This window comes from Lucilia cuprina, chromosome 2 (assembly GCF_022045245.1).
Source record: "Lucilia cuprina isolate Lc7/37 chromosome 2, ASM2204524v1, whole genome shotgun sequence".
Taxonomy (NCBI): Eukaryota; Metazoa; Arthropoda; class Insecta; order Diptera; family Calliphoridae; genus Lucilia; species Lucilia cuprina.
In genome coordinates this window covers 63596598-63668686 of record NC_060950.1, presented here as the reverse complement: position 1 = coordinate 63668686, position 72089 = coordinate 63596598, and the positions used below count along the sequence as shown (strand labels likewise).

The 72089-nt window shown below is 28.8% G+C and overlaps 3 protein-coding genes and 1 long non-coding RNA gene across 11 annotated transcripts in view; 2 read left to right on the top strand and 2 right to left on the bottom strand.

Moving 5' to 3' along the window:
- The window catches only part of LOC111685447 (protein piccolo), a 45867-nt gene extending 35216 nt beyond the window's left edge, over positions 1-10651 (top strand). For 6 of the 7 annotated variants that reach the window (XM_046945086.1, XM_046945087.1, XM_046945088.1 and 3 more), the window contains 3 exons: positions 1519-1581; positions 1702-1827; positions 4800-10651. In XM_046945086.1, coding sequence (XP_046801042.1) covers positions 1519-1581; positions 1702-1827; positions 4800-10150 — 5540 coding nt within the window. In that variant the 3' untranslated portion in view covers positions 10151-10651. The remainder of the gene's footprint in view (positions 1-1518; positions 1582-1701; positions 1828-4799) is intronic. The other variant, XM_046945084.1, reaches the window with a different exon arrangement.
- An 8742-nt stretch (positions 10652-19393) lies between these two features.
- Positions 19394-24200, bottom strand: LOC111685446 (DNA fragmentation factor subunit beta). Its single transcript, XM_023447717.2, has 4 exons — positions 23807-24200; positions 22734-22857; positions 21653-22670; positions 19394-19600 (listed from the first exon to the last, which is right to left on the bottom strand). The coding sequence occupies exons 1-4, from the start codon at positions 24041-24043 to the stop codon at positions 19582-19584; spliced, it is 1398 nt and encodes a 465-aa protein (XP_023303485.2). The 5' UTR covers positions 24044-24200; the 3' UTR covers positions 19394-19581.
- Positions 24201-25494: 1294 nt separating this feature from the next.
- Positions 25495-58158, top strand: LOC111685443 (probable phospholipid-transporting ATPase IIB). Of its 2 annotated transcripts, none has more exons than XM_023447712.2 (7): positions 25495-26839; positions 50812-51320; positions 51738-52066; positions 52125-53238; positions 54110-55094; positions 55191-55264; positions 57713-58158. In XM_023447712.2, the coding sequence occupies exons 1-7, from the start codon at positions 26034-26036 to the stop codon at positions 57844-57846; spliced, it is 3951 nt and encodes a 1316-aa protein (XP_023303480.1). In that variant the 5' UTR covers positions 25495-26033; the 3' UTR covers positions 57847-58158. The 2 variants fall into 2 exon arrangements, with proteins under 2 accessions (XP_023303480.1, XP_023303481.1); XM_023447713.2 differs by lacking the exon at positions 25495-26839 and adding an exon at positions 47119-47643.
- On the bottom strand, positions 47121-48076 carry LOC124419636. The gene is made up of 2 exons (XR_006940738.1): positions 47817-48076; positions 47121-47742 (listed from the first exon to the last, which is right to left on the bottom strand). It is a non-coding gene; the product is annotated as an uncharacterized LOC124419636 (long non-coding RNA).
- Positions 58159-72089: the final 13931 nt, after the last annotated feature.

The following is a 72089-nucleotide window of genomic DNA, read 5'->3' as shown; positions in this document are numbered from 1 at the left end:
AGAATAAATAATGCTTTTAATATAACATAAAAGTTTTTTTCTGAAAGATTAGAGCTTTTTCACAAAATGTTGTTATTTTTTTCGAAATCCTTTATTAAAAATTTATTTAATTTTTATAAAAACATAAAAGCTTTTTATAAAAACGTAAAAGCTTTTTATATAATTAAAAGAAAACTTCAGTTTTCTAAAGAAAGGAGAAGCTTTTTAATAAAAGCTTAACACATGAAGCATGAATAAGGCTTCTAATATAACTAAAAAGTTCTTTCTTGAAAACTTTTTTTACAGATTTAAAACTTTTTATAAAAAGAAAAAAATTGTGAAAGCTTTTAATAAAAGTTCTAACTTTAAAGCTTTTTATTAAAAATTAAAAAAATTTTCCATAAAAGCTTTTACAAAGCATTTTATTAAAGTTTTAAAACTTTTCTTTTATAAAAAACTAAAAAGCTTTTTATAAACAGATAAAAAGCTTTTTATAATATGTTAAAAACAATTGTTTGAAGCCTTTTTAAAGCTAAACAAGATTTTTATAAAACCATTAAACCCAAAAGTGTTTAATATTATCTAAACAAAGCTTTCAAAATTCTATTACAAAAGCTTAAAAAGTGTAAAAAAACCTTTTATAAATATGTTAAAGAGCTTTTTGTAAAGGTTTAGGAAGATACGGATTAAGCTTTTTAAGAGTTAATAAGATTTTTATAAAAGCATAAAGAGATTCTTAGAAAAACTAAAAAATCTTAAAAAGAAAACTTAAAAAGCTTTTTAGAAAAAACGTCAAGAGCTTTTTAGAAATTAAAAAGAGCTTTTTAAAAACACTTAAAGAGCTTTCTCTTAATGCCGAAAAGGCTTTCTCTAAATACTTAAAAAAGAAATTGATATTAATTACAAAAGCTTTATAATAATTTCTAAGTCTTCAAAAGCTTTTTAAATAAAGTTTAAATGTTATACTAATAGAGCTTATTTATAATGACTCCTTAAAAGCTCTTTAATAAAAACTTAAAGATCTTTAAGTAAAAGCTTTTCCAATAAAAGCTTTTAATCAGAATTTGAAAATTTAAAGCTTTTTTTTTAATTCAAAACTTTTACTTTCAATCTAGGTTTGCGAAAATTTAGTTGTTTCTAGGACAAAGGAACATTTAATTTATTTACATTAAGCTTTTGATAAAAGTAAGCTTAAAAGCTTACTATGCCAGTTTCTTAAGGACATATTAAAACTCATTAAATTTCATTTGACTTTTTTTCTTTTTACTCTAATGTGTTTTGTCTACGTTTTGACTTGATTTTTTTTTTTTTGTATTCATTATAATAAGCTTTGAAAAGCTTATGGCTGGTTATGGAGTTTAACTCATTTTAATATTAATTTACTAAAAATAAAATAAACAATATTAATAATGATTAACTTAAACTTAAAAAATAACCAGGACTAAACTGATAAGATAAAAAATTTTCTAAGAGAAAAATTTAAAAGAAAATATTAATTAAATTTACTCTCTTTCTCTCTTTTTTTGTTTCTCATTTTAGGTAACTACTCAGCACCAACAACGCCTTCTGCTCTTAAATATAATCAACAACGCTCGTTTTATGGTAAAAGCTTAAAAAAAAGCTTTTTTTCTTTTGTTTTAATGAAATTAGTTTTACTTTTGTTTAAAGAGAAAATTTTATTCTAACAAACTTTTTACTCTCTTTTTGTTTTTGTTTGCAAAGATAACTCTCAACAATATATACCACCCAGTGAACAACAAATAACCGAACCGAAAAAATATACCGGTAGCGCTATACCAAGTCGATCATTTAAAATCTTACAGGCCATGACACAACCAGAAAATGCTGGTAAGTTTTCTTTTTTTTTTCATACAACTTTTAAAAGCTTTTCTTTTATTTAGTTTTAGTTTTATTTTTATTGAAATCATTTAAAAATCATCTTTAGTATTTTAGGTTTATTTAACTTTATTACAACATTTTCTAACCTCAAAAAGAAATTCATTCAACATTTGTAAATATCATTATTTCATTTGATCTTCTTTTTTTTAAATTCTTACAATTTCTCACAAACATTTATACATTTGACTCATCTGCATTTGAAATATAAATATTTTTTTTCAAATTAATTTAATTACTGTATAGGAGAGTATATGTGAGAAAAGTCAGAGAGAGAGACAGTGAAAATTTCACCTTTTTTTAAATAGTTTTAAAATTAATTGCAACTTTTTTTCTTACTTTTAAATGATAACTGATTTTTGTTTATTAAAAATAAATATTTTGTTTATAATTTTTTTTAAGTTTGCTGTTTCTTTTTTTTAATTATTAAATTTTTTTTCTTTTTTATAGTTTAAGTTTATTAAGATCGTTTTTGTTAATCTTAAGATCATGCCAATGAACATTTAATTAATCCATTTGGGAGAATTTTTTTTTAATTTTAATGCACGTTAATGTTTTTTACTAAAAATAAATTATTTTTATATTGAACTTGAATTGAAGATATTTGCTAAAGATCTGATCAGATTAAAGACTAGAAGATATAAACCAAACTATTTTTCAGAGTATAAACTGGACTATAGTCCACTCCATAGTCCAGTCAATTGACTATACTTTAGACTTAAACAAAAAATCTAGACTAAAGACAAGATTATACTCGAGACTATTGACAGGACTTTATTTCAGACTTTAACTCAGAGACTATAGGCCAGACTATAGACGAGACTGCAAACAAGATTCTAGCTCTGATTACAGGCAAGATTATAGTCAAGACTATAGAAAGGACTATATTCCAGACAGGACTATAGGTCTGACTATAGACAAGACTGCACCCTATAGAAAAGGATATAGAACAAACTTGCTATTGTCAAGACTATAGGCCACGACTACAACTCATACTTTAGACAAGACTATAGTCCAGACAATAGTCCAAACTATAGACAAGGCTAAAGTCCAGACTATAGACAAGACTATATGGCAGACTATAGACAAGACTATATGGCAGACTATAGACAAGACTATAGTCCAGAATATAGACAAGACTATAGTAGTCCAGACTATAGACAAGACTATAGTCCAGACTATTGACAAGACTATAGTCCAGACTATAGACATTACCATAGTCCAGACTATAGACAATACTATAGTCCAGACTATAGTCTAGACTACAGACAAGACTATAGTCCAGACTATAGACAAGACTATAGCCCAGAATATAGACAAGTCTATAGACTACACTATAGTCCAGACTATAGACAATACCATAGTCCAGACTATAGACAATACTATAGTCCAGACTATAGACAATACTATAGTCCAGACTATAGACAATACTATAGTCCAGACTATAGTCCAGACTATAGTCAAGACTATAGTCCAGACTTTAGACTAGACTATAGTCCAGACTATAGACAAGACTATAGTCCAGACTATAGACAAGACTATAGTCCAGACTATAGACAAGACTATAGTCCAGACTATAGACAAGACTATAGTCCAGACTATAGACAAGACTATAGTCCAGACTATAGACAGTACCATAGTCCAGACTATAGACAATACTATAGTCCAGACTATAGACAATACTATAGTCCAGACTATAGACAATACTATAGTCCAGACTATAGACAATACTATAGTCCAGACTATAGACAGTACTATAGTCCAGACTATAAACAAGACTATTGACAAGACTATAGTCCAGAATATAGACAAGACTATATACTGCACTATAGTCCAGACTATAGACAAAACTATAGTCCAGACTATAGATAAGACTATAGTCCAGAATATAGACAAGACTATAGTCCAGTCTATAGACAAGACTATAGTCCAGACTTTAGACAAGACTATATATAGTCCAGACTTTAGACAAGACTATAGTCCAGACTACAGACAAGACTACAGTCCAGACTATAGACATGATTACAGCCCAGACTATAGAAAAGACTTAGATAAGACAACAGTTTAGTCCTTAGATAAGAATACAGACAAGACTTTAGGCCAAACTATAGACAAGACTATAGTTCAGGCTATAGACAGGACTATAGACTAAGCTATACTCCAGACTATATATAAGAGATAATATTATATTCCAGGATATGGGCAAGATACAAAACAACAGCCCAGTCTATAGGCAAAAGTTTAGACACGATCTTAGTCCAGACTAAAGACATGGTTGCAGTCCACACTATTGAAGAGACAATAGTTCAGACTATAGCTCAAACTTTAAACAAGACAGAAAACAAGTCCAGACTAAATACAAAACTATAGTCCAGACTATGCTGTAGTACAGACTATAGATCTGAATTAAGTCTATACTATTCATATACATAATTACAATTTTGTAAGATTCTACTCAATAGAAAGCTTTTAACCTTCAAAAGCTTTCGAACTCCCAATTTGAAAAGAAAAAAAATGAATCTTAAAAAAAATTCTTGGGAAAAAAAATTATCCAAAATGGATTAATATCGCACACACTTACATACAACGTGCTTTTTTCACAATTACTTTCAACATCAACAATTCAAAAGCCAGCACCAGCGTCATCAACACCACCCACCCCAAACAACTTCACTTCCTCACACTACATTGAAACATATTCGAAATTTCACATAAATCGAAATCGGTATTTTTGTGTTGTATGTCAAAAAAATTTTGTTGTACTTCATATGTTTTTAATTCATCAAAACAAAAATTTATTTCATTATCTTTGTTTTTTTTTTTTTCTCTTTTTCCTTTATATTTTTATATATTGTCCCAAAATGCACGATGATCACAAAATAAAAATTGTAATTGCAAAAAAAAAAAAAAAAAAACTCATGTAGACGAACAGGAAAATTGTGAAAATAATAACGAAATGAACGAAATTGTATCAAAACCTGAAAGTAATAGACATTCATATGCTTCCACTTCATCTACGGCTGAGCCGGTATCATCATGTTCATCTACTTCCATAAGTTCAGAATTGGCTTTCTCATCTTCACCCTCACCCACACCACCACCATCACAACCTTTATCTTATCCCCCTTATCCATATCCCTATGGTTATCCCTGGTATCCACCACCACCACCCCCAACTCATATGCCTGGTCAGAATGGTGAGAGTGGTGTGCCTACTAATTGGCATTATCCTTATCCAATGCATTCGGCCACACCACCTCCACAACCCATGTCGTCAGCAGGCGAACAATCTAATCCTCCTACACATTATCCACCTTATGCCTATTATTATCCCTACTATCCCCCACCACCACACATGTCACCATATGCTCTCCCATCAAATCGTAATAGTTCTACAGAACCTTCTTCCGAATATGATTTACAAAATATGTATCCTTCTTACATGCCTCCCCCACCTCCATATTTAGCTTATCCTTATCCCGTAGCTCCTAGTTATAGCCATAGTTCAAGTTCTAGTAGGGCCAGCAGTGTATTGCCTGATATTATTATAACACCCAGTACCGATGATGTACCCTCTCAGGTCATAATGAAACATCATATTAAAGTAGAAAAAGAACCACGTAAACAGAGGGAAGGGTCCATAGAAATTGAAGATGTTACTTCACTCAAGTCAAATCCTCCTCCCAAGGGTACTGTTGTCGATATTTTAACGCAACATTTACAGAACATGTCCAAGGGCATAGAGAATAATTTGAATAGCAAACGTCAAGCTAAGAAATCGTATAAAAAGAATATCGAACAGAAATCTCCAGAAGATAATACATCACCAGTACAAATTACCATGGCGACAGAATCAGAGAAGGATTCTGAAACCGAAACTTCAGATTCGGATATAACACCTAAGCAAATGGATAAAAAGGGGCCGGTTCCTCTGAAATCTATAAGATCGGTGAATAATATACAAATATATAATGGAAAGAAAATCCAACAAGGCGAAGAAGATTCTAGTTCAGAATCTGAATCGGATGATGATGATGAAACAACAGCCGATGGTGAAAGTGATATCTTTGATGAAGAGGAAGATGAAGAAGAAACTCATGAACATCAGCATGATTTTGAATTAGAAGAGCACATAGAGCAAGAATCGGAAACATCTGACAGTGAAGGATTCATAATCGATGATAATCTTAGTGTGATCTATGAGGAAGAGAGTGAAATGGAAAAGAGTAGTGACATGGCAAAGACAGTGATACGAGGCGATAGATCAACACAAAGCGATGATTTATCTCTAGACAAAGATGATCCTCCCGATGAATTGCCACGACAAATCGAGGAAAATGATGAAGAAGATTCTACCTCGGTTACCGTAAGATTGCCTTTGAAATTCTCCTTTAGCAGCTCTAAAGATGCCGATAATATTGCCACCGTAGAGGTGGGCAAATCCCAAATAGAGGAAAAAAGAAATAGTATTTCTTTGGCTGAAAAACGCAATTCCTTTAGTGTGGCTACGCTTAAAAGTGATTCCGAAGACAATGATTATGATGATTGTGATGTCAGTGTTACCATTTCTTTAACACAATCTTCCAAATCTAATTCATTGGAAGCTAAAGTTGAAAATAAAAATAAGGCTGAACTATATCCCATAGAAGATATGTCTCTTCCCGAAGAAGCTTTGCAAAAGATTGAATCAAGTCAGGAAGATGTTTCGGTTTCCTTGTCTCTAAATATGCGCAATAAATTTGCCCCAGAAACCATAAATGGTGGCTTAACCAATAATATAGCTTTAGTTAAGGAAACTAAGCCTGTAACTGTACCTACACCAACTGTAGTAGCAGCAGCAGCTAACAATGCTGGTTCACCTGAAGAAATGGATTTCTTTGCCACATTAATGGCTACCAAAATGCAGGCTCAAAAGATTAAGGAACAGTCAGCTAGTTATTGGGGTAAATCAACGGAATCTAAGGAGGAAACAGCTAAGGAATCTGACAAGCAGGAAATTCAAGAAAACAAGGAAAAAGAGCAAACTTCCTTAGAGAGCAAGGAAACTAAAGTGAATTTCTGGAGTAATTACTCCGAAACTAAGGAGGAAACAGCCAAGGAAACTCAAAAGCAGGAAATTCTAAAGGAAGACAAATCAGAAAGTATAGAACAAGAGCAAACTTCTTTAGAAAGTAAAGAAAGCAAAATGAATTTCTGGTCTAAATACTCCCAGAAAACAAAAGAGGAAACTTCAGTGGAAACCAAGCAGGAAGAAACAAAAACATTCATACAATCTAAAGCATCTACAAACTCCAGCAGTATGGAAATGGAAAACAAAACAAACGAAGAATCCTCCAAGAGTCAAGAAGAGATTAAAAAGCCGAAATTTAGTTTCTGGGATCGTTGTTCGTCGATACCTAAAGAGGAGAAGAAGGAAGTTAAGGAAACTAAAGCAGGTTTAGATTCTAACTTCTGGGAACGCTATTCTAAATCCACACAACAAAGCGAAAAAACAGAAACACAAATTGAAGTCCAAACATCTCAAGAAAGTTCTTCTATAGCATCACAAGAGAAGAATGAAATAACAACAGCAGTGGAAACTAAAGAACCTACATTCTGGGAACGTTATTCCAAACCAATAGAACATATTGAAGCTACAGAAACTAAAAGCCAAATCGAAGACTCTAAACCAGAAGAAATTGAGGATATTTGGGCTCAACGTGATGAAGATGCTGAGGTAAGGAAACCATCCTTTACATTCTGGAATAAACACACAAATACGGAACTTAATGAAAGCTCTTCGATTGCGCAAACCACCGAAGAGGTAGTGGATATTTGGGCTGATCGTGTTGAAGATTTGCCACCCATTAAACCCACAGTAAGCAAACTTAAATCATTAGAATCGGCTAAGAACTCCTTCTGGTCTAGTGTATCTGAAGCCAATAAAACCGTAGAGCCCGCAAAACCTATACCAGAACCAGAATGTATTACTATAGTTGAATTTAATTTAACGGTACTCAGATCATTTGTAAAGGAAGTTCCACAACCACAAATAGCTTCTGTACATTATGAGGAGGAAAACGTAGAAGAAATCCCAGTTGAAGAGCCAGAAGAAACTGAAGAAATAGATTTTTGGGCTCAAATTGAACCAGCACGTAAATCGCCAGAACCAAAGATCATTGTTAAAGAACCCGCTTATTACAATAGCTTCACAGAACAGCAGCAAACACCAACTTATATCAACTCATTTGGAGAGCAGGAATGTAGTATGTATAATGATGATAATATACCCACTACAGCTGATCACTTTGATCCTCTTAAGTATCCAGAAGAACCGCGAGAAGTTGATACTGATGAAGAAATTGATTTCTGGGCAGAGATCGAAGCCAAACACCAAAGAGAGGACAATGATGATGATGTTACCTTCCATAAATCTGCCTCATTTTGGGCTTCACGCGAACGTCATAATTCAGTGGACGAGACACCTTATAAACCAGTTTTACCTAAAGCTTTTCATGCCAAACTACCCGATGAGCCTCCATCAGCGGATATCAATATTTGGGAAGCTTTAGAGGCTCACAAAGGCGAAGAGCCAGTAATTATAGATCCAGCTGTAGAAGAAGACAAGGCTTTGGTTCAGGAATATGATGAAATGGCACAACAGGAAGTCCCCGAAGTAACAGAAGAAGAGCATAATGATGATGCCATATCAGTTCACGAAGCAGTTGTGGCTACAGTGTGGTGTCCACCGGCACAAATAAATCAAGTAGAAGAAACGGAAATCGCTGAACAACCTGAAGTTGACATCTGGCCTCCACCACCCACAGAACAAGAAATGTCACAGGCAATGGAAGAAGTTAAAACAGAACGAGATGAATTGGAGATTAAGCGTAATAATTACAGAAAGGCCATGGCCTTCTTTACCACCTCCATAGATGAAAATAAAGAACAAAGTGTGGAACGTTATGAGCGCACCAGTAGGATTAACTCACAACGTTCATCCTGTATTGAAGAAGAAAATGAAAAATGGGATTGGGATGCTGTAAGTGAAGCTCTGCAACAGGATAGTGGAGAACAGAAAGCGGAAACAATAGTGGAAACTGTGGCAGCACCAATTCCAGAAACTTTAGCTAAAGAACAAACTCCACAAGTAATACCAGAAGCTACAGCTATCAAGGAAGAAACACCTTTGCCAGAGGTATATGTTGAGCCCACATTGAAACGTTTGTCTAATGGTTTGCCCGATTTGGAGGTTAATAAATTTAATGAGGAAAGAAAAATCTCGGTAAAAGCACGCATTTCAGCTTTCGAAAGTGGTTCTGTTGAACAGACTTCAGATTCACGCAGAAATTCTATTAAAAATCAATCACTCTCAGTGGAAAGTTATACTAGACAAAGTTCTTTATCACGCAACAGCAGTACCCAGCGATCGGAATCCGAAATGGATGAAGATGATTCGGGTGTTACCGATATGAATAAACAACTTTCGGAAACCGATACAGAATCAGAAAGTTTCCCTGAATTACGCAAAATGTCTTCATATCAAAGAGCTGCCACACATTCAAGATTGTTTAAACTTTTGCAAGATGATCCTGAAGTAGCGGAAGCCAATGAGAATGCCGATGAATTCCAATTTAAACCCAGTCGCAGGAAGATTATACATAATGTTAGTATTACGCGTAAACAAAATCCCAAAGCCTTGGCGGAGGCTGAAACCATGACCCAAAGAAGAGAACGCTTATCTTTACCTTTGCGTAAAAACACCAGCATAGATGCTGATAATCCCTCAACACCCAATAGTCCCGCCTCACCCATAATGGGCCACTCGGCCAACAAATCGTCGGTGGTTAGTGATAAATTGGTCAGTGAATTGGTGCAAAGTTTATTGCTCAAAAGTGACAGCACACATTTTAAAAAATTACCCATGGAAAAGCTGCAGGCAGCTGCCAAAAGAGTTTTAGAAGAGGAACTGGATTCCTTGGAGAATACCTCGGTGGACTCTACACCGGCCATGACACCTAACGATATGAAAAAAGATAAATCATATGCCGATTATTATAATACTTGGTCGGATGCTCAGGGCTCAGAGGAAATTGTGCCCTCAAAATCTTTTAGGGCCCTGCAAGATTCACGACGCAGTCCCTGGACAGCCAGATGTCCCAGAGTATTAGGTTCAAAACCCATAAATTTGGCTAGAGTAACAGAATCACCGGAAATTTCTATGCGTACCAGCAAAAGTCCCGAATGTTTTAGACAGTCGCGAGAAAGTTCTATAGGCAAGTGGAAAAAATCATAGTTTAGGTCTAAAGGGGTACAAGAAATAAGAAAATTTGGGGCTCTCAGAAAAACACAGTTGGTATTACAACTTAATTAAGATACAGGGGAAAAGTAGAATATAAGTTTAGATTTTACTGCCATTTACGTATATTTTAATTGACAACACACAGTTCAAACTTCTAGTCGTAGTGCTCGAACGAAAGCAACGAATTTTTTCAGGAAAGGAAATCGAAAGATGAACTTAAAGAAACACAAAAAAAAAACAAGCATTATGATCTTAAAACAGTTCCTAGAACTAGGACTATGTTCGAATTTTTGCATTTTTTTTAATTGAATCAAATTCAAACTTAAAGTTAAGCTACATGTCGCACAAATCGCATCAATCATCATCCTCACCTCATAACATTTAACATATGTATATTTACCAGGCTATGATCAATCAATTGTCGTTCATTGTTTCGTTAAATAAATAAAAAAATTAAACATTTCCACAAAACAATTCGTTTGTTACCTTCAAAAATAAATGTAAAAATTATGACGCACCACCACTACCTCCACCACCAAAAACAAAAAAATAATAATCTCTCACATTTTAATTTGTGTAAATTCCTCCAAAATATAAAAAATAAATCAGTCAATCAAATTTCTAAAATCAAAAAAACCATGTTCAAAAATTCTAAGGTACATATAAAAATTAATTATATTAATTAAAACATTTATCAAAATTCTATTTCATTTAATACGTTTTTCTTTTTCGTTTTTAATTACAAAAAAAAAACAATACTTATTGTAATTGCATTTTGTTTTATTATTATTTAAATTAATCAATTGCCAGCTTTCTTGTAGCTAAATAAATTATTAAATGTTTTTTATTTTTATTATTTAAAACTTAAAATATTTGCGATAAAATATTGAAAATGTCAAGACTTTTATTAAAGTTTTTAAAGACATCATTCGTTCCTGAGCGCCACTACAAATTTGTTATTCCACAGTTTGTAATTTCGATATTATCTATGCCCAATTCATTAGGTAATGAATAGATCGATAAGATCAGATGGTAGGTCCTTTTTCCTTTTACACTTATGTAGATTATTTTTTCATCTTCCTCTCAGATTTCGTAGAGCTCTCTCTCTCATTAAGCTATTCGAGCAAATAGTTTTTTTTTTCTAATTTCTACTTTTTCGCATCCTTTTTCCATTTACTCTTATGGAGATTATTTTTTATCTTTCTCTCAGATTTCGTAGAGCTCTCCCTCATTAAGCTATTCGAGCAAATAGTTTTTTCTAATTTCTAGTTTTTGCCTTAAACCTTCCGCGCACAAAACTAAACCGCCGGACTTTTAATGGATATGACGCCACCACACACTTTATTTTGACTTATAACGATAATTTTTTATGAAAATACTTATCATTCATTAAATTGAGTATTTTGCTTTGTGAGGAGCATTGATCATCTGTGTGATTAGTTTCTTTTGATATTTGTATCAAAGATCGATGAACTTTTTTCTTTTAACTTCTTTTTACATGTTACTGGGCCGTTAACGACTTTGGATCAGATATCGATGCACATTATTTCTTTTGATACTGGATCGTTATAGGCTTTAGATCAAAGATATTTCTCTTTATATATTTTTTTCATTATACAGGAATTTTATAATGTTTGGATCAAATAAAGATGTACATTCTCTTTTTCAAGTTCTCCTTACATAATACTGGACCGTTATAGATTTTGAATCGAAAATCAATGGACAATTTTTTTCTTTTTATTTCTGTTTACATGGCCCCGGAATGTTATAGTGTGGAAATGATGATCGATGGCCTTTTTTTCTTTTTACATAACTCGATTTAATTTTTAATAAAAATCTGATTTATTTTACTTTTTTCGATAATTTTTTTCTTTTTATTTCCTTTAATATGATTATGAAATGTTATAGTTTTTGGATTAAAGATCGATGAACTTGTTTCTTTTTGTACGATACTAGATTGTTATAGTTTGTGGATTGTAGATCGATGATCATGAACTTTTTTATACGGAATTGTTTTTTCTGTTCATTTCGTTTTACAGGATACGGGAATTTTATAGCTTTGGCATCAAAGGTCGTTGAGTTTATTACTTTTTATTTTCTTTTACACAAACTGGATTCGTTTTTATTTATCTTTTAACGTTTTTTCTCATTTACGTTATACTTTTTGAATGAAATATCAGTCGAAGATGTAGTACTTGATTCTAGAATGTTAATATTTTTAGGATCCTAAATCAATGGAAGGTTTCGTTTTACTGAATACAGGAATGTTATGCATCAAAGGTCGATGAACATTTTTCTTTTACACAAAAACTGAATTCGTTTTTTGATCTTTAAACGTTTCATTTTCTTTTTATTTCTCTTTAAGTGATACTTTTTGAATGGAATATCAGCCGAAGATTAAGTACTTGATACTGGAATGTTATTATTTTTAGGATCCAAGATCGATGAAATACTTTTTTCTTTTTACTGGAAACAGGAATGTTATAGTTTTGGCATTCAACTTTTTTCTTTTACACAAACTTTTGTTTTTTGATCTTTAAACATTTTTTCTTTTTATTTCTCTTTACGTGATACTTTTTATATGAAACATCAGCTGAAGATTTGTTACTTGATACTGGAATGTTATTATTTTAAGGATCCAAGATCGATGAAAAGTTTTTTCTTTTCTTCTTTTACTGGTTGCAGGTATATTATAGTTTTGAGGTCAAAGATCGATGAACTTTTTTATTTTACACAAATTGGATTTGGATTTTGATCTTTAAACGTTTTTTTTTTGGAATGGAATATCAGCCGAAGATTTAGTACTTGATACTGGAATGTTATTATTTTTTAAGATCCAAGATCGATGGAATGTTTTTTTCTTTTTATTTCTTTTTACAGAGTACGGAAATGTTCTTGTTTTGGGATCAAAGGTCACTGAACTTTATCCTTTTTTTTTACACAAACTTGTTCGTTTTTTATCTTTATTTTTTTTCTTTTTATTTCACTCTACGTGACACTTTTTAAATAGAATATCAGCCGTAGGTTTAGTGCTTGATACTGTTATTATTGTTAGAATCCAAGATTGATGGAATGTTTTTTTCTTTTCATTTCTTTTTACTGGATACAGGAATGTTATAGTTTTGGCATCAAAGGTCACTGAACTTTTTTCTTTTTATTTTCTTTTACACAAACTGGATTTGTTTAAAAAATCAATGAATTGTTATAGAGATTATATTTTTTTTACTTAACACTTTTACACTTTTCCGGAGGATGAATAAATTTTAAGGTTTTTGATCAATGAAAAAAAAATTTTTTTGATTTCACTTAATAATAGAATTTTATAGTTTTTAGAACGAAGATTAAGGGAATTTTTTTCTTTTTACACAACTTTATTTGTTGTTTTTGCCTTTAAAGGCTGAAGATAATTTGTTGTTGTTTTTTATTTACACTTTTGCACATTATTATATTTCACGATATTTTCCCTGCGTAATAACTCGAATAAGAATTTTGCAAAGTTTTTAAACACTGCAACAGTTTTTTAATCGCTTTCATACGTTTTAACACTTATAGAATTTAAATTATTTATTTTTTCTTTATCCAAACACAGGTTTGTATGAAAAGTCTTTAGTCAATATATTATCGCAAATATTAGATGTTTTTTAAAGTAGAATTGTGTAAAGCTTTTTTATATTTTCTAATTTTTCTTTTTAGTTAATTATTTTTATTATTTTGTTTTATTTAAAAAAAAGAAAGTAGTCAATGGAGAGTAAACTCCACCTTTGGCTTTAAAATCATCAAATAATAAATTTAAAATTTTGATAGATATGTATAAAATATATAGCAAATTTATGAAAATCGAAAAAATTGATAAACTTTTATGTTTATAAAGCTTTAAGACATTATAAGTGTAAATTATTTTTATTAAAATTGAAAATTTGTTTAAGAAAAAAACAAAAAAACAATTTTCATTTTTAATTATACTATTTTAACCAATAGCAAGCAATTAACTTTTTACAAAAAGAACAAAAAAAAAGGTGAAGTTTTCTCTCGTTGATTTGAGTTTTTATCAAAAAATTTTATGCATGAGTTTTAGTTTATTTTTATTTTATTATTTTTTTTTTTCTAAAAAAAGCTTTGTTATGCTTTTGTTTTACTATGTAAAAGCTTAATGTGTAAATGTCTCTGAAAAAATATCAAGTGTCAAAATGAACAACAAAAAAAGTGTCTAAAAAGCTTTTTAAAGCTTTCTATGTTAAACAAAAAGAGAGGAAACCTTTTTCCAGGAAAAAAAAACGAAAAAGGGAAAATCTCTTTTTGTTAACTTATATTAAGCTTTATATGTGATTTTTTTAGTTTTTTTAAACATTAAACTAATTTCAAATTTTTATTTTCTACTTTTATTCTCTTTTTAGGACCTGGACAATCGGATCTATAATTATTTTCTTTAATGCCATAGAAATTGATTATAGATTTCCATTGACTTTGAAAAAAAAAACATAATAATACATTTATATATGTCCAATATTAGAACCTTTTAAGAAGTTCTGTATTTCAGAAATAACGGGTTTATAATCATATAAACTAAATAGATTTCAAATTTTGGAGATTTTTTGTTGAGAAATTAATTTAAAACACAACAGGTGGCGTTATTTGTTTAAGAAGAAAACTATTAAGAAAAACAAAAAAAAACATATTTTAAATTTAAGTTTTTAAACAAAAGGTAACAACAATTATTAAGTTTTAAGCTTCAAAAAAAAAAACTAAAAAATCTATGTTTAATTTAAAGAAAATTCTAAAAAAAAACAACAATTTTAACGATTTAAAACGACAAAAAAAGCGCTAATTTATATTTTTAACTTTATTATTAATTAATTAATTATTCAATTCATTTTGTTTTAAGTTTCAAAAGAAATTTCATTTCATTAACGAATTTATGTCTTCATTTCAATTATTTAAACAAAAAAAGAAACGAATTTTGAAAACCAAGTGTCCAATTAACCAATTTGTAAGAGTTGAAAATTATTAAGAACTATTGTATTAAATTATTTTGCTTTATTATTTTATTTAATTAATTGTTATTAATTTATTATTTTTTTATATTATTTTTAATATTTTTTTTATTATAATTTCTCATTTAAAAAAAAAAAGTAATCATTATTAATAAATAATTGTGTTTTATTATTATGTTTATAGCATCATTTTGATTCAGAATAAATAATTCATTTTTTAAAAATATTGCAAAAAAATATTTGAAAATTTGTTTGATTTTTAATAACAGAATCAACTGTAAGTAAAACTTGTAAAAATTTTGAAAAATATCAATATATCATTACCACTTCTTATAGGAACGGAACAAAAATCATTAAGATTAAGAAATTTTTTGATACAATAACAAAATAATTTCTAAAATATTAGTGGTTAAATTCCACTTTTCATAGGAACATCTGTTTTAGTCTGTGTCTAGTTTATAGAGTAGTATAGTATAACGTCTTGCCTAGCCAAGTCTATAGAAAACAGTCTATATAGATGTAGCTAGTTTTCTTTTTTAAATTTCTCTCTTCTTTTTAGTCTAATCTATTGTCAAGTCAATAGTCTAATCTATAGTCTAGCAAATAGTCTATAGTCTAGAATATAGTCTAGTTAAATATATATTCTAGTCTAAAGTCTAGTATAAAGTCTAGTCTATAATCTTGTCTATAGTCTAGTCAATTGTATAGTCTATTGTCTAGTCTATAGTATAGTCTATATTCTAGTCTATAGTATAGCAATAGTAAAATCTATAGTCTAGTATATCACTTTTTGTCTAGTCTATATTCTAGACTACATTCAAGTCTATAGCCTAATGTATAGTCTATTGTCTAGTATATATTCAAATGTATAGACTAGGCTACTCTATGGTGTAGTCTATAGTATAGTAATAGTAAAATCTATAGTCTGGTATATAGTCTAATCTATAGTCTAATCTAGTGTCAAGTGTATAGTCTATTGTCTAGTCTATAGTCTATATTGTATTCTGTAGTCAAGTCTATATTCAAATATATAGTCTAATCTACTCTATGGTATAGTCTGCAGTCCAGTCTATAGTCTAGTGTATAATCTAGTGTATAGTCTAGTGTATATTCTAGTCTAGTCTATAGTTTACTCTATAGTCTAGTCTACAGTCTAGTCTATAGTTTAGTCTATAGTGTAGTCTATAGTCCAATCTATAATCTAGTCTATAGTATAGTCTATTATCTAGTATATAGTATAGTATATGGTCTAGTCTATATTCAAATGTATAGTATAATCTATAGTCTAGTCAATAGTAAAGTCTATAGTCAAATCTATAGTCTAGTGTATAGTCTAGTCTATAGTCTAGTCTTTAGTCTAGTCTACAGTTAAGTCTATAGACTAGACTACAGTCTAGTCTATAGTCTAGTATATAGTCCAGTTTATTCTATAGTCTCATTTAGTTTATAGTCTAGTTTATAGTCTAGTCTATAGTCTAGTCTATAGTCTAGTCTATAGTCTAGTGTATAGTCTAGTCTAGTCTATAGTCTAGTCTATAGTCTAGTCTATAGTCTAGTCTATAGTCTAGTCTATAGTCTAGTCTACAGTATAGTCTATAGTCTAGTCCATAGTCTAGTCTATATTCTAGTCTATATTCTAGTCTATAGTCTAGTATATAGTCTAGTCTATAGTCTTATCTAGTATCTAGTCTAGTATATAGTCTAATCTAGTATATAGTCTAATCTAGTATCTAGTCTAGTCTAGTATCTAGTCTCTAATCTAGATTCAGTATACTTAGACATTTTTGTCTTTCCTGTGAAAATACAGATTTCCATCAGTACGTCGTTAAGATTGAGCCCTCTAAGTTTAGACCAGTTCAAGGCCGTATATAAAGCCGTTGAATGTTATTTGAATCCTTTTCCCTTAGAAGTATTACGACATCATCAGCATAGCAGAGAGGTCTAAGTCGGTCCTTACGCACGACCATTGGATCTCTGCTCCGATACGACCCGATTCTCAATCCGCGAAAGATAGTCAACCCGTTACAACAACAGTCCATCCTCGGTTTGGGTCCTTAGGAGGTTATTAATCCTGGTAACCCCGAGTAAAGATGTCAAACCACTACCCTTTCGTGTACCGCGTAATAAAATTTTTATGACAGTTATATCCTACATGTCGCAACTTATCCTACAGTTCCTTAGCATGTAGTAGATCCAGTTACAGAGCACCCTACCCGTTAAAACAAGGTTTTAATTAGAAATGACGTAAGACTTATCGCTGGATAGGCCTTAGGTTTCCCATAGCTATTTTTTTTTTTTTTTTTTTTTGGTTTGGGTATAAATATTACACTTTAAGTGATTCATTTCGATTTTTCACAGGAATACAAGACAGAAATTGTAAATCTTTAGGATTCTATTTAGAATTTTTGTGGTTTCTAACAAAAAGTACAAGATTATAAATATAAATAATGGAAAGTTTGAATGTTTCATTTCCATTTTTCATAGGAACGAAGTAAAAAAGTTATCATTTCTTAGAATTCCATGATAAATTTGTGTAGAATGTAATAAAATGTATAAGTATTTTTATGAATAATGAACAATTTAAATGTTTCATTTTCATTTTTCATAGGAACGAAGTAAAAAAGTTATCATTTCTTAGAATTTTATGATCAATTTGAGTTGCTTGTAAAAAAATGTATAAGTATTTTTATGAATAGCGTAAGTTTTAAGTGTTTCATTTCCATTTTTCATAGGAACGTAAGTAAAATTATGTAAATTCTTATGATTTACTTTTAAATTTGAGTAGATTTCAATAAAACGTAGTAAATTTTTTATGAATAATGAACAATTTAAATGTTTCATTTCCATTTTTCATAGGAACGAAGTAAAAAAGTTATAATTTGTTAGAATTTTATAATTAATTTGAGTAGCTTGTAAAAAAGTACAAATATTTCCATAAATAGCGTAAGTTTTAAGTGTTTCATTTCCATTTTTTATAGGAACGTTAGTAAAATTTTGTAAATTCTTGAGATTTTCTTATGAATATGTGTAGATTACAATAAAACGTATTAGATTTTTTATGAATGGTGAACAATTTAAGTGTTTCATTTCCATTTTTCATAGGAACAAAGTAAAAAAGTTCTAATTTCTTAGAATTCCATGATAAATTTGTGTAGAATGTAATAAAATGTATAAGTATTTTTATAAATAGCGTAAGTTTTAAGTGTTTCATTTCCATTTTTCATAGGAACATTAGTAAAATTTTGTAAATTCTTAAGATTTTCTTATGAATATGTGTAGATTATAATAAAACGTATCAGATTTTTTATGAATGGTGAACAATTTAAGTGTTTCATTTCCATTTTTCATAGGAACGAATAAAAAAAGTTCGAATTTCTTAGAAATTCATGACAAATTTGTGTAGCTTTTAATAAAATGTATAAGTATTTTTTATGAATAGCGTAAGTTTTAAGTGTTTCATTTCCATTTTCCATAGGAACGTAAGTCAAATGTTGTATATTCCAAAAAATTTCTTATGATTTTGAGTAGATTTGATATAACATATCAGTTTTTTTATAGAGAGCAAATTAAGTGTTTCATTTCCATTCTTCACAGGAACAAAGGTAAAAAAGTTCTAATTTCTTAAAATTTCTTGATAAATTAGAGCAGTTTGTAATGAAATGTATAAGTATTTATATGAATAACGTAAGTTTTAAGTGTTTCATTTCCATTTTTCATAGGAACGTTAGTAAAATTTTGCAAATTCTTGAGATTTTTTATGAATTTGAGTAAAATACAATATAACGTATGCGATTTCTTATAACTAGTAATCAATTTAAGTGTTTCATTTCCATTTTTCATAGGAACGAAGAAAAAAAGTTATATCTTAGAATTTCATAGTAAATTTGAGTAGGTTTTAATAAAAAGTATAAATATTTTCATAAATAACGAGATTTTGAAGTGTTTCATTTCCATTTTTCATAGGAACGTAAATCAAAATTTGTAAATTCCTGAAATTTTCTTATAAATTTGAGTATATTACAACAAAATGTATCAAATTTATTAACAATAATGAACAATTTAAGCGTTTCATTTCCATTTTTCATAGGAATGGAACAAAAATTTTGTAATTTCTTTTAATTTTATTATGAATTTTAGTAGATTTCAATAAAACGTTTTAGATTTTGTATAAAAAATTTAAAACGTGAGTGTTTCATTACCATTTTTCATAGGAATGAAAACAAAAATGTGTAATATTTTAGATTATGATGAAAATTTTAAATTAACTTACCTTTCTTTCTCTTTTGTAGCAGCTTTCTTGACTTTATTCGCAGTTTATTGTTTAAAATCTTGATATTATTGACGATAATAATTAATTGCTTGATATGATTGTATGAATTTGTATGATAGAAGTTGATGAAAGAGTTTTGTGTTGAAAGTGGTTAGTTAATATGATTAGTAATGAAAGTTTGAGCTAAAAGTAAAAAATTTAAAAAGAAAAAAATTAGCTAATATAATTTGTATTTATAATATGTATAATATTGTTAACTTTATATATAAATATTTATATTATATTAATATGCTTAATATTGTTTAGATAAGTAGAAAGTTTTAAGAATACAGAAAAGCTTTAGTTTTAAATAATTAACTGTTTTCAATTAAATTTAAAGTTTAAAACAACTTTTTTCTTAATAGAAATAGAAAACCTTTTTAAAACCTTTGTTATAAATGCTTTAAGAGACAGAGAGAGAGAGAGAGAGAGAGGGAGAGTGAAAGAGAGAACAGCTTTAAGAGGAGAAATATAAAAATATATATAGAGATTCTTTTTTAAGAGCTGTTATATTTATATTTAAGCTATATGTACTACTTTTTTAAACACTACTGTTATTAATATTTGGCTTTTATGTTTTGTATATAAATATTTTTTTTTGAGTAAATTCTTTATATTTTTGTTTAATTAGTTAACTTTTTTGTTTATAATTATTGTAATATCTTTTTTATGTTTAAAATTTAAAATTCCCATTTTGGGTATTTTCAAAAATAATTTGGGAATTCTTTGATTTCATGCTATTTTGAAAATTTTGTAAATATTTTCATTTTAACAACTTTTTATGTTATAAAAACACAGTCCCATACTAAATTATCAAAATTTAATTTTTGGGATTTTTTAAAAACTTTATGGGAATTGAAGGATTTCTAGTTGTTTTAACAGTTTTTAGTTTTTCATGCTCTAAATATCTTAAAAAGTCACAAAAACTCAATCCCAGATAATTTTAATAAGATCCCCACTTTGAAAATTTTCAAAAATATTTTGGGAATTCTAGGATTTCATGCTATTTTGAAAATTTTGTAAATATTTTCATGTTATATACTTTTTAGTTTATAAAAACTTAATCCCAGATGAAATTTTCAAAATTTAATTTTTGGGATTTCTCAAAAACTGTCTGGGAATAAAGAAATTTTTAGTTGTTATAACATTTTTTAGTTTTGTATGCTTAAAATAACGTACAAAGTTATAAAAACATCATCCCCGACAATTTTCTTAAGATCCCCACTTAGGGTATTTTCAAAAATATTTTGGGAATTCTGGGATTTCATGCTATTTCAAAAATTTTTAAATTTTTCTTATTTTAGCAAAATTCTGTGTTTTAAAAACACAATCCCACATGAAATTTTAAAAATTTAATTTTTGGAAATTTTCAAAAAAAAAATCTGGGAATTGAGGGATTTTTAGTTGTTATAATATTTTTTTAGTTTTTCATGCTTTAATCGTCATCAGAATTAACAATAACTTAATCCCAAACAATTTCTTTAAGTTCCCCATTTTGGAAATTTTCAAAAATATTTTGGGAATTCTGGGATTTCATGCTATTTTGAAAATTTTGTAAATATTTTCATTTTCTCAAGTTTTTAGGTTATAAAAATAAAAACACAATCCCAGTTGAAATTTCCAAAAATTTATTTTTGGGATTTTTGAAAAATATTTTGGGAATTCTAAGATTTTATACTATTTTGAAAATGTATCAATTATTTCTTTGTTAAAAACATTTAAGGTTCAAAACAAACACAATCCCAGTTGAAATTTCCAAAATTTATATTTGGAAACACAATCCCACACAAAAAAATTCAAAATCTTCATTTTGGGAATTCATTAAAACATTTTAGGAATTGTGTAATTTTTTGCTTAGACAAAGTTTTTAAGATTTTAAGCTTAAAATCTGTTGTAAAGTTTTGAAAACATATTCCCAAATCAATTTAAAAAAAGCCCACTTTGGGGATTTTGAATTTTTTTTTAGGAATTCTAGAATTTTTTGCTAATATTAAAATTGAAACATTTTCAAGTTAAAATTAATATTTAATATGTTATCAACACATTCCCAGGGCAATTCTTTCAAAATTCCTAAAATTTGTGAATTCTAGGATTTTGAAATTTTTAACTTTGACTTTAAAATGAAACTCTAAATTCTTATCATTTTTAAAAGTTCTTAAAAAAATAACAAGAAACATCTAAAAACCTTTTGCTTACCACTCCTCCTCGTGCTGTTCTCGCTCTTTTACAACCTGCACTGCCATTAATTCTTCCACAATTTTATATTCATGACATTGTGCACACAATAAACGACCATTTGATTTGTTTGTTCTTTGCACTTTTTCATGACACACAATATGCACCAATTTAAGATTTTTCAAAGAAAATATTTCCAAAAAATATTCCAAAACTGAAATGTCCACAACAGGTTGTTTGTGTATAGAGCAAATACGACGAGGTTGCTCTATCAGCTCGCGTACATTTGCTATTATAGACGGTAGAATGGTGCGTGATAATTCAATTTGATGATCAAGATTCCATACTTGGAATAGTATAAGATTTTCACGTGAAGCATATGGATTTATGGAATGTTGTAGAGAGCAATTATTGTGTGAATCCGAATAAGAGCCCTGACAATAGAAATCACCCAAATCGGTGCATAGCGATACAGACCATTCATCTAAGATTTCATTTCTTAAAGTGTAATCCTTAATAACTTGTTTAAGTTTCTTATTGGGCACTGCTGCTCTAGCATCAGTTTCATCATCTTTTTCTAGTTTTTCACGTAAGAAATCATGTTTAGGTTCATATTTCCGATCAAATATCATGGAAAAATAATCACAACCTATAAGCAAATAACGAAACTTTTCCAATATTGAATCGATAACTTTACGTGCCTTAAGATTTTGTCGATACAAATGATTGCGTGTTAGTTCATCTTTGGTTTTGTAATAGTAAGTTCTAACACGATCTTGTGCCTTACGTGCCAAAGCCTCTTCTTTGGTATGACATTTTTCTTCTTGTCCCATAAACCATTCAGCATGTTCGGAACGTAAACTTAAATGTGTTTTAGCAGCAGCATCTACCCTACAATGGTTGAGTAACTTTTTCTTTTCATAATCGGCTATAAGTTTGCCAAATTTGTCCGGTTGTTGTTCCATAAATTCATAGATAATATCGGCCACTTTGAGTAGGGGAGATCTTTGGCGTAGTTGTTCGAATTGAAAGTCATTGTCTAGAGAAAAAGTAAAAAATTTTTGTAGATAGAAAGATTAAATAGTCATATTTGTTCACTTACCAGTTGTTATTATGGCCTCAGGTCCAGCTACAATGAAGAGGGTTTGCGGTTCTAAGGTTAAAAAATAGTCTTCATCGGTAACTTCATAGCCATCAGAGGCTAAATAAATGCGCAAATCTTTAATCTACAATAGAAAAATTTAATAATTAATTAAAGTTTTCTAAGGAAAAGAACTGTTATACTTTTATACAGTAAAATAACAACTGTTATACTCTTTCTTTTCTAAGAAAAAAAAACATCAATTTACTTAAATAAAAACTGTTATACGCAAGCTATTCTACAGAAAACAACTGTTATACTAGTATTTTTTAAGGAATAATTCTTCACTTTTTTAAAAACTCCATTTTTCTAAAGAAATTTCTTTAAAATAACAAATTTTCTTTTAAAGATTAAAAATATCCATTTAAAGTTACCAAATTTCATCAACAACCTTTTTCTTTTTTTAATAAGAAAAACCTCATGCCTTAGTGTTCCATATTTAACATTGACATTATTTTCCTATTTCCTAAAGAAAAAACGCTGAACTTGACCTCCATTTTTGGGCTAATAATACGAACGCACTCTAACCCTGACCAGTATGTAAAGCATCCTAGAAATGTGAAGGTAGCATCCAAATACAAAAAAACCAAAACAAAAACTGGCAAGCAAAAGTTTAATGTCCTTCTTAACCATGAGTAAAAAGTAACCTGCAGCAAAAGGAGAAAAGACGCAACCAACAACTCATTGAACACACCAAACAACAGGTGGCTCTACAGCAACTGCGCATTAAAAGTATTTAGTATTTTTCATTCTTGTTCTTTTGCTAAAAAGCTGACATTGAATTTGAATGAACTCATTCCCACACACACACACACATACACACATTCAGCTAAGCATCCACAACAAGGTCCTTCGTTTTTAAATATAAAAGTAAAGGAAGTTGTTGTCCCTCACAAACAAACTCAAACTTAAATTTGAAATGAAACAATAAATACAACACTGTTATTGGCCCTGGTGGCAAATATTTCAAGGTCATTGCTAAATAATAGAAAAGACGCAAAAAGCCTTAATATGTATTTATTATAGGTACTTACAGGAAACTTTATTTTAGCTTTATTCTTCAGCATTTGCAAGGAACTGGCTCCTATGCCATATTTTCTTGAACGTTCATTATCTGTAATTTTGTAACCCTTAATTAAAGCTGTTCCGGAAACTGTAACTAAAGACTCCTCAAAAGTTTCCTTGTTTTTTGTTTCATTTTCTTGTTGTTGTCTTTGTGATGCCGTAGAACGCGTTGTGGGCGCCATTACTTCTTTTATGAAATTAAACATTTTTTTTGAGTTATTTTGTTATTTATACTAAAGTTTTTCACAATTAGTTTAGCACTTTATTACAATTTTCTTTATTTTAATTAACTTGTCCTGTCCTTTTAAGGAATTTTCTAAAACTGGTTATCCTTTGTTGAGCACTTGTTTAAACATGAATGAAAACCAAAAACCTGTGCCGAAGAATATTAACGACGGCGGCGACTGACACTAAACATGACGGCGGCTGCTTTAAATCGACTGTAAGCTGGCTAACTTTTCAAAAACGTTTAGTTTAAAAAACGATTTTAATTAATAACGGATACCGAAAGTTCAGAAAGTTGAATTTTTAAAGCAAATATATTGTTTATGACAACAACAAAACAGAGCAAGCACGAAAGTTGTGTGATAAATTATGCAGGGATGGATAAGAAATTCTTAAAAATTAAAAACAAATCCTAAGCGACATGATTTTTGTTTTTTAGTTTTTTTTTATAAAGCAATCGATAATATAGGTCTATTAGCATCATTTCTGAAAATTTCTATAGCTATAGATCCAACATTAAATCAGAAATTCCTCGTATACAAAGGAATTTCAATATTATAGAAAATTCGAAAAGTATTAGTAAAATAACAAAAAAATGAAAGTATCCTTTTTGAATTTTCGTTAAATTATAATACTGCGTGCTTACTTTTATGTTTATATATTCAATATTTTCGAAAACTTAAAAAGTACCAGTAAAAGTACGAAAAAGTAACAATATACCTATTTTATTTTTAATTTCATATTCCTAAGTTCATTATTATAGAAAATTCAAAAAAATACCAGTTAAAGAACTAAAAAGTACTAAAAATACACCATTTAAAATTTTCATTATCTCAAGTCCCTGATCGTTTAGTTTTATGTTTCAAGATATATTATAATAGAAAACTCAAAAAGTACAATTTGAAGAATGAAATATTACCAAAGAGTGCACTTTTATATATTCTCATTAACACATGCTTAATTTCATGTTTCTAGGATCAATGTTATAAAAAACACAAAAATAACCTTTTGAAGAACGAAAAAATAATCCTTTATATATTCTCACTTACTACAAACTCTACTTGCTTAATTTCATGTTTCTAAGTTCAATATTATAGAAAATTAAAAAAGTACCAGTCGAAGAACGAGAAGGTACCAAAAAGTAAATAATGTTTTTAACTATTTTCACAAACTTTTAAAATTATATATTTTTACAGTGTAGATATTAATCTGGCATCTCTATTAGTAACTGATTTGAAAAAAAAAAACTTGGCATTACTTTTGTTTTGTTGTGATGTCACCTAAATTCCTCTACAAACACACACATTAACACTTACGCACCATCTCTTTTCCACCTTCGACAAAACAACAATAACAAATCAAAACAGCTGGTTTTTTTGCACAATTGTTGTTGTTATTTGTATTTTTATTTTTGACAGTTGCTACTACACAAATTAAATTTGCAAGGTGTGTGTGAGTGAAAAAATGTTAAATTATGAATAAAATGAAGAAAAATTGAATGAAAATTAATAAATAAAATAAACAAATAGTAAAAAATTACTATAACAATATAATGGAAAGTAAACATAAATAAAAATATTACTTTCAAAGTGAGAAAATAAATAAAATTTTGTTGTTGAAAGTGGTTGGTTGGTGACCAGAAAAAAAAATATTAAATGCTGGATGATTATCAGCGAGAGATTTATGGTGTTTGGAATATACTTACATAGTAAATGATTTTATTAAATAATAAAATAAAAACGTGTTGTTGGCTAAAGATAAGAAAGACTTATGTGTGGTGACGTTTTTTTTAACAAGTGACGAAAAGTTTTTTTATGTTTTGAGAAGTTGGAGTAACATTTTTATAAAATTGGCAAAAGACAACACATCAAACTGGAGTTAGTCATCAGCCTAAGAAAACGACGCCTTCCTTACCCCCCCATTTACCAGTTAGACTGATCACTTAATACCATTACTTGGAAGTTGGCAGCTATGTCTCTTATTAGCACTGATTTACCTTTAAGAGATTTTGACGGAGAGTCCGATGATACCGATTCAGAGACTGAATTACTCATACGACATCATAATGGTGGTGGTAGTGGGGCTGATGGCTTTCAGCACCTAACAAACACACAATTACAAAAACAACAACAGCAGCAACGTTCTCGCCTTGGCAGCTATAGCAGCTATTCACAACACAATAACACTCATCAAGCACCAAGTTTTCTCAGTCAACTATTCGGTGTTGTCGGCGGCACAACAAAATACTCTACCTCGTCGTCGTCATTGTCTAATATAAATTACAAATCGAAACAAACACCACCAACAACATCATCACTTTTACGTAGTGCTACCGCCTCCTCGTTAGCGCGTGACGGTCAGATACGTTTTAGAAATGAACGTAGTCGTGAACGTTTTGCCACAAATCAAACAACAACCGGTATTACAACGTCCAACATAACGGCCTCGCAATCGCAACAAAATAATGCGGCACAAGCCGCTAAATATGCCCGTTCCAACACCACCAAATCGTATAATCTAAATTCAAACGTATCCGTTGATTCGTCGGGTGTCGGAGGAAATTCGTCCGCGTCGGGTTCATTTCATTATAGTGATTCGTTACAAATGTCTAATATGGATAAACAACCACCAAATATAACCACAACTACCTCCCCGAATGGGGTAATGCAAACGGTCATAGATCCCGAGAATGGTTCAACGACAGTGTTCTATCAGAAAAATCGTCGAAAAAGTAAAAAACGTTCCCTTGGCAATTTGTGTAAAATGTGTTTTTGTGGGTGAGTGTTAAGAAGAAAATTATTGCACAAAATTATGTTTTTTTTTTTTAGAAATAAAAATATTGTCAAAAAGAAAAAATTATGCAAAATGGCAATTTTTTAAAAATGTTTTAAAAATATTTAAAAAAATTTCTAAGAATTTCTAAAGTGTGTGTTTCTTATGTGCTACATAATATATAAAAATTAGAGTTCTATAAATCGTCTTTCGAATAATCGAACAATCGACTTTTTGTCGAAAAAAGTCGAAGTCGACTATTTTGTTCCAATGAAATCGATAACTCTACTATCGTCTGTGAAAAAAAGTCGAAAAGTCGACTTTGTGTATAAAAGTCGAAAAAAGCCGAAAAGTCTAAAAGTCGAAAAAAGTCGATAAATCGAAAAAAGTCAATAAGTCGAAAAAAGTCGATAAGTCGAAAAAATTCGAATAAAGTCGAAAAAAGTCGAAGAAAGTCAAAAAAAGTCGAAAAGTCGTAAAAAGTCGAAAAGTCGTAAAAAGTCGGAAAAAGTCAAAAAATCGAAAATTGTAGAAAAAAGTTAAAAATTTTAAAAAAGTGGAAAAAAAGTCAAAAACTCTAAAATAGTTGGAAAAACTCGAAAAAAGTCAAAAAATAGTCGGAAAAAAGTAGAAAGAAGTCGAAAATAGTCAAAAAAAGTCGAAAAGTCGTAAAAAATCGAAAAGTCGGAAAAAGTCGAAAAAAGTCGAAAATTCGACTGTTTTTAAAATACTTATAGTCGACTTTTATTTCAATGAAAAAAGTCGAAAAGTTGAAAAATCGACTTTTCATAAAATGCAAAAAGTCGAAAAGTCGGCTTTTAACTAAATGAAAAAAGTCGAAAAGTCGACTTTTCGTTTCAACTGTAGAACCCTAATAAAAATATATTAGCTGCTAATTAATTAGCAAAAAAAAACAAGTTTTAAAAACTAAATTTATAAAAAAAACACCAAAAATAAAATTTATTAAAGCAACAAATTTTTAGTGAAAGTTTGTTTTAAAATATTCCGTAATAAATAATAAAACAAAGTTACAAAGTTTATAAAAAATATAAAAAATAAAAAAAATATTTGTATTTAAATAAATTAAAAAAGTGGAGTTTTATGTTTTTTTTTCTCGCTAAAATGACACATTCTGGCAACATTGCAAATTTAAAGTGTTGACAACTATGTTGGGATAGTGGTAATTAATGAACAGTGTTAACAATGTGGTTGTTGCCTAAATTATTAAAGTGTTTTTGTTTTTAACGAAAAATATGCAAAAATTTTAACAGTTTAAATTTGAAATAATTACAAATATCAAAGTAAAGTTAAATTAATTCAAATGTCTTAGTAGTTTTAGCAAAAATCCTAATTTTCATCAAAAGTTTGAATATACGAATTTTGGTAAAAATTATAAATTTTTTGACAAAAATTAAAAAATTATTGAAAACTATGTGTAAAAGTTATAAATATTTATAAAAAATAGTTTAAACATAATTAGTGAACGTTTTTCTCGGATAAAAACATAATTTTCTTCAATGGATTTAACCTTAAAATACCAACAGAGAAGTATTCAGCACTATGTTTCACATGTGAATCAACCAAAAAAATTTGGGAATATCTTCACACACTATTTACCAACTTAGGGCGGGTTTCTTACTACTCAGTTAAACTAGACTTGCTGTTAGATTAAACTCGGAACAAATTTAGGCGGACTTTAACCAATGATTGTGTTTTTCAGTTATGGATCTAGAATCAATTAAATTTGTTAGTATTGCCAACTTTTCAGTCAAAAACATAAACAAAGAACATCTGTTTTTTGCAAATAATACTTTTGTAAAATGAAAAATTTTGAAAAAATGTTAAATAAACATTTAAAACAATAATAAATAAAACAAAAGAAATCAGATATAGAGTTTTTATTCTTTTGAAATCATTGTTTTATTGTTTTTATTAATTGTTTTTCCTCACTTATAACTTAAGTTTAATTGGCCAATTACACTCAGTTAAACTTAGTTAATAATTAACTTTAGTGATTACTGAAAAACACAAAACATATATTAAACCAAGTTTAACCAAAGAATGAAGATTATCTTTATCTGAAAAACTCACCCTTAGTTACTGTAATTACATCCACATTGGGAAGTAAAATCTATGTTTATAATGCACTTAACGGCTGATATCCCTATATGGGATTTCAAATCAGTGCCGAAGCCATATTAGTCGGGAAATATCATTTGACCCATCACCAACAAACTTTATGATAAACTTTAACCAGGAAACGTTATAAGCAAATCTTACCCAGTGCAGATAGTAACAGATCACATACCTCGGAACACTAGCTACATGAGAAACGAAATTCCTTTCAATCTTCGAACATAATATCAAGTTGACTAAACCGTTACTTTTGAGATGTTTAAAATCATTCAAACTTTAATATAACGCAGTTGAATGCTTCATGTCAGCATGTCGGAATGGACGTCCGTTTATATAAGGATAACCAACAAAGTTGTATGCTGGTTTCTTTGGATCTTAATTCGTTTACAGTAGTATTGAATGACATTTATAGCGACGCTTTTAATACGGCGCTTTTGAGTAACCGTATAATGCCAAAATGACTAAACATACGCTGACATTACAGGCAGAGTGTCATCCTATCACTAGCATCTTCATACGTAATTCTCATTAATGTTTTGCTTGTAGATATCTTATCGTCTTTGCTGCTGGGAAAGATCTACAAAGTTAACGCACATATTCAATGTTCAGTTAGCCACGGGAATTTATAGACTTCTCCAGTAGAACAAGTGTTGTTTGCTGCTTAGGATGGAGCAAGTGTCTTAATGCCTAATATATGAAAAGCATGTGTTTGGGATACTCATGATACCTAAAAAATATTTAAAGTTTTAGACCATCCTTCTTCACTCATCCACAGGCACCTAAATCAAACTAATTTAAAATCTCTCCTTTCTTCCAATTTTGTTAATGTTAATCTATAGGATTTTAGTAGTTCTATCCTTCATTCCATAATTCTAAATGTTCCTTAGTTATGCTCTTGCTCTTCAAGTTTACCTCCTGTTGCTATCTTCTATAGGATTTTACAATCTATAGGATTTAAGTAGTACTATCCTCCATTCTATAATTCCATAATGTTCGTCAGATAGTGCTGTGATTAGAGGACAGTAATACCATTCAATACAGATCCGAAAAGCCTTTTCTTCTCAAACTAAACAACCATTCAAGTAACATCTGATTTCTGCAGATGTTTTCTCTTCTGTACCGCTTGACTCGATCACCATTCTGGCACCAATATTTGTATATAACTATCTAATATGTCTACAACAACTTCATAAATTTTTTTAAAACGCTTTGAGATAAGAGACGCTCTGTTGTCTCTTGGAAAGGTATTCGACAATGTTTTCTCAACTTGTGTTTTGTTATATTTAAGACTATCGGTGAATTATGTATAAAATCCTGCCCACGGTATACTTAACAAGGTACAAGTACTTGAGAGCAACAGCACGATTATCAAATTGTAAACAATTATCAGCTGTATTCAGTACACCCTGATCCTGTCCATGAAATGGTGTTCAGTTTGAGATGGAGTTTTAGTCGTTCTTGCGAAGATTTCCTATGTCATGGATTGACATTTAGCTCTATCGTATAAAGTTTTATTTAGCATTTTCTCAATACTTCTTTATAAATCTATAAGTGGTAACCTTGCCATTAGTAATAATATGATATCGTCTCTTTAAGAGGACTAGTTTAAATTTAAATTCTTATCTTAGGAGGTTATAAAACCCAGATAATCCAGAGAAATCCCACCCTACGTACCTATATGGTCAAAACACGTTTCAATTAAAAAAGAAGCTAATTCTGTAATCATACAATCATATCTTCCTTAAAATTTTTTGGCCCTTGTAATTAATACAGTTGACAACACTAATTTTAAACTAACTATGCATAAGCTTTGTCATATTACATAAAGTTGTAGAGAGTTGCCATACGTCTTTCCTAAAATGTTAATTTAACCAGTGATGCTAATAAATTTCACTTTATACAACTTATACTGAATACCCCTAATATTAAAATTATGCCAACTGTGAAGAAAAACACTAACGTCTAGCAAAAATACTATTTGCTCAACACTTATTTAAATGCCTCATATTACCGTTTATATTTTTTATCTTTTTTTTCAAAAATTGCTGGGAAAAAAATTCTAAGAAATATATTTAAAAGTGAAAATGTTTTTTTTTATGTTTTCAACATTGTGCTTATTTGAGAATTATTTTTATCGTAACATAAATAATAAAAATAGATAACAATTGTGAAAAAGAAATAATACACACTATTCTTAGATTTGCCATAATTAATTTTATAGCAAAATAAACAATAAAATAAAAATGTTTGAGTAAAAATAAAAATAAATATTTATTTATAAGAATACTTCAATAAATACTATCTCACACACTTTAAATTTGTTTATAGGGTCTTTTAAATTAATTTAAATAAATATATTTTTTTTATCTCAAACTCACTCTAAAAGTAATTTTGTAGAGTATTGAAATGTTTATTTCAGTACAATACAATAGCTTTGAAATGCTTAAAAAAAAACATCAATCATTAAGCAAATTTTCGGTTTAAATATAAATGAACTTTAAAAGGTGAACCTTGATGGATACAAGAAGAAATGACCTTAAAAATAAATTTTTGATCAAAATAAATTTTGAATTTAACTAATCTTAATGTGTTGCTATAAGAATTAAGCGATTTTTGTTTGTGAAAATTAATGTGAACAATAATGAGTACTCATTACTTGAAAAAATAGTTTATTAGTTATTTATAAAAGTTTATTTATACCCTTCACCTTCGTAAGAAGGGTAAATAAAAGTTTATCATTCCGTTTGTAATTTCTATAATATAATTTTCCGACACTATAAAGTATATATTCTGGATCCTTATAGATAGCGGAGTCGATTAAGCCATATCCGTCTGTCTGTCTGTCTGTCTGTCTGTTGAAATCAGTTTTTAGAGGTCCCCAGATATATATATATATATATATATATATATATATATATATATTATATAATATTATATATATATATATATATATATATATAATATATATATATATATATTATATATATATATTATATATATATATATATATATATATATATATATATATATATATATATATATATATATATGTATATATATGTATATATATGTATATAAGATAATGCTAGTTTTCATTAAAGGTTTCCTCCTCGGAATCCTTAAGGTATTCTGGCTAAATATTATCAGCAATACTCTGTTTTTGTAACAGATTGGCTGTAACGGGATGCTCTTTCCTGGAAAAAAAAACGTTCGGTTGATACAGCTGTTGCTAATTTGAAAATCTTTTGGTTTCGAAGCGAAGATTCAATTATCGTGGGAACATAATACTCTACTTTTGTACAGTTGCCTTGTATGGATATGAATCATGGAATGCAATGAAAGTTTTCATTAACTGTTTCCTCTGGCAAATCCTAAAAGTATTCAATGCAAGATTTGATTACAGTTTCCTTTACCGAGTTCTAAATATATTTTTGGTCAAATATCAGGAACGATCTTTCAGTTATTCTACGGACTCTTTTAGTTATTTATACGGATATGAACCATGATTTTTCTATCGATGAGATCTCAAAGCAAGTTTTCATTAACTTTTCCCTCCGCTGAATCCTAAAAGTCTTCTGGCAACTATAAACAGCTGTCTTGGATGTATAATAAATAATTAAATTCAACTTGAAAGCGATGTAAGTTTTCATTGGCCGTTTCCCTTGTCGAATTTAAACAGTATTCTAGTCAAATATTATAAGCAACTCTCAACTTTGGGATCAGAACGAATAAGCACTAGATGAGTTTGAAATAAAAAGATTTAAATGGCGATATCTTATATCTATATCTTTGAAATCTATAGGTTAAAGGGGTCAACCAAGTAAATCGTAAAAGAGTTCAGGGATTAAACTACATATAATTAAGCAAGTAACGCAATCGTCGAAGCACTATGTTTCTAATAAGTAAAATATGCAAAATATGTTTTATGCTTGAGGTGCGAAGGACCATTTTAGCAGCAACAAACTTAAATAGTTAATAGTTAATCTTTAAAGAAAATAATTTAAAATTATTGTTCTTTTATATAATAATAAACAAATATTATCCAATTATTTAATAACAATTTTCATATATTTACCATAAACATTCATGTACATGAAAAAAGCTATTTTTTATTCCTTTACATTTACTGCAAAATTTATTTGTTAAATGTCAATTGACATTTTCACACATACACATTAGACATTTCAATTTTCAAATGAACTTCCTCCAATTAACTGCAGGTAATATTTTAAAGTTTAATATATTGCGGTTTTTTTTTTCTAATAATTATTTTAAAAATTAAATATATATTTACATTACTAGAAATTAATTTTTATTATTGTTTTTGTAAATGACACAGTGCAAAAAATAGTTATAGTTGATGAAAAAGTGATAATGATTCAGGGGTCTATAGTTATAGAGAATCGTGTAAAAATTAATAAAAAAAATATTAAAAGCAAAATTATTAAAGTTGAGATAAAAGATAATGAAATGTAAATGTCTGTCTGTTATATCTAGACTATAGACTAGAGCCCAGACGTTTGACTAGACTAATGTACAGACTATGGACTACTCAATAGGCTATAGTTCACACTATTATTCAGAGTATCGTCTAAAGTCTACACTCTAGACCATAGAGGCCAGACTTTTAAACAAACTATAGTCCAAACTATGAACTAGACTGCACTCTAGACTATAGTCCAAACTATTGACTAGACTGCACTCTAGATTTTAGGCCAGAATATTGACTATATAGACTATAGATCAGATTTTACATTAGATTATAGTCCAAAATATAGACTATAGACTAGACTATTATCTAGACTAGATTATAGGCTAGACTATTGTCTAGACTATAGCCCAGACTATTGAGTAGGTTCTACTCCACACCGTTGACTAAACTATAGGTCAGACTATTGACTAGCCTATAGTCTAGACTATTGACTTAAGTTCAGACTATAGACTAGACAACAGTCCAGTCTAAAGAATTAAGTAGAGGCTATACTTTTAACTAGTTTGAAGTTCATACTATAAACTATACTACAGTCTAGTCTATAGTCTTAACCAGACTAAGGTAAGTCCAGACTAATGACTAGACTGTAGACTGTATAAGCTATAGTTTAGACTATGTATTAGATTATAGTCCAAAATAGAGACTATAGACAATATTTTTCTCTAGACTTTAGATCAGACTATAGTCCAGACTATACACTCGACTATAGTCCAGACTATAGACTAGACTAAAGCCCAGACTAAATACTAGACTATAGTCTGAACTATAGACTATACAAAAGTCCAGACTAAAGACTAGACTATAGTCTGGAATATAGTCCAGTATATTCTATATATTAATCTATTGACTAGAATAGACTATAGTCCAGGCTATAGACTAGATTATATGCCAGACTATTGTCTAGACTATACCATAGGCTATAGTCCAGACAGTTGACTAGACTATAGTCTAGACTATTGACAAAATAAAGTTTAGACTACAGACAAGACAAAATTCTATAGACTAAACTTGAAGCCATACTTTTAAGTAGACTATAGTTCAGACTATTGACTAGATTAAAGTTTAGACTATAGACTAGACTGTTGATTAGACTATAGTTCAGACAATAGACTAGAGAAGACTATAGGCGAGACTATATACTAGAGTAGACTATAGGCCAGACTATTGATTATAAGTCCTGGCTAATGACAACAAAATAGTCTAGACTTTTGATTAGACTATAGTCTAAACTTTAGACTATATTTTAGGCCAAGTTATGTATAGTTCAGACTATTGGCTAGATTATATTTTAGATTATAGGCTAGACTATAGTCCAGTTATAGGCTAAACTATAGTTTAGTTAATTGTCCAGACAATACATTAGACTAAAGTCCAGATAATAATTCAAACTATTTACTATCCATATTACAGACTAAACTATGAATTAGACTATAGTCGTCGACTCTATAGACTAGACTAAAATCTAAACTCTTAAATAGTTTATAGTGAAGACTATAGTTCAGATTATAGTTTGGAGTTTATTCCAAACTCTATGGTTTTAATTAAAACAAATTTTTTTTTTTTTAAAAAGTTGTGCTCCAATAATTTTTTTTACAAATTTAATTACCCTACAATAATTATAGTTTCTAGTAATTTTCTACCTTAAAATGCATTTGTTTTTCTTTAGTTTTTTTTTCAAAATTCTAATACAATTTTATTGATTTTACTTGGAAACCATATTGACGTTTGCTTTAAATCCAAATACAATTTGTATACAACAAGTATTTAAGATACAAACAAATGTTTTATTTAATTGTTTTTGGAAGCAGAAACAAAAATCAAATACCAGTTTTCAACACTTAAAATGCAAAATAAAAAAAAAATACAATTTTAAATTTAAAAAAAATAACAGCTTTACACATATTCAAGGTCAAGACGTTGAATAAAAAACAGAAAAAACCAAAACTCATATCAGCATTTTTTTTAAATTAAACATTTATAGAGAAAAAAACACATATGTTAGATTTAAATAAAGAAAAAATTTAAGTATTTCTTTGATACAAAAACAAAATCAAATCTAAACATGTTTTTTTTTCTAAACACAAAAACATATTTTATGACTTAAAAAAAATCAATGGAAACAATCTGACTTTTAACTTTTCAAAACAAAAAAAAAAACAAATTTTTAAATACAAAAAAATATACAAAAACTTAAATCAACGGACGGACATACTAATCAAGAAATAAGAAACAAAAAATCACAAAAAAAACTACCGTTGACTGCACATAGTGATTACGTTTGTTTAGTATGTCGTTACCAAGTTACGTTATACTAGCGATTTTTTTTATTTGTCTGTTATTTCTAAGTCTTGCGTGACGCTTTCAAACCGCCAAACTCTAACATTCATAAATTGTTTCTGCATTTTCGAGTAATTTTTGTTTATTTGTGGTAAAACAAATAAAAAAAAATTAGTTTAATGCTATAACATTTTAATGAAATTCTTTTACATGATTTTCGTATTTGTTTGAAAAAAATAATACAATTTATTTAAAATTTACTACATTTTATAATTAAATTAAAATTTAGTTAATTTGTCTTATTTATTGCTTAAAATAAACATTACATAAAAACTAATTAAATTAAGTATATTTTTATGTAAGAAAACAAATTTTGTAATATGTACCTAATTGAAATTATAATTCTATAGTCCAGGCTGTAGTTTAGCCTATGGCCACAGTTGGTCTATAGACTGGACTGATAGATTATAGTCTCAACAGTGATATCGTCTACGGTCTGGTCTACAGTATAGTCCATAGTCTAAAGTTTAGTCTATAATCTAGTCAATAGTCTAGTCTATAGTCTAGTCTATAGTCTAGTCTATAGTCTAGTCTATAGTCTATTCTATAGTCTTGTCTATAGTCAAGTCTTTAGTCTATAGTCTTGTCTATAGTCAAGACCTTAGTTAAGACTATAGTCTAGTCTATAGTCTAGTCTCTTCTAGTCAATAGTCTAGCCTATGGTCTCGTCTATAGTCTAGTCTATAGTCTATTCTATAGTCTATTCTATAGTCTAGCCTATAGTCTATTCTATAGTCTATTCTATAGTCTATTCTATAGTCTAGTCTATAGTCTATTCTATAGTCTAGTCTATAGTTTATTCTATAGTCTAGTCTAAAATCTAGTCTATAGTCTTGTCTATAGTCAAGTCTTTAGTCTAGTCTATAATCTAGTGTGTTCTAGTCTAGTCTATAGTCTAGTCTATAGTCTAGACTATAGTCTAGTCTATAGTCCAGTCTATAGTTTAGTATATAGTCTAGTCTATAGTCTAGTCTATAGTCTAGTCTATAGTCTAGTCTATGGTCTCGTCTATAATCTAGTTTATAGTCTATTCTATAGTCTGGTCAATAGCCTAGTCTATAGTCTAGTCTATAGTCTAGTTTATTGTCTATTCTATAGTCTTGTCAATAGCCTAGTCTATAGTCTATTCTATAGTCTATAGTCTATTCTATAGTCTAGTCTATAGTCTAGTCTATAGTCTAGTCTATAGTCTAGTTTATAGTCTATTCTATAGTCTATTCTTTAGTCTGGTCAATAGCCTAGTCTATAGTCTAGTCTATAGTCTAGTCGATAGTCTAGTCTATAGTCTAGTCTATAGTCTAGTCTATAGTATTGTCTATAGTCAAGTCTTAAGTCTACTCTATAGTCTAGTCTATAGTCTAGTATGTATTCTAGTCAATAATCTAGTCTATGGTCTCGTCTTTAGTCTAGTCTATAGTCTTGTCTATAGTCAAGTCTTTAGTTTTATCTATAGTCTAGTCTGTATTCTAGTATATAGTCTGGTCTATAGTCTAGTCTATAGTCTAGTCTATAGTCTATTCTATAGTCTATTCTATAGTCTAGTCTATAGTCTAGCCTATAGTCTAGCCTATAGTCTAGTCTATAGTCTAGTCTATAGTCTAGTGTATAGTCTAGTCTATAGTCTAGTCTATAGTCTAGTCTATAGTCTAGTCTATATTCTAGTCAATAGTGTAGTCTATGGCTTCGTCTAGTTTATAGTCTATTCTATAGTCTGGTCAATAGCCTAGTCTATAGTCTAGTCTAAAGTCTAGTCTATAGTCTAGTCTATAGTCTAGTCTATAGTAAACTATATTATAGTTTAGTCTCTATTTTAGTCTTGAGTGTTGTCTATAGTCTTGGCTATAGTCTAATCTATAATCTAGTCTATAGTTAGTTTATTTTAGAGTTTAATATACAATCAAGTTTATATTTTGATCATTATTCTTTGATTTGATTTAAAATCGTTGTTTTAAAAAACATTGTCATTTAATTTATTTAAATTCTTTGTGTTTCTGAATAATTAAAATTCCATTAATTCTTTTGAATTTATAGTTCAAATTCTAATAAATTATATATTTTTATTGCCACAATAATCATTTATCAAACTATTAATACACGTCAATGTTTTGTAAACAATTATTGAAATATGTATTCAAAAAAGATCAAATGATTGTCATTGAAATACATTTATGAAAATAATTCTATTTTTACAATTTAAGAAAATAAAACAAATGTTAAAAATTTTTATTGTAAAATGAATATATATAGTAGTTATTTATAAATATTTTTTTAAACTCGTGGCTTAAAACAATACCACTATCTAATAATATATTTAGTATAGAATTAAAATCAAGTGCAACAAAAAAACACACTTTGGTAAATTCTAAACCACTACCTCACCTCTATTACTAGCGATAGAAAGAATTTTATTTTTTTTATATCTAAAAAAAAAACTAGAAATATTTGTGTGGGTTTAAACAAAAACAACCTTTTTAAACGCCTTCGAAAATAAGAAAAGCTATAATGGAAAAGTAGAAAATTTATTTGTAAAAAGGATAAGGACAGAAGGAGATGTTGTTAAACTATACAATTAATATAGTGTATTTAGGTATAGATAGATAGATAGATAGATAGATAGATAGATAGATAGATAGATAGATAGATAGATAGATAGATAGATAGATAGATAGATAGATAGATAGATAGATAGATAGATAGATAGATAGATAGATAGATAGATAGATAGATAGATAGATAGATAGATAGATAGATAGATAGATAGATAGATAGATAGATAGATAGGTACATATATAGTTAGTCAGGTAGTTATTTAGTTAGTTAACATTTAGGTAGTTAGTTACACTATTTTTCATTAAAAAGTCGATTGTTATACGGTTGTTTTTTATTGACCTCTACTTAAAAAGCATCCAAAACAAAAACATATATAACTTAAAATTTAGTAAAATCACTCTTAAAGCCGAGATACACGGTTGTCAAATCTTACAACGTTGTCAGTAAAATGTTCAGAAAATGTCTAACAATCGTCTGAACTTACTATTTTTCTTTTGCAACGTTATCAGAAAAAGCTTTACTGACAATATTGGAAGACAAAATATGTAAGTTTACACTGTTATTAGACATTTTCTGGACATTTTACTGCCAACGTTGTAAGATCTAACAACCGTGTATACCGTGCATTAGTAACATTTTTGATAAAACTGACCACAAATTTATATTTTCTATTATTAGACAAAATAAATCCAAGTACATGTGTTTTCCTTTTAAACGATTTTTCAATAATGCATTCCTTGTTTTGTTTTTCTTTTCACCTTAAATGTTGGTCTGCTTTCTGTCAGTTTGGTGTGTCTGACAAAGTGGCGTAAATATATATATATATTTTTTTAAATTCAGACATACAATTTAAAGAATAAAACAAAATTACTATAGCTGAATTTATTGATTTTTTTTAAAGACAATTCTTATTTCTTAATTTTTGTGTTTGTCTTTCTTTTTATCTGTCTGTCTGGCTGTTTATTTAAAGAAAAAAAAATTAGCTCAATTGTATTTTATATTTTCGTTTTCATGTTATTATTCTTTTTTTCTTACACTTGAACTTTTTTCTATGCAGTTTTAGCAAAGAGTTTATTGTTCTTTTAAAAATTAATTTTTACAACATATAAGTAAAGAAAACATTATTTTATATAACTGTCTAAGAGTTTGAATGGGATTTCATTTTTCGAACCTATTTTTAAATAGTATTTTTACATGTTCGTAAAACATTAGTTTGGAAATTGTATAGATTATTTTTATTTCAAATATATATTTTTTTTGTTAGAAAGTTTTCTAGTTTTAGTTCTTGTTGTTGTTCTGATGTCTGTTTTTATTATCCATTTAGTTTTTAGACATGAAATGTATGTGTGTTGTCTCTTGAAAAGCAATTTTGCAACATTTGTTTCTTTTCTTAAAATTGTTCTTAAGTTTCTTTTGTATTCCATTTATTAATGTTTTAAGAACATATTTTTTATATTTTCTATAATTATCGTTTTAAAGACCCAACTCTTACAAATTTTATACCAAGTCCATGTCGGAATAATATTTTAGATATATAGAATATGTATATCAAATAAAAGGCCTTCCAAATTCCTTTCCAATATTTTTATTTTATATTTTTATCCTGAATTGTTTTCTATAATACTTTTCCAAATTGTATGTAAATACAATGACACAAAAATTACACTAGTTCCATCTAGTTATAGGTACAAGTACTTTGTTAATGCGTCAAACCTTGGCCGCACCTTTTATAACAAATAGCTATTATTAATTATAATCAAATACAAAATTTTTAGTCATATACTCTTTTGCATAAATATAAATTATAGCAAAGTATGGGAGCTACTAATTGCCTATTTGCTATTATATAAGTCACTTGGATATGACAAGTGCAGAGGGGGTTTATTATAACTAAATTGTTTTAGACTTTAGACTAGAATGTTGAATAGAGTAGACTATAGACTAATTAATAAAACTTACTATAGGCTAGCTATGGACTATAGACTAGAATATAGACTATAGACTAGACTATAGACTAGACTATTGACTAGACTATAGACTAGACTATAGACCAGACTATAGACTAGACTATAGACTAGACTATAGACCAGACTATAGACTAGACTATAGACTAGACTATAGACTAGACTATAGACTGGACTATAGACTAGACTATAGACTAGACTATAAACTAGACTATAGACTAGACTATAGACTAGACTATAGACAAGACTAGACTATAGACTAGACTATAGACTAGACTATAGACTAGACTATAGACTAGACTATAGACTAGAGTATAGACTATAGACTAGACTATAGACTATAGACTAGACTATAGACTAGACTATAGACTAGACTATAGACTATAGACTAGACTATAGACTAGACTATAGACTATAGACTAGACTATAGACTAGACTATAGACTAGACTATAGACTAGACTATAGACTAGACTATAGACTAGACTATAGACTAGACTATAGACTAGACTATAGACTAGACTATAGACTAGACTATAGGCTAGACTATAGACTAGACTATAGACTAGACTATAGACTAGACTATAGACCAGACTATAGACTAGACTATAGACTAGACTATAGACTAGACTATAGACTAGACTATAGACTAGACTATAGACTATAGACTAGACTATAGACTAGACTATAGACTATAGACTATAGAATAGACTAGACTATAGACTAGACTACAGACTAGACTATAGACTAGACTATAGACTAGACTATAGACTAGACTATAGACTAGACTATAGACTAGACTATAGACTAGACTATAGACTAGACTATAGACTAGACTATAGACTAGACTATAGACTAGACTATAGACTAGACTATAGACTAGACTATAGACTAGACTATAGACTAGACTATAGACTAGACTATAGACTAGACTATAGACTAGACTATAGACTAGACTATAGACTAGACTATAGACTAGACTATAGACTAGACCATAGACTAGACTATAGACTAGACTATAGACTAGACTAGACTATAGACTAGACTATAGACTAGACTATTGACTAGACTATAGACTAGACTATAGACTAGACTATAGACTAGACTATAATACTAGACTATAGACTAGACTATAGACTAGACTATAGACTAGACTATAGACTAGACTATAGACTAGACTATAGACTAGACTATAGACTAGACTATAGACTAGACTATAGACTAGACTATAGACTAGACTATAGACTAGACTATAGACTAGACTATAGACTAGACTATAGACTAGACTATAGACTAGACTATATACTAGACTATAGACTAGACTATAGACTAGACTATAGACTAGACTATAGACTAGACTATAGACTAGACTATAGACTAGACTATAGACTAGACTATAGACTAGACTATAGACTAGACTATAGACTAGACTATAGACTAGACTATAGACTAGACTATAGACTAGACTATAGACTAGACTATAGACTAGACTATAGACTAGACTATAGACTAGACTATAGACTAGACTATAGACTAGACTATATACTAGACTATAGACTAGACTATAGACTAGACTATAGACTAGACTATAGACTAGACTATAGACTAGACTATAGACTAGACTATAGACTAGACTATAGACTAGACTATAGACTAGACTATAGACTAGACTATAGACTAGACCATAGACTAGACTATAGACTAGACTATAGACTAGACTAGACTATAGACTAGACTATAGACTAGACTATTGACTAGACTATAGACTAGACTATAGACTAGACTATAGACTAGACTATAGACTAGACTATAGACTAGACTATAGACTAGACTATAGACTAGACTATAGACTAGACTATAGACTAGACTATAGACTAGACTATAGACTAGACTATAGACTAGACTATAGACTAGACTATAGACTAGACTATAGACTAGACTATAGACTAGACTATAGACTAGACTATAGACTAGACTATAGACTAGACTATAGACTAGACTATAGACTAGACTATATACTAGACTATAGACTAGACTATAGACTAGACTATAGACTAGACTATAGACTAGACTATAGACTAGACTATAGACTAGACTATAGACTAGACTATAGACTAGACTATAGACTAGACTATAGACTAGACTATAGACTAGACTATAGACTAGACTATAGACTAGACTATAGACTAGACTATAGACTAGACTATAGACTAGACTATAGACTATAGACTAGACTATACACTGGAATATAGACTATTTTATCTATTCTTTTCAATACTATTTAAAATGAAACGTCACAAATTAATTTCACATTAAATTGAATTCTTCGATATAATACACCCTTTAAAAAGTTTAACTTTATCTTTAATAGTAATATTATAACTCAAATGTGCACAATAAAAGTGAAAACAAAAACACATAACCTTACCTTTAAAGGGGGTGTATTGGTCGTAGGATATTCACCACTAACTGGTCTCCCCAATACACATTATGTGCACAATACGTGTAATTATTTATTATCAATATCTTTGTTTTTCATTCTCACTTATATTACTCATGCTACTTACTTGTTTCTCATCTGTGCTGTGTATTCATGTCAATTAGATGACTACAACCTTCATTAATAGAGGTTAAAAATGCAACAACTTGTTGCCTTTACATATTCAACAAACATATGTATGTACATATATAGTTTTTTCTTTGTTATTATTATTTTCTGTTTTTTATCTTCTGTCAGTTTAAATAGAAAGTTTTCTAGGTAACAAACACCACCCAACAATCTACTTTTGTCATAAAAGTAACCAAAGAGAGGGGGAAAAAATATAATAAACAATATATATGGGTGGTAGGTTGGTAGTACTTATAAGGGCCTTTTTTTGTGTGTGCATTTAACATTTTTCCATGCGTTACAAGTTTTTTAAGCTCTAGTTTCATTTTAATAGAAAGAAACTACCAACAATAAATACAATTTAATGAAGATATAAATTGTAGCTTTTTTTTACAAAAACAAAAGATAATTTTTTAAACATTGTAGAAATTACGTTTTTGCCATGACATTTGACAGACAATTACGTTGTCGGAAAATTTGTTGTTTTAGTTTTATGAAGAAAGTTTTTTCTATTTTTTTCAAAATTATAAATTAACTACAACTAAATTAGAATTGAACTAGAACTAAAGTAGAGCTGAACTATAACTGAACTTAAACTGAACCAAAACTTAAAGAGAAATGAACTAGAACTAAACTAAATCTGAAAGAGAACTGAACTTAACATGAACTGAACTAGAACTGAACTGGAACTAAACTAGAATTGAACCAGAACTGAACTAGAACTGAACTAGAACTGAACTAGAACTGAACTAGAACTGAACTAGAACTGAACTAGAACTGAACTAGAACTGAACTAGAACTGAACTAGAACTGAACTAGAACTGAACTAGAACTGAACTAGAACTGAACTAGAACTGAACTAGAACTGAACTAGAAATGAACTAGAATTGAAGTAGAACTGAACTAGAACTAAAGTAGAACTGAAGTGCATGTAAACTGAAGCTAATTTTAAGGGTTCTATGAATTTTTTTCAATAATGTCAACCTGTAAAAATAGTGATGTCAAAGATGCACATAAAAAAATCGCTAAAATCAATTTAAAAAAATTAAAAGGAAATCAACATTTATAATAAAAAACTGTAGATTTTAAAAAAATAACAATTTTAAAATATGTTTATGGGATTTGAATTAAATACTTTTTTTGACATTTGAAAGAATCAAATAAAATATGAACAAGTTTCTTCTTTTTAAAGGATTAAACGTGTATTTAGTTTATGTAAATAACCGTTAATTAGCATATTACTAAAGCAAGTTCTTTTGTGATTCATAAACATTTAAATAATGCTAATTTGTGAAAGGTTGAATGACTTGGTTTGGAATGTTTTTTTTTTTGATAAAAGAAGTCTTTGTTTTATTAAATCATTTCATGTTAACACGGAAATCTATAACTCAAACTCTTGGCTTAGTAATTTTTTTTTGAAAAGTTTTACTTTTATTTTTGTATTTGAAGTATCTTATGAGTCACACCCACAGAGTAAATATATACATATATATAGATGTTGAAAGTAGGTTACAATTGTCTGTAAATGAAAAAAATATTTTCTTGAAATTTTGTATATTATTTTTTCCATAATCAAAATTTATATTATTGTCACATCAAAAGCTAACTGTGTAGACAAATCAAATTAATTTGGCAAAAAAAAGTAAATAAAATTCTTTAAATAAACAAAAAAATATGACGCAAAATGATTTTTTTCAAATTTTTGTTAAAGAAAAATAAAATTTATATGTTTTTTGTTTTTTTTTTTGTTTATATCTTTGTTTTCTTAAAATTGTAGCTGTTGTTTTTAAGAAAAATTTTAAATTTTCTTTAAAAAGTTTTTAAAACTTTTGACAACTCAAGTGTGTCATCATGAATATTTGACTTTAAAAATATTAGACAAATTGTCATTTAGTGACAACAATTACAATTTCACTTTAAAATTTAAAATTTCAAACTAATTATCTTTAATTATTGAAATAAATCACGAATACATCAGAAAACGTGCACGAAATATTAATTTTATTTTTCAGAATTATAAAAATTAAAATTTTGTAAATTTTTAACCCCTTTTAATAAAAATTTCTTTATTTGTTTTGATCATCTAAACAATTTACTTTAACCAAATGGTTGTCTTAGTTTTTTTTTATATAGTAAAAATGTAATAAATTCTTTAGAAAAATGTAGGTAAACAATATGCCCATACAATTAACACCATATTCATTGATATGCAAACATAGCAGCTACCTCATAAAAATACTACAACAATACTATAGTATTGTACAATATAAAACTTTTTATTTTATACCACCACTTTGTCTATAATCTTAACAAACATTAGCTTAGCTGCTACCACCTTCCCGATGTCCCCCCTGTCTACCTCTCCACCTCCCACCACTATAGCCCTTTTTATCTCATTGCCAACCAAACAATAACATGACTAGAAAACATATAAACAATAGAAGTGACATGCAAACACATGTATGCGATGTGCACATTACACATTAGAGAGTGAATTTAATTTAAATATTGGTTAAGGGAAAAAATTAATTCGTTAAAAGTTGCCTTTGAAAAAATGCGCCGGTTTTTTGTTGTAAACAAATTTGATATTAATCATATTACGGTTGTCATTTTCATTACTTTTACAAACTTGGCAGCACTTTTAAACTGGATTTGTTTTATATTTATTTGTTTACTTTCACTTAAAGTCGTTCTTAAATGTTAACTTAACTGTTTGTAATACTTTGTTCAAACTTGGGAGTACTTTCAAATCTAAATGTTTGAGACTATATTCTGGTTCGTAGGATATTCTATAGAATCTATAATCTAGTCTACAGTGTAGTCTATAGCCTAGTCTATAGTCTAGTCTTAAGTCTAGTCTATAATCTTGTCTACATTGTAGCCTAGTCTATGTCCAGTCTATAGTCTAGTCTATAGTCTAGTCTATAGTCTAGTCTATAGTCTAGTCTATAGTCTAGTCTATAGTCTAGTCTATAGTCTAGTCTATAGTCTAGTCTATAGTCTAGTCTATAGTCTAGTCTATAGTCTAGTGTATAGTCTAGTCTATAGTCTAGTCTATAGTCTAGTCTATAGTCTAGGCTATAGTCTAGTCTATAGTCTAATCTATATTCCGGTCTATATTCTAATCTTTATTTAGTCTTGTCTATAGTCTAGTCTATAGTCTAGTCTACAGTCTAGCCTATAGTAGTATCTTTAGTCCAGTCTATAGTCTAGTCTGTAGTCCAATCTATAGTCTAGTCTTGAGACTAGTACTTTTGTTTTAAATATTTCACTTACAAATGATTTACTTAAAACGTTAAATTTATACTTAATACCGATCTGTATATTTTTCTTAAACATTATTCATAAAATTAATGCAACCACAAGAAATTAACCTTTCCCGTACACAATTACTATAATTATTTTTCTTATTTTAATTTTTCTTTATTATCTAGGGTATTTCTTGTTTATAAGTTTATATTAGTTCATATGTTTCTTTTGTTATTTCTTTAAATAATTTTTACTTAACTTTGATCTTATTTATATATTTTATATAAAATAGTTGTTTTTCTATTTTTTTTTTGTTTATACTAAACTTTTGCTATTTACCTTTACTTTTTTTCTTTTATATATGTATATAGACTTATATACACTTTTATTTGTATTCTGTTTTATTATTTTTATTATTAGCATGTTTTTCTCTTTGTTTATTTTGGTATTTTGCTGCTTATTTGATTAGCGAATGGCTGATAATTTGTTTAAGGCTTAATATATAAAGCCCATGGATGTTCTACTATAGGAAATTAAAAAAAAAACTATTTAAAAGCAATGTTAATATTTATTTTTTTGCCAATTTTTAAGTTTTTGAAAAAATCTTTAAAATTGTTCCAAAAACTTAATGTTTTACTGTTATTTTTAATTTAATTTTTATTTACATTTTTTATTGTCAATTTTGAATTTTATAATATTTTCTTATTTATGTTATCAAATTTTAATAAATAATGATTTTTTTCTTAAAATTAAATTTAAAATCTTTTAAACGTTATTTTTTAACCCTTTTCAACATGGCAACTTTATTTTCTTGTCTTGTTTATAAACAAGTGGTAACACTTGTCAAACACTTGTTTTTTAACAACCCTGTTTTTATATTGATTTTTTTCTACACAAAGAAAGAAAGAGAGAAAACTGAAAAAAGTAATGCCCATAAATCAATGCAAAAACATTTTTGTAGACGAAGTTTTATTCAAGTATAAAAACATTACAAACTATGCAAGTTTTTTGGTGATATTCATTATAAAAAAGCCAAAGAATAATAGAATAAATTATTTTAATTAAAGAAAAAGAAAGTTATGAACAAAATAAGTGTTTTAAAGTGTAATTATTTTGCTTTTAAGACAGAAGATAAACTTAAAAGAAATTCCCTTGGTTAGAAAATTAAAAAAAAAAACGACGACGACAAAGACGAAGCAAAATAACAAGAAAAAACTTTCCTTTGTGTTGTGGTGGCATTAATTGCAAAGAAAATCTTTAAAAAATCCCTAGATTCTTTTAAACAAGAGTCTAAAATATTAAAGTTTTAAAGGAAAAATACCTTAAACAAATAAATTGTGTGAATTAATTGAAAGCTTTTCCATGGCGAAAATGAATATGGATGACGTTTCATCACAAAATTCTGCAACGACTCCCATAGTCCGTGAGAATATACCTCTGATTAATCGACCAAAACGACGGTGGTACCTATTTAGGTGAATCATATTTTCAAGTTTTTTATTATTATTTATATAAATTATTTTTTTTTTTTCTAAAGTTAAATGTTTATCATGTTTGGCTTTATAATTGAGTTGCTGTAAAGAAAAAAGATATAAAAAGTCATTTTATTGTATGTAGTTGTTGTTAGTGTTTTGTGTGGGGTACATACACAAAAACAACGTAGAGTGTTGAGCAGAGCGCGAGAGTGAGAAAAAAACCCCCTTTGACTTTTCTGGTAAAATGTCTGTTTTTATTTATTTATAATTATTGTTGTTGTTTTGTGTGGGTTTTTTGCTTTTGAGTTTTGTCATCTTATTGTTATTGTTAGTTTTTGCATAAATTAAAATAATTTTTAATTATTTTTTATTTTTTTGCTTTTAATTATTAATAGTTTTCTTTTTGTTGCCATTTTGCGTGTTTTTAAGTAATTAAGTTAGTGATCATCTGCTGTTGTTTTTGTTTTACTTTGTTTTGACCTCCATTTTTAACCCCTTTTACGAATTTTTTACTTTTAAACAGCATTTGTGTTCTATTTAATTAATAATTTATTGATTTTTTTTATAAAAAATCATTTTTAAATAATAAAGTTTTTTTTTTAAGAAATGTTCTGGAATTTATGAAAATTGCTTTTAAAAGCGAAATGAGACAATATGTATGGATGTCAGGGTGTTTTTTTGTGAAATTAAAGGAGTGTTTTAAAGACAAGAGTTTCCTTTGTTAGAAAATTAAAACGTAATAATCAGTTTAACCCTTAAAGTTACCTAACATAAAGGAATTTCTTTATAAAATTTGTATACAAGGGTAAAAGCTACAATTACCGGAATGCTCACGACAATTGAATCTTATTCTGAAACGATCATAGTCATGCTCGGTTAGATATAGATTAGTTCTAATTCCGATTAAGTACAACCCCGCGTATATTCTGGTTCTAGTTATGTAATAACTCTGCTCGAGATCAGTTCTAGTTCCAGATCATTTCTAAATCAGTTTTAGTTCAGCTCCAGGTTTGTTTTGTTTTGCTTCTGTTCTGGTTCTAGTTATGTTCCAGTTCTGTTCTAGATCTTTTTAAGTTTACTTCTAATTTAGTTCTAGTTCAGTTCTCTCTCTGTTCTAACTCTGTTTTAGATCAGTTCTAGTTCCAGGTCATTTCTAAATCAGTTTTAGTTCAGCTCCAGGTTTGTTTTGTTTTGGTTCTGTTCTGATTCTGGTTCTAGTTCGTTCGGTTCTAGTTTTGTTCAACTTCTGTTTTAGCTCTGTTCTAGTTCTGTTCTAGTTCTGTTCTATTTCTGTTCTAGTTCTGTTCTAGTTCTGTTCTAGTTCATTTCTAGTTCTGTTCTAGTTCTGTTCTAGTTCTGTTCTAGTTCTGTTCTAGTTCTGTTCTAGTTCTGTTCTAGTTCTGTTCTAGTTCTGTTCTAGTTCTGTTCTAGTTCTGTTCTAGTTCTGTTCTAGTTCTGTTCTAGTTCTGTTCTAGTTCTAGTTCTGTTCTAGTTCTAGTTCTGTTCTAGTTCTGTTCTAATTCTGTTCTAGTTCTAGTTCTGTTCTGTTCTAGATCTAGTTCTGTTCTAGTTCTGTTCTAGTTCTATTCTAGTTCTGTTCTACTTCTGTTCTAGTTCTGTTTTAGTTCTGTTCTAGTTATGTTCAGTTTTAGTTCGGTTCAACTTCTGTTCTAGTTCTGATCTAGTTCTCTTCTAGTTATGTTCTGGTTGTATTCAAGTTCTGTTCTACTTCTGTTCTAGTTCTGTTCTAGTTCTGTTCTAGTTCTGTTCTAGTTCTGTTCTAGTTCTGTTCTAGTTCTGTTCTAGTTCTGTTCTAGTTCTGTTCTAGTTCTGTTCTAGTTCTGTTCTAGTTCTGTTCTAGTTCTGTTCTAGTTCTGTTCTAGTTCTGTTCTAGTTCTGTTCTAGTTCTGTTCTAGTTCTGTTCTAGTTCTGTTCTAGTTCTGTTCTAGTTCTGTTCTAGTTCTGTTCTAGTTCTGTTCTAGTTCTGTTCCAGTTCTGTTCTAGTTCTGTTCTAGTTCTGTTCTAGTTCTTTTCTAGTTCTGTTCTAGTTCTGTTCTAGTTCTGTTCTAGTTCTGTTCCAGTTCTGTTCTAGTTCTGTTCTTGTTCTGTTCTAGTTCTGTTCTAGTTCTATTCTAGTTCTGTTCTAGTTCTATTCTAGTTCTATTCTAGTTCTATTCTAGTTCTATTCTAGTTCTGTTCTAGTTCTAGTTCTGTTCTAGTTCTGTTCTAGTTCTGCTCTAGTTCTGTTCTAGTTCTAGTTCTGTTCTAGTTCTGTTCTAGTTTTGTTCTAGTTCTGTTCTAGTTCTGTTCTACTTCTGTTCTACTTCTGTTCTACTTCTGATCTAGTTCTGTTCTAGTTCTGTTCTAGTTCTGTTCTAGTTCTGTTCTAGTTCTGTTCTAGTTCTGTTCTAGTTCTGTTCTAGTTCTGTTCTAGTTCTGTTCTAGTTCTGTTCTAGTTCTGTTCTAGTTCTGTTCTAGTTCTGTTCTAGTTCTGTTCTAGTTCTGTTATAGTTCTGTTATAGTTCTGTTCTAGTTCTGTTCTAGTTCTGTTATAGTTTTGTTCTAGTTCTATTATAGTTCTGCTCTTGTCCTGTTCTAGTTCTGTTCTAGTTCTGTTCTAGTTCTGTTCTACTTCTGTTCTAGATCTGTTCTATTTCTGTTCTAGCTTTATTCTACTTCTATTACAGTTTTGTTTTAGTTCTATTCTAGTTCTTTTCTAGCTTAACAATTACTGAAATATTCATCACTATTTATCTTACTTTACAATTTATTGCCTCCCTATAGTGTTTTATTTATAAAATTGTTGCTTTATACTTGATGCTGACTTAACCTCTATTTTAAATTGTTTCTATAAAGAACTTGCAAGGTTATTATTTATTCCATTTGTATGCAAATCTTATATTCAGGGTCACCTGATGCAAGTAATTTATATATTGGCATATGTTAAAAATTTTTAAACTTAAATTGGTTGGCGGCCAAAATTGGCAGGAAACTAAAAAGCAATAAATATGTCACAATAACGAAACAAAGCCTAAAGGTTAACAAACAAAAAAAATAAAAAAACCAATATTTAAGAAAAAAACTTAAATTTAAACTTTTTAAAAAGAACTTATATAATTAAAATTTTATTTAACATATTTTTCGTTTGTTTCTTCTTTCTTTTTATAGTTGTTGGCGCAAATGGTTTTCGGCTCGTGAGCTACGCGCTCGTACCGTTCATTTGGGACGTGCCACAACCGAAAAATTCCCACCGAACGAGATACGCAATCAAAAGTACAATTTCATAACGTTCCTGCCTTTGGTCCTTTTCGAACAGTTTCGTTTCTTTTTGAATTTATATTTTCTCTTAATGGCTCTGTCACAATTTATACCCGATATACGTATTGGTTATCCCTATACCTATTGGGGCCCATTGGGTTTTGTTCTCACCGTCACTATATGTCGTGAGGCCATCGATGATTATCGTCGTCATCAGCGTGATCGTGAGGTGAATTCACAAAAATATAAACGTCTTATAGTATCGGAATCGAGAGGTTATGAAATGGTACCGTCTTCGAAAATAAAAGTTGGTGATATTATTATTGTGGAGAAAAATGAACGTGTACCGGCTGATTTGATTTTGATAAGGACAAGTGATAAGAGTGGTTCGGTTTTTGTGCGTACCGATCAATTGGATGGTAAGTGTGAACATAGAGATAGAATTAAACCATACAACTGAAATAGAACTGAAATAGAACTGAACTAGAACTAAACTAGAACTAGAACTGAACTAGAACTCAACAAGAAGTAAACTAGAATTGAACTAAAACTGAACTAGAACTGAACTAGAACTGAACTAGAACTGAACTAGAACTGAACTAGAACTGAACTAGAACTGAACTAGAACTGAACTAGAACTGAACTAGAACTGAACTAAAACTGAACTAGAACTGAACTAGAACTGAACTAGAACTGAACTAGAACTGAACTAGAACTGAACTAAAACTGAACAAGAACTGAACTAGAACTATTCTAGAAAAGAACTAGAACTGAACTACAACTGAACTGAATTTATATTTTCGATAAAATATTTTTCTTTTTCTGTTATATTATAGGTGAAACTGATTGGAAACTCCGTTTAGCTGTGCCCTCAACTCAAAAACTCAACAAGGATTCCGACTTATTTAACATTGATGCCAGTGTTTATATAGAAAAGCCACAAAATGATATACACTCGTTTATAGGCACTTTCTCGATGACCGATGGCAGTGAAGAGACAGGTTTAAATGTTGAAAATACTTTGTGGGCCAATACTGTAGTGGCTGCTGGTACTGCCACTGGCATTGTTATCTATACCGGCTGTGAAACACGCAGTGTTATGAATAATTCACAACCCAGATCCAAAGTGGGTCTATTAGATATGGAAATTAATGGTTTAACTAAAGTAGGTCTTATTTTCTCTCTAATAAACGATGTGTGTAATTATTTTCTTTCTTTTTAAGGTTCTTTTCTGTGCCGTCTTGGGTTTATCTTTGGTTATGATGATGTTAAAAGGTTTCAGTGGTCCCTGGTATCGCTACATGTTCCGTTTTGTTTTATTGTTTTCTTATATTATACCCATTAGTTTGAGAGTAAATTTAGATATGGGCAAGGCATTCTATTCCTGGCAAATGCAAAATGATCCTGAAATACAAGGCACAGTGGTGCGTTCTACTACTATACCCGAAGAACTGGGCAGGATATCATATGTTTTAACCGACAAAACAGGAACTTTAACACAAAATGAAATGGTGTTTAAAAAGGTACATTTGGGCATTGTTTCACATGACAATGATACCTTTCATCATGTTACCGAAATAATAAGCTCATTGGCACCAACTATATTGGGAAAAGCTAATAACACAGACGCTACATCAAAAACCAGTCTCTACGGCAATCGTATGCGTAGGCCAGAGGGTTGGCGTGAGTGGGAGGCAGTTAAGGCTTTAGCTTTATGCCATAATGTTACCCCAGTAACCGATGAAGATGACAACCGTTCGGTATCGACTTCATCAACCTTTACCTCTTCGGCTGGTGGCTCTAATTCACCCACAAAATCTGTGATAAATATGGATGTGGCATCAGCAAATGAACATCAATATCAAGCCTCTTCTCCCGATGAAATAGCTCTCGTCAAATGGACCGAACAAGTGGGTTTGACTCTAATAGCTCGTGACATCAGCTCCATGACTTTGCAGTTGCGTGATCATCGTCATGATGATAATTTACTGCATTTTCAAATACTTAAACTGTTCCCTTTCACCAGTGAAAGCAAACGTATGGGTATTATTGTTAAAGATTCACAGACGGGCGAAATTGTTTTCTATTTGAAAGGTGCCGATGTGGTTATGTCTTCTATAGTGCAATATAATGATTGGTTAACAGAAGAATCTGGTAATATGGCTCGTGAGGGCTTAAGAACTCTTGTGGTGGCGAAAAAAGTTTTATCCGAAGAGCAGTATAATGATTTCGAAACACGTTATTCGGCGGCAAATGCTTCACACTCGGATAGACCGGCAAAAGTGGCTGCGGCAGTGGAGTCTTTGGAAAGAGAAATGGAGCTGTTGTGTTTGACAGGTACATTTGTTTACTTCTAGTTCAGTTTAAGTCATTTCTAGTTCAGTTATAATTCAGTACTAATTCAGTTCTATTTCAGTTCTAGTTCAGTTCTAGTTCAGTTCTAGTACAGTTCTAGTTCAGTTCTAGTTCAGTTCTAGTTCAGTTCTAGTTCAGTTCTAGTTCAGTTCTAGTTCAGTTCTAGTTCAGTTCTAGTTCAGTTCTAGTTCAGTTCTAGTTCAGTTCTAGTTCAGTTCTAGTTCAGTTCTAGTTCAGTTCTAGTTCAGTTCTAGTTCAGTTCTAGTTCAGTTCTAGTTCAGTTCTAGTTCAGTTCTAGTTCAGTTCTAGTTCAGTTCTAGTTCAGTTCTAGTTCAGTTCTAGTTCAGTTCTAGTTCAGTTCAGTTCTAGTTCAGTTCTAGTTCAGTTCTAGTTCAGTTCTAGTTCAGTTCTAGTTCAGTTGTAGTTCAGTTCTAGTTTAGTACTATTTCAGTTCTAGTTCAGTTCTAGTTTAGTACTATTTCAGTTCTAATTCAGTTCTAGTTCTATTCTAGTTCTGTTCTAGTTCTGTTCTAGTTCTGTTCTAGTTCTGTTCTAGTTCTGTTCTAGTTCTGTTCTAGTTTTGTTCTAGTTCTGTTCTAGTTCTGTTCTAGTTCTGTTCTAGTTCTGTTCTAGTTCTGTTCTAGTTCTGTTCTAGTTCTGTTCTAGTTCTGTTTTAGTTCTGTTCTAGTTCTGTTCTAGTTCTGTTCTAGTTCTGTTCTAGTTCTGTTCTAGTTCTGTTCTAGTTATGTTCTAGTTCTGTTCTAGTTCAGTTCTAGTTCTATTCTAATTCTGTTTTAGTTCTGTTGTAGAAAGTGTATTATAATTAAAATATTCTCTTTGAACTTCTTTCCAGGCGTTGAAGATCGTCTCCAAGACGGCGTACGACCCACACTTGAACTTCTACGCAATGCCGGTGTACGTGTCTGGATGTTAACGGGTGATAAGTTGGAGACGGCTTGTTGTATTGCAAAATCTTCTCAACTAATTGGTCGAAATCAGGGCCTTCATGTCTTAAGACCGGTAAAAACCCGTACCGATGCTCATTTGGAATTAAATCAATTCCGCCGTAAACAAGGACATGCTTTAGTTATTTCCGGCGAGTCCCTAGAAGTGTGTCTACAATATTATCGTTTGGAATTCTTAGAATTAGCCACCGCTTGCCCAGCTGTGGTCTGTTGTCGTTGCAGTCCCACACAGAAAGCTCAAGTTGTACAATTGATACAAAAACATACGGGCAAACGAACCTGTGCCATTGGTGATGGTGGCAATGATGTCAGCATGATACAACAAGCTGATGCTGGTGTGGGTATAGAAGGACGTGAGGGTCGCCAAGCCTCATTGGCGGGTGATTTTAGTATACCTCAATTTTCTCACATAGCCAAATTATTACTGGTTCATGGCCGTCGATCCTACAAACGTTCTGCTGCTCTCTCACAATTTGTCATACATCGTGGTTTGATCATAACCACTTTACAGGCAGTTTTCTCTGCAGTTTTCTATTTAAGTTCTGTGGCCTTATATCAAGGTTTCCTTATGGTTGGCTATTCGACACTTTACACTATGTTCCCGGTATTTTCTTTGGTTTTGGATCAAGACATTGACTCTTCTACGGCGGTTACGTATCCTGAACTCTATAAAGACTTGTCAAAGGGTCGCAGTTTATCGTATAAGACATTCTTTATATGGGTCCTAATCAGTATCTATCAAGGTGGTGTTATAATGTATGGAGCTTTAATACTTTTCGAAGATGAATTTATACACATCGTAGCGATCAGTTTTACCGCGTTGATTATGACCGAATTGATAATGGTCGCACTGACAGTGAGAACATGGCATAGGTAAGAAAACAATTATTTAAATTTTAGCTTTATATTTTTTGCTTTAATTTTATAAATATTTTCTTTTGTAAAACTAACTTTTTTCTTCCTTTCCAGACTAATGGTGCTGGCCGAATTATTCAGTTTAGCTTTATATCTCATTTCTTTGTTCGTTTTACATGAGTATTTTGGTAAGTTGAAGTTTTAAAGTCTTTTGAAGTGGAATAGACATCAGATTGTTGAGGTGACAATAGAAAAAGACTAGAAATGAACTAGGACAGAAGTAGAACTTAACTAGAACCAAACTAAAACTGAAATACAACTAAACTAAAACTAAACTTGAACTGAACTAGAACTGAGCTCGAACTTAACTACAACAGATATAAAGCAGAACTAGAGCTAAACTGCAAAAAAACGATTAACAGAACTAGAACATAAATACAACAGAACTAGAACAGAAATTTAGACAAGAATTAAACAGAAATAGTACTGAACTAGAACAAAACTCTGTTTAGAACATAATTAGAATAACTAGAAGTGAACTAGAACTGATGTATAACTAAGTAAGAGCTGATGTAGAACTGAACTAGAACTGAACTAGAACTGAACTAGAACTAGAACTGAACTAGAACTGAACTAGAACTGAACTAGAACTGAACTAGAACTGAACTAGAACTTAACTCGAACTGAACTAGAATTGGACTAGAACTGAACTAGAATAAAACTTGAACTGAACTACAACTGATGTAGATCTAAACTAGAAATGCATTAGAACTCAACTAGATCTAAACTAGATCTGAACTAGAACTGAAATAAAACTGAACTAGAACTGAACCAGAACTGTACAAGAACTGAACTAGAACTGATGTAGATCTAAACTAGAAATGCATTAGAACTCAACTAGATCTAAACTAGATCTGAACTAGAACTGAACTAGAACTGAACTAGAACTGAACTAGAACTGAACTAGAACTGAACTAGAACTGAACTAGAACTGAACTAGAACTGAACTAGAACTGAACTAGAACTGAACTAGAACTGAACTAGAACTGAACTAGAACTGAACTAGAACTGAACTAGAACTGAACTAGAACTGAACTAGAACTGAACTAGAACTGAACTAGAACTGAACTAGAACTGAACTAGAACTGAACAAGAACTGAACTAGAACTGAACTAGAACTGAACTAGAACTGAAGTAGAACTGAACTAGAACTGAACTAGAACTGAACTAGAACTGAACTAGAACTAGAACTGAACTAGAACTGAACTAGAACTGAACTAGAACTGAACTAGAACTGAACTAGAACTGAACTAGAACTGAACTAGAACTGAACTAGAACTGAACTAGAACTTAACTCGAACTGAACTAGAACTGAACTAGAATTGGACTAGAACTGAACTAGAATAAAACTTGAACTGAACTACAACTGATGTAGATCTAAACTAGAAATGCATTAGAACTCAACTAGAACTGAACCAGAACTGAACTAGAACTGATGTAGATCTAAACTAGAAATGCATTAGAACTCAACTAGATCTAAACTAGATCTGAACTAGAACTGAACTAGAACTGAACTAGAACTGAACTAGAACTGAACTAGAACTGAACTAGAACTGAACTAGAACTGAACTAGAACTGAACTAGAACTGAACTAGAACTGAACTAGAACTGAACTAGAACTGAACTAGAACTGAACTAGAACTGAACTAGAACTGAACTAGAACTGAACTAGAACTGAACTAGAACTGAACTAGAACTGAACTAGAACTGAACTAGAACTGAACTAGAACTAAACTAGAACTGAACTAGAACTGAACTAAAACTGAACTAGAACTGAACTAGAACTGAACTAGAACTGAACTAGAACTGAACTAGAACTGAACTAGAACTGAACTAGAACTGAACTAGAACTGAACTAGAACTGAACTAGAACTGAACTAGAACTGAACTAGAACTGAACTAGAACTGAACTAGAACTGAACTAGAACTGAAGTAGAACTGAACTAGAACTGAACTAGAACTGAACTAGAACTGAACTAGAACTGAACTAGAACTTAACTCGAACTGAACTAGAATTGGACTAGAACTGAACTAGAATAAAAATTGAAATGAACTACAACTGATGTAGATCTAAACTAGAAATGCATTAGAACTCAACTAGATCTAAACTAGATCTGTACTAGAACTGAACTAGAACTGAACTAGAACTGAACTAGAACTGAACTAGAACTGAACTAGAACTGAACTAGAACTGAACTAGAACTGAACTAGAACTGAACTAGAACTGAACTAGAACTAGAACTGAACTAGAACTAGAACTGAAATAGAACTGAACTAGAATTGAACTAGAATTGGACTAGAACTGAACTAGAATAAAACTTGAACTGAACTGCAACTGATGAAGATCTAAACTAGAAATGCATTAGAACTGAACTAGATCTAAACTAGAACTGAAATAAAACTGAACTAGAACTGTACCAGAACTGAACTACAACTGATGAAGAACTAAACTAGAATTGAATTAGAACTGAACTATAACTGGACTAGAACAGAACTGAACTATAACTGAATTAGAACAAAACTAGAACTGAACTCAATTGAAACTTGATCTAATATTTCACTTTTTTCTGTTACAGATTGGGAATTTATTTCATCTACCGATTTCCTGGGTAAAGTTTCCATTATAACTTTGGTATCCTGTTTCCCTCTGTATATTATTAAATTTTTACGCAAAAAATGTTCGCCGCCTTCGTATTTAAAACTTTCATAAATCCAAAAAATGTTCTATTCTATTAAGATATCTCTTTATTTTTTTATAAAATTTTATGAAAGTTTTTCTTTTTTTATTTATAAGTAATTTTAAATTAATTTTTAGGTATAGATATTAATATAATGAACTATATAATTAAAAATACTTACAATTTTTTGTTTCGTTTTTTGTTAATGTTTTTTTTTTTTATATATAATTATTATTTAATATTTAAGTTAATGAAACAATTACACACACACCCACTCACATGGATAAAGAAATGCAATTTTAAAATGAGTTTTTGTTTTTTGAGTAAGAATATTATTTGTGATTTTTTAAAAAAAGAATTAAAAGAAAAGTCATGATGTGGAAGTTAATATTTTAATTTCGAGGCTTTTTTATTATATTGGAAAATGACAAAAAATTAGTTTAATCTCATTTTATATTTTAAGTTAAAAGAAATAGGTTTATGTGTTAAATCAAATTTAACACATGGAGCAAAAAAAAAATTTGTTTAATTTTATATTTATGTTTAAAAAAAAATAAATCCTAAAACTTAACAAAAGTGATAATTAAAAAATAAAGAAAATTATGTATAATTTATCTCATGTTGCTAAAAAAAATCGAAAAAAAACAAATAAATTGATAAATTAACAAAGAATTAAAAAAAAACTTCCCCACAAGAAAAATTGAACTGAAATTTGAAGCTAAATTTAAAGCAAAATTTAAAAATAAAATTCAAAATTTTAAAAAAAACTTTTCAATAAAACTATTAAATAAATTTTAGTTTTTAATTATAATGCCGTTTTGCCCTTTGTCCCCTGACTGTTTTCTGCATTTTAATTCTTTAAACATTTCATTAGCTTTTCTTCATTCACTATATAATTCTATAAAAATGTTTATTTTTCTCATTTTAACTTTATAAATAAATAAAAACCAAATATTTAATATGTTTATAATTAATTAATATTAAACAAAATATTGCTAAATCATTTAACAGAAAAATTTATAAAATTTATTTATAAACAAATTAAACAGAAACAAAACAAATAAAAACTCTAATTAATTATTACTAAAAATTAAAATTCTTATATTATTACAGTCTTTGTCCCCGAAAGATAAAGACAAAACAGAAAAAGCAAAATAATTCAAAGAAAAAAAACTATTTTTAAAACAAATACAATTTAAAAGAAAAAAGATTTTAATGTAAAAATTACAACAACAACAAAAAATTAAATAAAAATAACATAATAAAAAATAAAAAGAAAATGTGTTTTAATTTTAAAACAAAATAAAACGACTGTAGCCTTGTCTATAGTCCAGACAATAGTTTTGTCCATTGTCCACATTAAAGGCTTGTCTATTGTCCAAATTATGGTCCTGTCTATAGATCAAATTATAGTCTTGTCAAAAGTCCACACTGAAGTCTAGTCTCTAATCTAGACTATAGTCATATCTATATAGACAAGACTATAGTCTTGGCTATAGTCTAGATTATTGTCTATAGTCTAGACTATAGAATTGTCTATAGTCTAGACTATAGTATTGTATATAGTCTAGACTATAGTATTGTCTATAGTCTAGACTATAGTACTGTCTATAGTCTAGACTGTAGTCTTGTCTATAGTCTAGAGTATAGTTTTGTCTATAGTCTAGAGTATAGTGTTGTCTATAGTCTAGAGTATAGTATTGTCTATAGTCTGGACTATAGAATTGTCTATAGTCTAGACTACAGTATTGTCTATAGTCTAGACTACAGTATTGTCTAGACTATAAACAAGGCTGTAGTCTTGTCTATAGTCTAGACTATAGTCTAGGTGATAGTCTTGTATATAGTCCAGGCTATAGTCTTGTCTAAAGTCCAGACTATAGTATTTTCTATAGACGTCTATATTCAAGGCTATAGTCTTGTGACTATAGTGCAAATTACAGTCTTGTCTATAGACAAAAGACTATAATCTGTCTTGTCTATAGTAAAGACTTATGTTTTGTCAATGATAAAGACTTTAGTCTTGTTCATAGTCCAGGCTATACTCTTGTTCATAGTCTAGGCTATAGTCTTGTCTATAGTCCAGGCTATAGTCTTGGCTATTTTAAAGACCTAAGTCTTGTCTATAGTCCCGACTATATTAAAACAGTTTAGCTTCGGTTTGTTAAGTGTTTTTATTCTTTAAACCATATTTTAGGTAAGTGGGCGTGGCAGTGGCAGTAAATAATGCATCTGTGAAATAGGAAATATTCCATTCTATCCACTGCTAAAAATTTCACTCAAATCCAGCTAACATTTCAGAAATTATAGGCAAATTAGTAATTTAGTTCATTAGCCTCTAATGTTAACCTAAAATGCTTGTAACTGTTTCATTTAAACAACAATAACTCTTAAACAAATGGATCTACCAACGTGAAATCTCACCTAGAGAGAGTGTACGAAATGAACTTTAAGATGCTGCAGAAATAAAATCAAAGAAATGTGCAGTTTCCTGCCTATAAGCGTTTTTAAACTTAACCCCTTAATTTAACAAAGAAGGCGTGGCAGTAGGCTGTAAATTTCAGCTTCATAAGAAAGCCAATATTTCAAGCTTTAATATGCCACTAATTTTTCCTAAATGTGTCTAATTGTTTGAAACTTATAAGCAAAATAGTAAAATAGTTATTTGGACAATTGCTTGCTTATGTCTTCTGTTCTCCTAGTACTTCACCAGGTTTTTGAAATTGCATTTTTTGTCAATTTTTGTGATTTTAAGAGATTTTCAGTTTTTAGCTTATAACTTCGACATTTCTTAATAAAATGCAATGAAATTTGACAAGGAGCTAGTTTAGAAAATGGACTTTTAATTTTTGTAACCAAAACTTGGTTTAACATTTTAACGCTTGTGTGGTAAGCGTTTTTATATTTAAACCTTTAATTTGTTTAAAAAGGCGTGGTAGTGGGCATTAAATTTTATATCAGTGAAATAGTAAATTTTCCATTCTATCCGTTGCAAAAAATTTCACTCAAATCTAGCTTACAGTTAAGAAGTTATAGACAAATTCGTAATTTTGGTTATTAGCCTTTAAGTTAAACCTAAAACACTTGTAACTGCTTCAGTTAAACAGCAATAGCTCTTATATAAATGGATCTACCAACTTGAAATTTCACATAGAGAGAGTGTAGGAAATGAGCTTTGAGATGCTGCAGAAATAAAGTCGAGGAAATGTTCAGCTTCCTGGCTATAAGCGTTTTTAAATTTAACCCCTTAATTTAATAAAGAAGGCGTGGCAGTAGGCGGTAAAATTCAGCTTCATAAGAAAGCCAGTATTCCAAGCTTTAATATGCTACTAATTTCTCCTAAAAGTGGCCAATTGTTTGAAAGTTATAAGCAAAATAGTAAAATAGCTGTTGGGACAATTGCTTGCTTATGGATTCTGTTCTCCTAGTACTTCACTTGGATTTTGAAATTGCAATTTTTGGCAAATTTTTTGATTTTAAGAGATTTTCAGTTTTTAGCTTATAACTTCGACATTTCTTAATAAAATGCAATGAAATTTGACAGGGAGCTAGTTTAGAAAATGGACTTTTAATTTTTGTAACCAAAACTTGGTTTAACATTTTAACGCTTGTGTGGTAAGCGTTTTTATATTTAAACCTTTAATTTGTTTAAAAAGGCGTGGTAGTGGGCATTAAATTTTGTATCAGTGAAATAGTAAATTTTCCATTCTATCCGTTGCAAAAATTTTCACTCAAATCTAGCTTACAGTTAAGAAGTTATAGACAAATTCGTAATTTTGGTTATTAGCCTTTAAGTTAAACCTAAAACGCTTGTAATTGTTTCAGATAAACAGCAATAGCTCTTATATTAATGGATCTAGCAACTTGAAATCTCACATAGATAGAGTGTAGGAAATGAGCTTTAAGATGCTGCAGAAATAAGGTCAAAGAAATTTTCAGGTCTCTGGCTATAAGCGTTTTTAGGTTTAACTTAATGGCAAATAATCTAAATTACCAATTTGCCTATAACTTCTGAAATGTAAGCTGAATTTGAGAGAAATTTTCAGCATTGGATAGAATGGAAAATTTACTATTTCATTGATATAAAATTTAACGCCCACTGCCACACCCTTTTAAATAAATTAAAGATTTAAATATAAAAACGCTTACCACACAAGCATTAAGAAGTTAAACCAACTTTTGGATACAAAAATGAAAAGTCCATTTTTTAAACCAGCTCCCTGTCAAATTTCATTACATTTTATTAAGAAATGTGAAAGTTATGAGCTAAAAACAGAAAATCTCTTAAAATCACAAAAACTGCCAAAAAATGCAATTTCAAAATTCTGGTGAAGTACTAGGAGAACAGCATCTAAAAGCAAGCGATTATCCAAATAACTATTTTACCAATTTGCTTATAACTTTCAAACAATTGGACATATTTAGGAAAAATTTGTGGCATATTAAAGATTGAAATATTGGCTTTCTTATGATGCTAAAATTTACCGCCTACTGCCACGCCTTCTTTGTTAAAATAAGAATTTAAGTATGAAAATGCTTATAGCCAGTAAGCCGAACCTTTCTTTGACTTTATTTCTTCATCATCTTAAAGCTAATTTCCTACACTCTCTCTAGGTGAGATTTCATGTTGTTAGATCCATTTATATAAGAGCTATTGATGTTTAATTAAAACAGTTACAAGCGTTTTAAGTTTAACTTAATGACTAATTAACCAAATTACCAATTTGTCTATAACTTTTGAAATCTAACCCGGATTTAAGTGAAATTTTTAGCATTGGATAGAATTGAATATTTTCTATTTCACAGATGCATTATTTACTGCCTACTGCCACGCCCATTTACATAAGATATGAATTAAGTATTAAAACACATACAAAACTGAAGCTAAACTGTGTTAATATTGTTGGGATTTTAGACAAGACTAAAGTCTTTTATACAGACAAGACTTTATCCTGGACTATAGATAAGACTGTAGTCTGTATTATAGACAAGACTTAAGACTTTACTATAGACAAGGTCATAGTCTGTACTATAGACAAGACTAGAGGCTTTACTACAGGCAAGACTAAAATATTTACTATAGACATGACTACAGTCTTTACTATAGACAAGACTAAAGTCTTTTCTATAGACATGACTAAAGTCTTTCCTATAGACATAACTATAGTCTTTACTATAGACAAGACTTTAGTCTTTACTGTAGACAAGACTATAGTCTATACTATAGACAAGACTACATACTTTACTATTGACATAACTATAGTCTTTACTATAGTAAAGATTATAGTCTTTACTATAGACAAGACTATAGTCTTTACAATAGACAAGACTATAGTCTTTACAATAGACAAGACTATAGTCTTTACAATAGACAAGACTATAGTCTTTACAATAGACAAGACTATATATAGTCTTTACTGTAGACAAGACTATACTCTTTACTATAGACAAGACTATAGTCTTTACAATAGACAAGACTATAGTCTTTACAATAGACAAGACTATATATAGTCTTTACTATAGGCAAGACTATAGCCTTTACTATAGACAAGACTATAGTCTTTACTATAGACAAGACTATAGTCTTTACTATGGACAAGACTATAGTCTTTACTATAGACAAGACTATAGTCTTTACTATAGACAAGACTATAGTCTTTACTATGGACAAGACTATAGTCTTTACTATAGACAAGACTATAGTCTTTACTATAGACAAGACTACATACTTTACTATTGACATGACTATAGTCTTTACTACAGTAAAGATTATAGTCTTTACTATAGACAAGACTATAGTCTTTACTATAGACAAGACTATAGTCTTTACTATAGACAAGACTATAGTCTTTACAATAGACAAGACTATATATAGTCTTTACTATAGACAAGACTATAGTCTTTACTATAGACAAGACTATAGTCTTTACAATAGACAAGACTATAGTCTTTACAATAGACAAGACTATAGTCTTTACAATAGACAAGACTATATATAGTCTTTACTATAGACAAGACTATAGTCTTTACTATAGACAAGATATAGTCTTTACTATAGACAAGACTATAGTCTTTACTATAGACAAGACTATAGTCTTTACTATAGACAAGACTATAGTCTTTACTATAGACAGGACTATAGTCTTTACTATAGACAAGACTATAGTCTTTACTATAGATAAGACTATAGTCTTTACTAAAGACAAGACTATAGTCTTTACTATAGACAAGACTAAAGCCTTTACTACTGGCAAGAGTATAGTCTTTACTACAGACAAGACTATAGTCTTTACTATAGACAAGACTATAGTCTTTACTATAGGCAAGACTATAGACAAGAGTATAGTCTTTACTATAGACAAGACTATAGTCTTTACTATAAATAAGACTATAGTCTTTACTATAGATAAGACTATAGTCTTTACAATAGACAAGACTATAGTATGTACTATAGACAAGACTATAGTCTTTACAATAGACAAGACTATAGTCTTTACAATAGACAAGACTATATATAGTCTTTACTATAGACAAGACTATAGTCTTTACTATAGACAAGATATAGTCTTTACTATAGACAAGACTATAGTCTTTACTATAGACAAGACTATAGTCTTTACTATAGACAAGACTATAGTCTTTACTATAGACAGGACTATAGTCTTTACTATAGACAAGACTATAGTCTTTACTATAGATAAGACTATAGTCTTTACTAAAGACAAGACTATAGTCTTTACTATAGACAAGAGTATAGTCTTTACTATAGACAAGACGATAGCCTTTACTAAAGATAAGACTATAGTCTTTACTATAGACAAGACTATAGTATGTACTATAGACAAGACTATAGTCTTTACTATAGACATGACTATATTATTTATTATAAACAAGACTAAAAACTTTACTACAGACAAGACTATAGTCTGTACTATAGACAAGACTATAGTCTGTACTAAAGACATGAGTATATTCTTTACTATGGACAAGTGTGTATTATAGACAAGACTATAGTATTTACTATAGATAAGATTATAGTCTGTACTATAGACTTTACTAAAGACATGACTATAGTCCTTACTATAGACAACACTAAAAACTTTACTACAGACAAGACTATGGTCTTTATCATAGACAAAACTATAGTCTGTACTATAGACAAGATGAAAGACTTCGCTTTCTGTACTATAGAAATGACTATAGTTTGAACTGTAGACAAGACTAAATATAATTAATTAATATTGTTTTTAATACTTACTTTCATTTTTTAAAATCTTCTTTAAAAATAAAATTTCTAAGAATTTTTCTTTTTTACTTTTTTTAATACAATTTTTTTCATTTTATTTTCTTTATTTCAAATTTGTTTAAATACTATTGGTTTTTGTTGTTGTTTGTTTTGTGTTAATTGTTTGTTTGTTGTATTATAATAATATAATTATTTGTTTTTGTTTTTTTTTTGTTAATTTCTTTAGGTTTTTTTTTGTTTTATTTTTTTTTTTTTGTATTTTAATTAATTAATAGTAAATTTTTTCTTTCACAAATTGTAACAGTGTTTTACATTTTGTTAAATTTATTTATTTTATATATTTTTTTGTTATTGTAGGTAATTTATTAAATATTAAAAACCATTTTTTTGTTGTTTTATTTATTTTGTTAAATATTGTGTTTTTTGTTGTTGTTGTTTGTTTTGAAAAATACATATTTTTTTATTTAAGTTTTTATATTACAAATTTTTCTTGTTGTTGTTGTTGGTTTTTATATTGAAATATTATGACTACAAATGTTATCAATTTTTCTATATTGTTTTAATTTTGTTTTGAAATACTAAAGAAATTTTTTTTTAAATAAATTTCCTTTAATTATTTTAAATTTTTGTTTTATACATTTTTCTTTAAATTATTGTTATAAAAAAGAAGTATTTTTTTTGTTCAACTTAAATTTACTTAATAAATAAACAAATGCAATTTGAATTTGTTTTCTTTTTTTGCTTTTAATTTTGTTTAGTGTTTAATTGTTATTAATGTGATTTGTTTTTGTTGTTGTTTAAATAACTTTTTAAAGATTTATTTTATATAAATTATTATTATTAATAATAATATATTTTTTTTAAAATTTTTTATTGTTTTATTTTGTTTCTTAATTTAAAATTGTTTTCAGTTATAACCTTTACACTAACTAAGAGAAAGAGAGTGTGTTTAATAGAGACAAAGAGAGAGAGTGTGTTAATAACTATTTTTCTTTCCTATAGTTTTCCTATTTCCTTGTTATCTATTTCCTTTAGTTGGTGTAATATTTTATCCCTGGTATTTTGATTTTTCTTCTAAATATATTTTCTTTTTTGTTTTTTTCTTTAACTTTTTTAAATACAACTATATTTTGTTTTTTGTCTACAAAAATAATTATTAATTTTTTTATATTAATTATTTGATATTTTTTTTAGTTTTTTTTTTACATTTTAGTTTTTATTTTTTTAACAACTTTACACCAATTTCTTTTTTTATAATTATATATCATCTAATTTCTATAAAGCTTTACCAGTCCTTTTAAAAACCTTCACACAAAATTAAAATGTTTAAAATAATAAGGAACATTGTATTTTTTTAAATAATTAATAATAATTAATTATAAAAAGAAACATAAGAAGTACAGACTATAGTCTAGACTATAAACTTCACTATAGTCTAGACTGTAGACTAAACTATTGTCTAGACTATAAACTAAACTAAAGTCTAGACTTAAGACTAAACAGTAGTCTGGACTATAGACTGAACTATAGTCTGGACTATAGACTGAACTATTGTCTGAACTATAGGCTGAACTATAGTCTGAACTAAAGAATGAACTATAGTCTGGACTATATATTGAACTATAGTCTGGACTAAAGACTGAAATATAGTCTGAACTATAGATTGAACTATAGTCTGAACTATAGACTGAATAATAGTCTGGACTATAGACTGAACTATAGTCTGGACTATAGACTGAACTATTGTCTGGACTATAGGCTGAACTATAGTCTGAACTAAAGAATGAACTATAGTCTGGACTATAGATTGAACTATAGTCTGGACTAAAGACTGAAATATAGTCTGAACTATAGATTGAACTATAGTCTGAACTATAGACTGAATAATAGTCTGGACTTTAGACTTAACTATAGTCTGGACTATAGACTGAACTATAGTCTGGACTATAGACTGAACTATAGTCTGGACTACAGACTGAACTATAGTCTGGACTATAGACTGAACTATAGTCTGGACTATAGACTGAACTATAGTCTGGACTATAGACTAAACTAAAGTCTAGACTATAGACTTAACTATAGTCTAGACTATAGACTAAACTATAGTCTAGATTATAGACTAAACTATAGACTAGATTATAGACTAAACTATAGTCTAGACTATAGACTAAACTATAGTCTGATAGACTAAACTATAGTCTAGACTATAGGCTAAACTTCAGTCTAGGCTTTAGACTAAACTATTGTCTAGACTATAGACTAAACTATAGTCTAGACTATAGACTATACTATAGTCTAGAGTATAGACCAAACTATTGTCTAGACTATAAACTATATAGCCTATAGCCTAGATTATAGACTAAACTATAGTCTAGAATATAGACTAAACTACAGTCTAGAGTATAGACTAAACTTTAGTCCAGACTATAGTCTAAAGTATTATCTAGACTATAAACTAAACTACAGTCTAGATTATAAACTATAGTCTCGACTATAGACTAAGTATAGACTTAACTATATTCTGGACTATAGACTAAACTACATTCTAGACTATAGACTAAACTATAGTCTAGACTATACACTAAACTATAGTCTAGACTATAGACTAAACTATAGTCTAGACTATACACTAAACACTAAGACTAAACTATAGTCTAGACTATAGACTAAACTATAGTCTAGACTATAGACTAAACTATAGTCTAGATTATAGACTAAACTATAGTCTAGACTATAGACTAAACTATAGTCTAGACTATAGACTAAACTATAGTCTATACTATAGAGTAAACTATAGTCTATACTATAGAGTAAACTATAGTCTGGACTATAGACTAAACTATAGTCTAGACTATAGACTAAACTATAGCCTAGACTATAGACTAAACTTTTGTCTAAAATAGGCTTTTCATTAGTCCAGACTATAAACTAAGCACAACACTAAACTATAGTCTAGAGTATAGACTAAACTATAGTCTAGAGTATAGACTAAACTATAGTCTAGAGTATAGACTAAACTATAGTCTAGACTATAGACTAAACTATAGTCTAGACTATAGACTAAAATGTAGTCTAGACTATAGACTAAACTATAGTCTAGACTATAGACTTAACTATAGTCTAGACTATAGACTAAACTATTGTCTGGACTATAAAATAAACTATAGTTTGAACTATAGAATAAACTATATTATAAGCTAGTCAATAGTCTACAGTCTAGATTATAGACTAAACTTCAGTCTTAACTATAGTCTATGCGAAAGACTAAAATATAGACTATAAACTTAACTATTGACTGCACACTGGACTAAACATTAGTCTGGACTATATTTATATATATGGACTACAGACTAATCTACAATCTGAACTATAGACTAAAATATAGTCTGGACTATAGACTTAACTTAAGCTTTAGTTTAGTCTTTGATCTAGACTATAGTCTTGGTTATGTTTGTCAAATCTTTAGTCATGTCTCTAGTTTAGTTTATGGTATATGCTATAAAGATCCGATTAACAAATAAGATTTTCTTAAAAATTTAAAGAGCAACAAACAAAAGTCCTTTAATTAGAAACTAAAAAGGATAATTTATAAACTCTGTCATATAAATAGAACTTATTTATAACTTATTAGCATTTTCTTTTAATTACTCAATTTTATTAATTTTTTTTATTTAGTTTTTTGGGTGTTTTTTTATAGAGTTTGTTTGTTTGTTGTTGTTATTTGGATTTATATTTTGTTAAGTGTAAATATTTATCTATTGTTTATTTTTTATTCAAATAAATACATATTTTCTAAATACATATTGGATTTAATTTTCTATACTGTTGTTATTTAATGATGAGGTAAATGTTTATATTTGTTTTTGTTATTTGTTTAGTTTTATTAATTTCTTTTTTGTTTTGTTTTATTATTAACTATATAATTTTAGAATATGTGTGTAAGAATATGAGCAATCTTTGGTTGTTTTTTTTTTTGTTTTTTGCTTTAAATTGTTTTAATTTTTCAAACTACTGAGTATATGAGAGGTATTAAAGAATTTTGTTTAGTTTGTTAGTTTTTGGGGGGTTTTATAGGGGGTTAATAGTTAGTTGTTGTTGTTGTATAGAGTTTAAGGGTTAAACAAAAAAACACAAGAATTAAGAAATTTTTTAGAATTTTAAGAAAGATCTACTTTTTATGATCATAAATGAATATTTTCTATTAAAATTCTAAAAATTTAAACATGTTTCACTTGATACCATTTCGTTCCTCTAAAGAAAATTAAGCAAAAATTCATTTGATTAACATAAAATATTACTTTTTTTTTTAAAAACCAGCTACTTGCTTCACTAAATCCATGATTTTGTTCAATGTTTCATTAAATTCCATTTTGTTCCTCTTTAGAAAATTTGCTTAAATTTAGCATATTTATGTATTAAAGATAATTTTAACAATTTCCTCTATAGAAAAATTACACTATTTAAGTGTTTCTTAAAATTCCATTTCGTTCCTCTTAAGAAAAGTGTTTTAATTTAGTATTTTTTGAAAGAAAAATTATCTAAAAACATGTTTTATAATAAAATTCTTTAAATTTTTATTAAAAATTTGGCATTTTAAGTGTGTTTCATTAAATTTCATTTCGTTCCCTTAAAGAAATTTTTGCAAATTTAGTGTATTCTGTAGAAAAATGGATTTTATAATTAAAATTTTTAAGTTGTTATAAATAATTTAATATTAAAAGAGTGTTTCATTAAATTCCATTTCGTTCCTCTTGAGAAAATTTCTCAAATTTGGTATTTTTTAATGTACAATTACTTTTAAACATGTTTTAGTACAAAAATCTTTAAAAATTTCCAACTTTAAATGTGTTTCATTGAATTCCATTTCGTTCCTCTTGAGAAAATTTCTTAAACTTAGTATTTTTTGGGTAAAATTAGCTACAAAATAATGATAGAATGAAAATCCTAATTTTTTCTTTAAAAATGTCCAATTTTTTCTGTAAAAATGTGTTTCACAAAATTCCATTTCGTTCCTCTATTGAAATTTAGCTTATGTTTGCTATTTTAAGGCTAAATTTCTGTTTAAATTGGTTATTTAGGAAAATTTATTTAATTTCACTTAAAAAAAATGGATTTTATGCATGTTTCATTAAATTCCATTTCGTTCCTTGAACTAAAGTATACAAATTTGGTTAATTTTTTTGTTAATATATTCGAAAATTTTAAAAAGGAATCATTAAATACATTGTATAAGTTTATTTTTCTTAGTGTTTCATTTGACTCCATTTCGTTCCTCTATAGGAAATATGCAAAATTTGCCAATTTTTGTTAATATTTATGGAATTTTTTAAAGGTAACCTTAAATACATTAAAGAAAATTGAAAATTTCAGTGTTTCAATCGATTCCATTTCATTCCTTTAAAGAAAATTTAGCTAAATTTAGATATTTTTGTTAATATTTAAGAAAATTCTTAGAGGAAGTATTAAATACTATATTAAAATATGCTTTTTTAAGTGTTTCATAGGATTCCATTTCGTTCCTCTATAGAAAATATGCTAAATTCGCCAATTTTTATTTATGTTTAGCAAAATTTTTAAAAGAAACATGAAATACATTTTAGAAAATTAAAAATTTTAATGTTTCATTCGATTCCATTTCGTTCCTCTTACAAAAAATTTACAAAATTTAGCTATTTTTGTTAATAGTTAAGGAAATTCTTAAAGGATGTTATAAATACTTTAAAGAAAACCCTAAATACATAATAGAAAGTTGTAAATTTTTGTGTTTCATTTGATTCCATTTCGTTCCTTTAAAGAAAATATACTAAAATTAGCCATTTTTTGTGAATAGTTAAGGAAATTGTTAAGGAAAGTTTTAAAATCTTTGTTAAGATAGACTTCTTTAAGTGTTTCATTAGATTCCATTTCGTTCCTCTAAGAAAAATTTGACAAATTCAAATATTTTTGTTAAAATTTTTTTAAAATGTTTAATAAAAACCTTCAATATATTATAGAACATTTAAAATTTTAGTGTTTCATTAGATTCGATTTTGTTCCCCGAAAGAAAATTTGCAAAATTTAGATATTTTTTGTTAATATTTACCGAATTTTTAAATAAAACCTTAAAGACATTATAGAAAATGGAAAATTTTAGTGTTTCATTAGTTTCCATTTTGTTCCTCTAAAGAAAAATTGTCTAAAATTGGTAGATTTTAGATAAAATTAAGGAAAAATTTAGAGTAAATGTTAAACTTACGAATCAAATTGTAATTTTGAGTGTTTCACTAGATTCCATTTCGTTCCTTTAATGCAATTTAGTAAAATTTTTGTACTTTTAACTGAAATTTTTTTAATTTTTCTTAATACTGGTGTTTTTTTGTTTGTTTTGTTTTTAATTTTTGATGCAACTTTTTGGTTTTTGTTTTAAGGCTTCTAAAGGTTTGTTTTTGTTTTGTTTGTGTTTTTATATAGTTAAAGTTTTGTTATATATGTATATAAATATTTTGAAAGGGAATGCATTAATATGGAGTGTTTTTGTAAATAAATATTGCATTGATATGTGAATCAATAATAGAACTACTATTAAATAATGCGAGGATTTAGTACCTATTTTTTAAACATAATTTATAAATAAACTAATTTATTTATAAACAAATTGCAAAGCAAATTATATAATAAAAGCAAAACTTTTAATGGTTTAAATTCAGTCTATAAAGGAATTTGAGAAATTATTAAAAAAAAAAAAAAAACTATTAAAAAAGGTATAAATGGTTGAGCTATAAATGATTTAGAGTTTTAGTTTTATTGTTTTTTTGGAAATAATTTTTATACTTTTTTTAATTATTGGAATGTTATTTTTTTTTTTGTTTAAATATTTATATAATACTGCTTGATTTTAATGTTAATTTTTGTTTAATAATTTTTTTTTTTAAATTTAAATTATTATTTAAATCTTGGTTTTACTTAAATACTTGCAAATCAATACTAAATTTTTGTTTTGTTTATCAACTTAAACTAATTATTTAGTGTTTGTTTTAAATACATAATTAA

What these genes read in the sequence shown, in the direction of transcription:
- LOC111685443 (XM_023447712.2), top strand. Translation starts at nt 26,034, where the DNA reads ATGTCTCTTATTAGCACTGATTTACCTTTAAGAGATTTTGACGGAGAG. An exon ending in TGTAAAATGTGTTTTTGTGG is followed by an intron (nt 26,840 to 50,811) that starts GTGAGTGTTAAG and finishes TTCTTTTTATAG; the next exon opens with TTGTTGGCGCAAATGGTTTT. An exon ending in CGTTTTACATGAGTATTTTG is followed by an intron (nt 55,265 to 57,712) that starts GTAAGTTGAAGT and finishes TTTCTGTTACAG; the next exon opens with ATTGGGAATTTATTTCATCT.
- LOC111685446 (XM_023447717.2), bottom strand. Translation starts at nt 24,043, where the DNA reads ATGTTTAATTTCATAAAAGAAGTAATGGCGCCCACAACGCGTTCTACG. An exon ending in AAGCTAAAATAAAGTTTCCT is followed by an intron (nt 22,858 to 23,806) that starts GTAAGTACCTAT and finishes TTTCTATTGTAG; the next exon opens with ATTAAAGATTTGCGCATTTA. An exon ending in TGAGGCCATAATAACAACTG is followed by an intron (nt 22,671 to 22,733) that starts GTAAGTGAACAA and finishes CTTTTTCTCTAG; the next exon opens with ACAATGACTTTCAATTCGAA.